The sequence below is a fragment of the Trachypithecus francoisi genome, unplaced genomic scaffold (assembly GCF_009764315.1).
Source record: "Trachypithecus francoisi isolate TF-2019V2 unplaced genomic scaffold, Tfra_2.0 Lachesis_group17, whole genome shotgun sequence".
Taxonomy (NCBI): Eukaryota; Metazoa; Chordata; class Mammalia; order Primates; family Cercopithecidae; genus Trachypithecus; species Trachypithecus francoisi.
Window position 1 is genome coordinate 12,663,054 of NW_022681462.1, and position 71,734 is coordinate 12,734,787.

The following is a 71,734-nucleotide window of genomic DNA, read 5'->3' on the forward strand; positions in this document are numbered from 1 at the left end:
AGCTCAGGAGTTTGAGACCAGCCTGGGCAACATGGCAAGATCCCATCTCTACAAAAAATACAAGAAATTAGCTGGGTATAGTGGCATGTGCCTGTGGTCCCAGCTACTTGAGAGGCTGAGGTGGGAGGATTGCTTGAGCTTGGGAGACAGAGGTTGCAGTGAGCCACGACTGCACCACTGCGCTCCAGCCTGGGTGACAGAGCAAGACCCCATCTCAAAAATAATAATAATAATTAATTTTAAGTGGAAAATAGACCTAAATTCAAAAATTAAGATTTCTAAAATAAAATTCAGTAGAAAATCTTAGTAGCCTTGAGTTTGGCAAGACTTCTTAAATATGATGCACAAGAGGCATGAATTACAAAATAGATAAATAAATTGGACTTCATCAAAATTTAAGACTTTTGCTCTTTTTTTTTTTTTGAGGCGGAGTCTCGCTCTGTCGCCCGGACTGGAGTGCAGTGGCCGGATCTCAGCTCACTGCAAGCTCCGCCTCCCGGGTTCACGCCATTCTCCTGCCTCAGCCTCCCGAGTAGCTGGGACTACAGGCGCCCGCCGCCTCGCCCGGCTAGTTTTTGTATTTTTAGTAGAGACGGGGTTTCACCGTGTTAGCCAGGATGGTCTCGATCTCCTGACCTCGTGATCCGCCCGTCTCGGCCTCCCAAAGTGCTGGGATTACAGGCTTGAGCCACCGCGCCCGGCCGACTTTTGCTCTTCAAAAGACATGGCTACAAAAATAAAAAGGCAAGCCAATGACTGGGAGAAGATATTTGCCAAATACATATCTGACAAAAGACTGGACTATTTGAAGAGCTAGAACATATGTATTTTGTTTGGCTCAGACAGTATTTAAAGATTATTTTGAAAAGATTATGAACTTTTTTTTTAAGAATAAGAGCTTTATTTTTTTATTTTTTATTTATTTTATTTATTTATTTTTAATATTTAAGTTTTTACGTGTATATGTATTTATTTATTCTTGAGATGGGGTCTCCCTTTGTCACCCAGGCTAGCATCTCAGCTCACTGCAACATTTGCCCCCAGAGCTCAAGTAGTCCTCCCACCTCAGCCTCACAAGTAGCTGGGATTACAGGCACATGCCATGATACCTGGCTAAGTTTTGTACTTTTTGTAGAGATGGAGTTTTGCCATGTTGCCCAGGCTGGTCTCAAACTACTGGACCTAAGAAACCCACCCTCCTCAGCCTCCCAAAGTGCTGGGATTGCAGGCATGAGCCACCACACCCAGTCTATTTATTTATTTTTTTTTTTTTTGAGGCAGGGTCTTGCTCTGTTGTCCAGGCTAGAGTGTACTGGTACAATCATGGCTCACTGCAGCCTCCACCTCCTGGGCTGAAACACTCCTCCCACCTCAGCCTCCTAAGTAACTGGGACTACAGGTGTGTGCCACTCACCCAGCTAATTGTTTTATTTTTATTTTGTAGAGACAGAGTCTCACTATGTTGCCCAGGCTGGCTTTAGCTTTTTAGATCCAAATGTGAATATACAGGAAACACAGAAGACAGGGGAGCAGGTTAAATGACACCAGCAAAATCCAGGCTGTGGAAAACTCTGTAGGACAAAAGGCCTAGCTTCTTTAACAAATACATTGCAAAGGGAAAAAAGGTAGGAGCACAAACCTACAGATTAAAGAAGACTTAAAAATATACCAGTCACTCTCAATGTGTGGGCTGGGTTTAGATCCTGTTTCAGACACACTATACAAAGTAAAATAATATTAAATAAACATTTTGTGAGAAAATTATAAATTTTAATACTACAGGTTATTTGATGGTAGGAAATTATTGGGATTTTATTTAGTTATTATATGTGTCATGGTTAGAAATAAGAGTTTTATGCTGGGCGTAGTAGCTCACGCCTATAATCCCAGCACTTTGGGGGCCCGAGGCGGGTGGATCACCTGAGGTCAGGAGTTTGAGACCAGCCTGGCCAATGTGGTGAAATCCCATCTCTACTAAAAATGCAAAAATTAGCTGGGTGTGGTGGCAGGTGCCTATAATCCCAGCTACTCAGGAGGCTGAGGTAGGAGAATTGCTTGAACCCAGGAGGCGCAGGTTGTAGTGAGCCGAGATTGTGCCACTGCACTCCTGCCTGGGTGACAGAGTAAGACTCCATTTCTTTTTTTTTTTTTTTTTTTTTTTTTTGAGACGGAGTCTCGCTCTGTCACCCAGGCTGAGTGCAGTGGCCAGATCTCAGCTCACTGCAAGCTCCGCCTCCCGGGTTTACGCCATTCTCCTGCCTCAGCCTCCGGAGTAGCTGGGACTACAGGCGCCCGCCACCGCGCCCGACTAGTTTTTTTTGTATTTTTAGTAGAGACGGGGTTTCACCGTATTAGCCAGGATGGTCTCGATCTCCTGACCTCGTGATCCGCCCGTCTCGGCCTCCCAAAGTGCTGGGATTACAGGCTTGAGCCACCGCGCCCGGCCAAGACTCCATTTCAAAAAAAAAAAAAAAAAAAAAAGAAAGAAAAGACAAGAAAGAAGCGTTCTTTGGGCATGGTGGCTTGTGGCTCACGCCTGTAAACCCAGAACTTTGGGAGGCCGAGGTGAGCAGATCACGAGCTCAGGCGATCCAGACCATCCTGGTCAACGTGGTGAAACTCCGTCTCTACTAACATAAATTAGATGGGCATGGTGGCATGTGCCTGTAATCCCAGCTACTCAGGAGACCAAGGCAGGAGAATTGCTTGGACCCGGGAGGTGGAGGTTGCAGTGAGCTGAGAACGCACCATTTCACTCCAGCTTGGCAACAGAGAGACTCTGTCTCAAAAAAAAAAAAAAGAAAAGAAAAGAAAAGGAATATGAGTTCTTATCTTTACAAGAAAATGATGAATTGGATTTACTTCAACATAATTCTGAATGAAGGGAAATAGGTGGGGGTATAGATGAAACAAAATTGGCCATAGTTGACAATTGTGGAAACTTGGTGGTGGATACACGGGGATTCATTATACTCTTTTGCTTATTTTAAAATATGTTTGAAGTTTTCATTAACTTTGTTTTTTGTAAGCCTTTAGCAGCTAATAATAACTTATTTTTTAAGGGGAACTTCCTCAAAAAAATTCTGATTTTAGATTCTCTTGAAAAAAATGGAAAGATGTGGTAACACTAGGCCAACTTCCACAGTGCAACAACCAGCCAGAGTTGGAAAGGATCACGAGGAAGGCCTGATGCAGCCATAGTCCAGACCACTCCCAGGGGCACTTCAACCTGGCCTACTCCTGTGTTGACACTACCGGCCTCGGCCTCTAAGTGTTGGGGTCACAGTCCTGCTATGGACTGCCTCACATTCCTCCTAGCACTCTCCTACACCCAGCCCAAGTCCTGTCGTTTAAGTGGGGCTGGCACAAGGAGGGTTGCTTGCTCTGCCTCAATTTTTCATGTTTTTTTCCCAGATCTTTTTTTCTGTGCCATGGATCCTTTTTGGTCCCCCAAGAATCTAGGGTTTTAAAACTCAAAAGCCAGAAAGAAACACTTCTCCCTCCTGCCTCCTTCTTTCTGTCATTATGTCCCTTCCCTGAGGGAGTGAGAACAGAACAGGCTGACACTTTGGGGAAACAGGCGGAGATGGGAAGGAAAACCAAGAGAATGTGGTTAAGATATAGCTATAGATCTTATACCTATCAGATTGGCAAATATTTAAAACTTGGATAATATCAAGTACTGCCAAAGGTGAAGGAAAACAGAAACCCTCCGGGAATGTCAACCAGTATAACCTTTCCGGGAAGAAGATTAGAAATAGTAAGAGAAACTAAATACAGACAGATCTTCCCACCCAGCAATTCCATCCACTCCTAGATGCTGAGCCCAGAGAAACTCTTACAAAACATGTAAGAGGATGTCCATTGCAGAATTGTTTATAATGGGGACAATTTGAAAATACCTAGAAATTTACTAATAGGAAAATAGATAAAATGTGTTACATGCAAATGATGATAATAATTCAGCAGATAAAAGGAATGCTCTGGCCACATCCACTTATATCAACTTGGATCAATCTCAAAAACATAACTTTGACTGGAAAAGGGTGAGAAGCAGAATGAGATGTATACCAAAGACCACTTACCCATATTTTTATTTATTTTGTTTTATTTTTTTTTGAGACAGTCTTGCTCTGTCACCCAGGCTGGAGTGCAGTGGTGCGATCTTGGCTCACTGCAACCTCTGCCTCCCAGGTTCAAGCGATTCTCCTGCCTCAGCCTCCCGAGTAGCTGGGATTACAGGCACCTGCCACCATGCCTGGCTAATTTTTTGTATTTTTAGTAGAGACAGGGTTTCACCATTTTAGCCAGGATGGTCTCGATCTCCTGACCTTGGGATCCGCCCACTTAGGCCTCCCAAAGTGCTGGGATTACAGGCATGAGCCAACATGCCTGGCCCACATATTTTTAAAATATGCACAAAAAAACACCAATCTCAGACCTGCGTGCAAATCAAACTACAGATTGGGAGGGAAGACACACAGAAATCACAGGAATGGGTCCTGTGGTAAGAGGAGAAAAGTGAGATTGGGGATGGGCTGAAGGGGGCCAAAAAATAAGGTGAAGTAAAATACAATTGAGCCCTGCATATACCGACAAAGATGGCATGCCTTGAACCAAGAAGTGAGGCCAATTCATTTTGAGCACGTGAAGTCTCCACAAACAGAAAAAAAACTAAACCTAAAACAAAACATCAGTTAATGTTTAACACAAATGGAAACAGAACTCCAGGGAGTGGCTGTGGCTACCCAGAGGTCTAATATGCACCAGGCAGTGACCAACCTTGGTTGGGGTTTGGATAGTGAGGGCAGAGGGTGGCCTCAGGCAGCTCCAGGGGAACTCAGGTGCCCTGGAACCTTCAGTCCCTGGTGATTACTTCTAAAAGACTGGTCTCATTCTGGGGTGACCCCATGTGATGGCCTTCTGTCACTTTACTCACAGAAATTCAGTCTCCCTGAGGCACTGCTGACTGCTTTCAGGGAACTTGATGGTCACAAGATTTTCCTGCAAAGATTGTTAACATGGGGTGCTTTCCATCTGTTATTAACCTCAGGCTTCTCCAGCAAAGTCAGCATATCCTGGGAACACAGACTCCTCCCGTCCACTTTTGTTGCCTGCTTTCAGTAACCAAAAGCTGTTTCTCAAACAGCATGTTATAGAACCCAGACTAGGCCTGTCCAGCTTATTTTTCATGTGGCGGGGACAGGGCAAGTGGTTCTGGCCAACAGCTCTGATAATGCTTGAAGTCCCACTCTTGGGGAATGAAGGGGAGAAAGATAGATGATGAATTATTTGCTGTCTCCTGAATCCATCCTTCTTCTCTTCCTTCCTTTTCTCCCTCCTTTCCTTCTCAAACATGAAATCACCGCTGAGCACACACCAGGCACTGTGCTAGGCACCATATGATTTGAGTCTGACATTATCACCTGCCCTCAAGGAGGTTAAAGTCTAGTGGGGAGGAAGCAATGATATCAAGCATGATGGAGACATGAGGGTGCTTTGAGGCACGGAGGCAGACAGCTGCATCTGATGGGAAGGTGTCAGAGACAGCTTGGAGGTGGAGCACCTTGAGCTGAGTCTGGAGGAACATAATGGAGTCAAGAAGAATGGGAAGAACCGGGAGAGGTATTCCTGCTGGAGAGGACAGTGTGGGCACTGGCTGGGAGCATGAAACAGCATGAAGCACTGGGAGGCTGACTGTAGTTCGTCATGTCTGGATTTGGTGCTCCGGACTGAACTCAGGCCCTATCTTCTCCCTGAAGCCTGCAGCAGGTGCCCCACCACATCAAGTTCCAGCCCCCACTGCCCCGCAGCTCCACCTATTGACAGTTGCATGTTTCCCTTCCGTTCTCTCTCTTACAAACTTTTTTGGTGTGAAGACTTCCTTTCCCAGTCTTAACTTGGAGAGGGTCCCAAGAGGTCAATACTTCTCCCACCCAGTGCTCAGAGCTCTTATTCCACCATGGGGATGCCTTGCCTGATTCTGAGTGGGTACAGTGTTCACCGAGGAGGCAGACTGAGGCGGTTGGTAGCAGCACTGAATCCACCCCAGTCCATTGGGGTTTCAGTCTGAGGGGCTTCTCCAGTGTGTGCCTGAGCCTGGCTGACACCTGGGCCAGTCAGCAGTTGAACATTCTTCTGGGAGGGGAACTGAAAGCCAGTTGTAGCCAGGTTCTCAGTGATCCTGATCTCCTAGTTTTCAGGCCCTTGAATGGTCTCCTGCCACATTGTATCAGGGTCGGTCTGCATGGCCTACAGAGCACAGCAGAAGTGATGGCATATGCCTTCAAGGCTAGCTTAAGAAAGACGCTGTGATTAGCCTGCCTTAGTTTCTGCCTTGGGCTGCTTGCTATGGAAACCAGCTGCTGTGTTGTAAGGACATTCATGCAGCCCTCAAAGAAGTCCATCTTGAACATGAATCCTCCAGCCTCACATCAAGCCCTCACGTGAGAGCAGATCTGTTTAATATCTTGACCGCAACCTCAAGAGAGACCCTGAACCAGAACCACCCACCTTAGCTGTGTCCAAATTCCTCTAAGATAACATTACTCTAAGTTAACATTAGCGATGACACATGTTTTGCTGTTGAGGCCGCTGTGTTTTAGGGCAATTTGTTACATAGCAATAGATAACTCATGCAAAGCACCTGGCCACTCTCAGTAGTGTTTCCCGCTGCGTGTCTGGGGAGGCTTCCAGACTGGGGTTTTGCCTCCTCTGCCAGACAGGAAATACTAGGCTTCCCAAAAAGTCGCAGCAACTCACTCACAGCTCCTTCCCTCGCTCCTTCTCTCTTCCCAGCAAATTGAAAGTACTTCCCTTTAAGCAACCAAAATCCAGCAACAGATGCTTCAACAATAGATGCAAAAAGAAATCTGAATTGGGGGAGGGTGAGAAAAGAAAAATAAGAAAAAAAGGGAAGAGAGGCCGGGTGCAGTGGCTCAAGCCTGTTAATCCCAGCACTTTCGGAGGCCGAGACGGGCGGATCACGAGGTCAGGAGATCGAGACCATCCTGGCTAATACGGTGAAACCCCATTTTTACTAAAAAATACAAAAAAAAAAAAAAAACTAGCCGGGCGAGGTGGCGGGCGCCTGTAGTCCCAGCTACTCTGGAGGCTGAGGCAGGAGAATGGTGTAAACCCAGGAGGCGGAGCTTGCAGTGAGCTGAGATCCGGCCACTGCACTCCAGCCTGGGCGACAGAGCGAGACTCTGTCTCAAAAAAAAGAGAAAAGGGAAGAGAAAGATGCATCCCTGTGAGGTCTGAGAATAAAAGAAGGAAAAGGAAAAGAAAAAAAAAAAAAAAGAAATCACCACTGAACTCTTACCTGGCTAAAACAGAGTTTATCTCCTCATCTTCACCCCCAGAGGTCTCCAGTCGGGGAGGTGACTGGCCTTGGGCACTGGGACATTCCCAAAACATTATGTAAACAAGCCCCATCAGGCCCTTCCAGCCTCCGAAGCTCTCATTGCCTCCGTTTTGCTAAGTTGGTATTTGAACTTTTACCTCTGGCTGTACAGCAAGATACTTATTACTGAGTGCTCCCACACACGAATAACCTCGTCTTTTTTCCTGTTCCTATGTCTATTGTGAGTCACTTCACAAATCCCCTCCTCAAACCTAAGTTGGTAGAGGAAAAGATTTTTCTCCCAGTACCCTCAAGTCCAAGAAATTCCCAGGGGCTGTCAAGTGGGAAGTTCTGGAGCCCGCTGCACTGAGTATTCTCTCTGGTCAAAATGAACCTTCCTAAGAACAACCCCGTCCATAGGGGAGATGCTGCAGGGATCCCAGACACACCCACCACCCCCAGATACAAATGGCCAGAGGCCCTTGGAAACACAACTGCTGGACCTTAGGTCATGGCTGGGGCACCCTCTGACATACAGAAGGCTGCATCATCGCCTGGTCTGCAGCAGCTTCTTTCTGGGTTTTGGCTTCTTTAACAAACACTTAGTGCTTGCTATAAGCCAGGCTCTCTTCTAAGTATTTTAGAAATATGAAGTCATTTAATCCTCACAACAACCTGCGGAGGCAGGTATTTTTACAGATAAGGATCCTGGGGAACAGAGAGGTGAAACCATTTGCCCAGGGCCACAGAGTGAGTGAGTGGCAGGGCCAGCCTGGCTCCAGGCTCTGCCCTGAGATGAGGGCGGACACAGGGTCCATTTAGTGAGCATTCTGTGCCGCCAGGGCGCTGTTTCTTGGCCAGCACTCCTGGGGCTGGACAGGGTTATGTATGTTGGTTTGGGCTGGGGGGAATCCGGGGGTCCACGTCCAAGCAGGGCATCAGCTCTTGAGGAAGCAAGGCCATGGCCTTACTAGAGAGAACTTCGTCTTCCAGGGCCAATCTCCACACTCAGCACTGAGGGTCTGCCCAAGCCCTGCCCAGGGCATGAAGAGCTCTTGTGTTCAGGCTCACACCTGCCTCCTCCTCCTTGCCAGGGTGCTCCTATGTTTCCCACCTTCCTGGACCAGTGCCTCTCAACCAAGGACAGTTTTGTCCCCCAGAAGACATCTGACAATGTCTAAAGGCATTTTTGATAATGATGACTAGAAGGCTGCTACCCGCATCTAGTGAACAGAGGCCAGAGATGCTGCAAAGCAGCCTACAATGCACAGAACAAAGCCTTACCATGAAGAATGGCCTGTCAACAGTGCCGCAGTGAGAAGCTATGACCTAGGCCCACCTCATGGCATCCTTAAGGCTGAGGACCCCTCCTGTGTGATCTGTTTCCTGTTACAGTGGGGGCCCAGCGTCCTGGGAAGGCCACACCCGTCCTCACTTTGGCATCTCCCAGAGGCTACAACAGAACATGAAGGACTCAGTTTGTACTCCAGCCTCAAGTTATTGAGAATAAGGATGTTGAGGTCCTGGTAAATGTGGCCATTATTTTGCATCAGGCTCTGTGCTGAGCACTTTGCATATTTTATCTTATGTCATTCTCATCAGCCAGTCTGTGATGCTATTATTATCCTTCTTTTATAGATTGGGAAACTGAGGCTTTAAAAAAGTAGCTTGCTCAAGGTCACACAGCTGATAAACCTGGGGACAGTCCACTTTCTAGCCTAACCAGGCCCTGATATACCTACTTAGGCAAAGTAAACATGGTCAATTTCCAGGGAGAGCCCAACTGACACCCACCCTTGGCCCAGCTTGTGTCTTCCCCTGGGATCAGCACCCCTCACTCCACAGCACAGTTGCAGCTGAAGCTCTCAGGGCCAGCTAGTTCTCTTCCTCTCTCTGGTTCTTGCAGAAGGAAGGGGAAAAGTACAGAGAGGCAAGAGGAGGGTTAATTTTTGTGCAGGGACAGTTAAGACAGAGAGGAAAGGGCAGGGAAGAGATGGACAAAGGAGGGAGGCCTGGGAGCTTTTTATTATTTATTATAGCAGGGGGAAGAATGGGAGGTTTGTTTCTAAGCCATAAATACTCTCCTTTGATCCCTGTGTCTATCAGAGATAAATGAGTCACTCTTGGGCCTCAGAAATTAATGACTGTCCTAACGATCACCCTAAGTGACCTTGCAGCATTCCTAATTCTCGCCACTCCCTGCAAAGTAGCTGTGTCAGGGTTTGAAAAGGTTTGGGGATGAAGCGGGACTGAGTGGGATGAAGGTGTAATTTCATTCCTCAGCCCCAGCCTCACTTTGCAGAGATGAAATTGGCCTGTACTCCTAAGGCCAGAGAACAGTCAGAACCAGACCCCAACTTCTGGGCTCTGCCCTCCCTGGCTTTGCTTCAAGCACAGGGATGGGGAGCAATGGGTGAGGAAGCTTCAGAGCCCTGTGGAATTCTGACCTGGGAGAGGGCGGGTCCCCAAGGGCTGTGCAGGCCTGCAGGGGCACCTGAAAGCAAGAGGGCATTTGGAGCAAGTTAACAGCTGACCTCTCAGCAGGCCCTGCCCATTCAGACTGGGGAAGAGCTTTGAAGTTTCCTTTGTGTGATGTTTTCATGGCCACGATCCTACTGTACTGGAATTAGCCCGAGGCCCTGCCCCTTCCCTGGAGATTTGTTCCCCAACTACAAAAGTCTTAAAAAAATACCGCAAGCTCCACCCACCATCCCCACACCACTGAATGCTTTTTCCTTAGGCTAAAATACCAGGGAGGAAAAGGCCTCAGAACCCCCACCAGGAGACATTCTGTGCATGTTTACAGTTTCTCAAGAGGAAAGCAAGGACCCCTGGAACCAGATCTGAGGGCAGGTGCTTCCCAGATAAGCATGTTAGGGGGCGGGGAAGACGGAGTAAGGGAGGGTGAAGCAAGATTGTCCCTGGAGGCTTCCCAAGCCACAGGCCAGGTCCAGAACAGCAAAGCTGTGGGTTCTGGCCCAGCGAGAAGAGGAAGCAGGTGAACCCAGGCCTTCCGGTCGTGCCCAGTGAGCAAACCATTGTGCTTACTGTGGCCAAATATCCATCTCCGGTATCTCTCTCTGAATTTCACCAGTGGCTTCTGCTATACTATTCCTCAAGTCCACCATAAAAACACTGTTTAAAAACGGAGGGAAAGGAAGACAAAAGGGAGGAAAGCGGAGAGAGAAACGCCAGGAGACGGAGAGAGGCAGGGAATCCCAAAGCAGCCTGCTAGATTCTGCTAGATTCGGCTTTACAGAGTAAAGACTCTGAGCAATAGTGCCATCTTGTGGCTATGAATAGTAACTACAATTAGTGCTCTCGCGCTCTCTCGCGCTCTCTCGCGCTCTCTCTCTCTCTCTCGCTCTCTCTCTCGCGCTCTCTCTCTCTCTCTCTCTCTCCTCTCTCTCTCTCTCTCTCTCTCTCTCTCTCTCTCTCCCCCCCTCCCCCTCCCCCTCCCCCTCCCCCTCCCCCTCCCCCTCCCCCTCCCCCCTCCCCCCTCCCTCCCTCCCTCCTCCCCCCTCTCCCTCTCCCCCTTCCCTCCCCCCTCCCCCTCCCCCTCTATCTCTCTCGCTCCCTCCCTCCCCCCTCCCCCCTCTGTCTCTCTCTCTCTCTCTTCCCTCTCTGTCTGTCTCTCTCTCTCTCGTCTACTCATGGTGTTTGCAACTGCGGGGGCACAAGCCGTGGATTTTGTTTCCACCCAAGACAATCGCCTCTCCCCCCACACCTAACACTAAACTACTTCAGACTCTGCACTCTCTTCCACACACCTCTGGGGTGAGTCCACAGTTGCCCAGTAGAAATACCTGCTATCTGATGTTTGACTCAACTCTAAGACTCATTCAACAAATATTTATTGTGCTCTTATTATGTGCCAGGCACTGTCCTAAGATCTGCGGACCTGACTATAAATAAAAATGTCTCCATTCATGCACTTTACATTTTAACCAGGGAGGCAAATATTAAACACATACATATAAAATATAATGGGATGTAGTAACAAGTGCAATAAAGGAAAATAAGGCAGGGGGTTCAGGGGTATTTCAGATAGGGTAATTGATGAGCTACAACTTCTTTTTTTTTTTTTTTGGTGCAGAGATAAGGTCTTGCTATGTTGCCCAGGCTGGTCTTGAACCCCTAGCCTCAAGCAATCCTCCTGCCTCAGCCTTCCAAAGTGCTGGGATTACAGGTGTGAGCCACTGTGCCTGGTGCAATCGCAACTTTTATCAGCAGAGATATCTGCTAATATCTGTGCAGAGGCGTGGATGAGGTGAGAGAGTAGGGCAGGTTAGTATCTGAGGGGAAAAGGACCTGCAAACACAAAGACCAAAGCCATCTGTCCAGATCTTCTCTGAGATGTGACTCCAGAGTAGCAGCCAAAGAATATGACACTCAGGAAGTCATCTAGGGTTCGAGGTGCTAATGCCAACTTTTTTCTTTTTCCTTTTTTGAGACAAGGTCTTGCTCTGTCACCCAGACTGGAGTGCAGTGGTGCAAACACAGCTCACTGCAGCCTTGATCTCATGGACCCAATTGAGCCTCCCACCTCAGCCTCCCTAGTAGCTGGGATTACAGGTGGGTGACCCCATGCCCAACTAATTTTGGTATTTTCTGTAGAGATGAGATTTTGCCATGTTGCCCAGTCTGGTCTCAAACTCCTGGACTCAAGTGATCTACCTGCCTTGGCCTCCCGAGGGATTGCAGGTGTGAGCCACCATACCCAGCCTAGAGCCAACATTTCTCTTTTTTCTATGCTTAGCGTACAAAGGTATCTTTATCAAAATCCACCTGCTAAGGCCCCCACTAGGACAGCATGTGGGGACGCTCTAGGCCATTCTGGATTCAGGACCTTCTGGCTCCATTCTGAATACAAAAGCTGACTTTTGACATGAGAAATCTGACACACTCTTCACTCTCTGAGCCTGGGATTTTCTTTCCCAAATAGCTGGGCTTCTTTCTGTGGCCAGTGGTGATCCCACAAGCTTGCCTTTGCTTATATCAAAGACCCCAGATCTCCAGTTGAATGTCTCCACCAAGACATCAGAGTTGAAATTAAAAAGAGCATTTCTTTCAGAGAATAAGCCCAAGCTTTGGAGATCTGGTTTGTAGCCGGTTCCTGTTCCAGGCCAGCCTGCTCTGTCCCTTGCTCATTTAATGTTCTAGGTTAACAAACAGAGCAAAGTTTCCCGGTGTGCTTGCAGAATATCACCTGGAACATTATTTGGGGGAGAGAGGCAGGGTGCTGAGCTTTTCTGAAGGCTTGTATTCTATAGGCCAGGGAGCCAGTTACTTACAAGTAAAACTGTCCCCAACTAGATTGCTCTATCAGGGCCCATTTGGGGTTGGCTTTTTTAGCATATGAGTCAGCATATGAATCAGGCCAGGCGTGGTGGCTCACACCAGTAATCCTAGTGCTTAGGGAGGCTAAAGGGAGATGGTTGCTTGAGCCCAGGAGTTTGAGATCAGCCTGGTCAACACAGTGAGACTCCATTTCTACAAAAAATTAAAAAATTATCCAGGCATGGTGGCATGTGCCTGTAGTCCTAGCTAATTGGGAGGCTGAGGCAGGAGGATTGCTTGAGCCCAGTAGTTCGAGGTTGCAGTGAGCTGTGATTGTGCCACTGTACTCCAGCCTGGGTAACAGAATGAGACCCTGTCTCTAAAAAATGTTTAAAAATTTAAAAAAACAAGTATGAATCAAGTATGGCCTGAGTGGATTCTGGGTAGACAAGGGGACTGGTTTCATCAGGTTACTTGACTCAGAAAGTCAAAAATAGGCTGGGTGCGGTGGCTCACGCCTGTAATCCCAGCACTTTGGGAAGCCAAGGGGGTGTGGATCACTTGAGGTCAGGAGTTCAAGGCCAGCCTGGCCAACATGGTGAAACCCTGTCTCTACTATAAATATAAAAATTAGCTGGGTGTGGTGGCACGCCCCTGTGATCCCAGCTATTCAGGAGGCTGACATGGGAGAATCACTTGAACCTGGGAGGCAGAGGTCACAGTGAGCCTAGATCGCGCCATTGCATTCCAGCTTGGGTGACAGATTGAGACCCTGTCTCAAAAAAAAAAAAAAAAAAAAAAAAAGTAAAAAATACCTGAGGTCTTTTCTTTAGTGTCTGCATTCTCGATGTTCATTTTATACCCGAGAAGCAAAGCCAGGCAAGGCAGCCTGGTAAATAGGCCCGGATCTTTTCCCAGAGAGCACTTTGTAACCTTGATAACAAGACTCAAATGACCTCCACCAAAATCAAAAACAGAAGAAAACAAAAGCCCTATTTGAATGTTAGAAAACATCTTCACAATGAATCTAGTCTTTTTGTTTTTGCGGTTTCGGCAGCTGCTTTATTTGGGTGTGTTCTTGACAGTCATGGTTTCAGAGGGCTCTATCCAAGAGGAAGTCAGTCTTCTGAAGACCAAGTGTGTGTACTGGACAATTTGAGCTGATGGCAGCTGCCAGCTCATGCTTGGCTCTTCATGGTGGACTGTCTCTTGTGCAGGTCAGCTTGTCCTGGCAGATGCTGTTCATGACAGTGCTTTCCTGCCTGGGCCTGGGGAGAGGCCCTCCTGGGAGATTCCTCTTCTGGCTGAGCCTGTACCTGGGCCTGTGTGCAGGTAAGGAAGGCAGGTCATTGCTGCCTTGAAACTAATCCAGTGGATGTACCTGGATCAGAAGACACAATGAACTCACCAAAAGTCAAATCATTGTTAACCAGGGCAAAGACTTACTTACAGGCAAAGTCCTCTCCCTTCCATGAGAAACAGCTCTACCAACACTGTCCCCTCTCCAGTGAGGGCTGTCATGGCATTTGCAGTGTGTGTGGTGGTTGTTTTTTGAAAGATGGGCTCTAGAGAGTGAGAGGGGGTAGGGGTACAGGACTGGCAGCATTAGCAAGGGCTTAGAGCAAGTACATTTGGTAGCTGCCGGTGGGAGTGTAAACATTTCAGGAGGCCGATCTGCCAATGTGTGTCATGCCCAGAACAGTCCTGGCTTATTGTTATTTATTAATTACGGTGGATTTTTAAGATTATCCTTTTTCACTCTCGAAGAATTCTGCTTTGGAGAATAAATGATATAGTCACCCAATCTTTGGTGTGCCTTTAGGGAACATATCCTAAAAATATGTACAAAGATGTAAATTTAGGGATGTTTACTATAGGGGTATCAGGCTTAAAGAAAAGCTAGAGGTAAGTTATGTGTTTACTAACAGATAATTAACTAAATTAGTTAAATAAATTATAGTACATTCCACACGGTAGAATGCTAGATAAGCCATTTAAATGAAATGTGGAAAAATATTTAGTGCCATGGGAATATATGCATATTATTAAGGAAAATTACTAAACACTGCTTATATATAACACTATTATAATAGTGTTTAGTAATATATTATATATAGTGTTTAGTAATTTAATATTAAATACTATATATATTAGTAATTCACTATATAGAGTAATTTAATATTAATGATTATATATATTATCATACAAACCTAGTTTACAAAGAAAAAAACATATGCACTGAACAAGACTTGATGAATATACACTAAGCCATCAACAGTGGTTATTTCCAGGAAGTGGAATTAGAAGTGTCATGTACTTTCTTTTATGCCTTTTCTGCATTCCTACATTTTCTGCAAGGAATGTGTATGTTGTGGGCAAAATAATAACATCAAAGATGTCCACATCCTAATCCCCAGAACCTGTGAATATGCTAGGTTACATGGCAAAAGGGAACCACGGCCACAGATAGAATGAAGGTTGCTGATCAGCTGCCTTTGAGAAGGGGAGTGTGTCCTGGATCATCCAGGTGAGTCCAGTGCAATGACAAAGGTCCTTAAAATGGGGAAGAGAGGCTGGGCGCAGTGGCTCATGCCTGTAATTCCAGCACTTTGGGAGGCTGAGGTGGGCGGATCATGAGGTCAGGAGATTGAGACCATCCTGGCTAACACGGTGAGACTATCCTGGCTAACACGGTCTCTACTAAAAATACAAAAAAAATTAGCCAGGTGTGGTGGCGGGCACCTGTAGTCCCAGCTGAGGGAGGCTGAGGTAGGAGAATGGCGTGAACCCAGGAGGAAGAGCTTGCAGTGATTCGAGATAGCGCCATTGCACTCCAGCCTGGGCAACAGAGCGAGACTGTCTCATAAATAAATAAATAAATAAATAAATAAATAAAATGGGGAAGAGGAAGGCAGAAGAGTGAATGTCAGAATGACGTGATACGTGTGAGGAAGGCTTCACCAGCCACGGCTGGCTTTGAAGAAGGGGCCATGAGCCAAGGCATGTGGAAGCCTCTAGGAGGTACAAAAGGTGAATGGGTTCCCCTAGAGCCCCCAAAAGGAATACAGTCCTGTTGCACCTTGATTTTAGCCTAGAGAGACCCATTTTGGACTTTTGACCCCAGAACTATGAGATAATAAATCTGTGCTGTTTTAAGCCACTACGTGTATGATAATTTGTTGTAGCAGCAATGGAAACTAACACAAGAAATTACTTTTTTAGTCAGAAAAAAAATAATAAGAGAAGTCATTTTTAAAGAGAGGATTGGGCTAAGCTCGGTGGCTCATGCCTGTAATTCCAGCACTTCGGAAGGCCAAGGCAGATGGATCACTCGAGGTCAGGAGTTTGAGACCAGTCTGGGCAACATAGCAAGGCCCTGTTTCCACAAGCAAATGAAAAAATTAGCCAGGTGTGGTGGAGTGCACCTGTAGTCTCAGCTACTTGGGAAACTGAAGCAGGGGGATTGCCTAAGCCCAGGAGTTTGAGGCTATAGTGAGTTGTAATGGCACCACTGCACTCCAACCTGGGTGATAGAGCAATACCTTATCTCAAAATAATAATAATAATAATAATAATAGTAATAAAATAGAGAATTAGAAACCATTCTTTGTAATCTAACCCAACAGCCATCCAGGGAGGAGGCCTGGATCAGTCTTCTTCCTATAGTCTGCACAAGGAGCTTCCAGAACTAGCTGGCTGTTGTATTGTTATTAGCAGATAACAACAATATTGTCAATAAGTAAATAATCAAGAACCCCAAGCAGATTTAACTCAAACAAGACTACCTTAAGGCATTTAATCATCAAACTCCCAAAAGTCAAGGATAAAAAACAGACTCGAAAAGCAGCAAGAGAAAAGAAACAAATAGCATGCAATGGAGCCCAAATACACCTGGCAGCAGACTTTTCAATGGAAACTTTACAGGCCAAGAAAGAATGGCATGACATATAAAAATACTGAAGGAAACAAACTTCTACCCTAGAATAGTACATCCAGTGAAAACATCCTTCAAACGTGAAGAAGAAATAAAGACTTTCCCAGACAAACAAAAGCGAAAGGATTTAATAAACTCCAGACCTATCCTACCAGAAATGCTAAAGGGAGGACTTCAACTGGAAAGAGAAAGACATTAATGAGCAATAAGAAATCATCTGAAGGTACAAAACTCACTGCCAACAGTAAGTACACAGAAGAACACAGAATATGATACCACTGTGACTATAGTTTGTAAATTACTTTTATCCTAAGTAGAAAGAATAAACGATGAACCAGTCAAAAATAACTATAACAACCTTTCAAGACATAGTCAGTAAAATAAGACATAAATAGGCCAGGCGCAGTGACACACTCCTGTCACCCCAGCACTTTGGGAGACTGAGGTGGGTGGGTCACTTGAGGTCAGGAGTTCAAGACCAGCCTGGCCAGCATGGTGAAATCCTGTCTCTAGTAAAAATACAAAAATTAGCTGGGTGTGGTGGTGCATGCCTGTAATCCCAGCTACTCAGGAGGCAAGGCAGGAGAATCACTTTAAGATCATGCCACTGCACTCCAGCCTAGGCAATAGAGCGAGACTCTGCCTCAAAAAACAAACAAACAAACAAAAAGATATATAAATAGAAACAATAAAGATTTTAAAAGCTGGGGGATGAAGTTAAGCCATAGAATTTTTATTAGTTTTCTTTTTGCTTGTTGTTTATGCAGAGTGTTAAGTTGTTATTAGGTTAAAATAATGTGTTATGGCCGGGCACAGTGGCTCACACCTGCAATCCCAGCACTTTGGGAGGCCAAGGCAGGCAGATCATGAGGTCAGGAGATGGAGACCATCCTGGCTAACATGACAAAACCCTGTTTTTACTAAAAATACAAAAAATTAGCCGGGCGTGGTGGCAGGTGCCTGTAGTCCCAGCTGCTCAGAAGGCCAAGGCAGGAGAATGGCATGAACCCGGGAGGAGGAGTTTGCAGTGAGCTGAGATTGCGTCACTGCACTCCAGCCTGGGGGACAGAGTGAGACTCCATCTCAAAAAAAAAAAAAAGAAGAAATGTGTTATAGCATTTGCAAGCCTCATGGTAACCTCATACAATTAATACACAAAAAATACAAAGCAAGAAACTAAATCACATCACCAGAAAAAACAATTTTCACTAAAGGAAAACAGAAAGGAGACAAAAAAGACCAGAAAATAAATAATAAAATGGCAGGTGTAAGTCCTTACTTATCAGTAATAACATTGAATGTAAATGGACTACATTCTCCAATCAAAAGACATAGAATGATGGGCCAAATGAATGGGCAAAAATATAAGATCCATTGATCTGTTGCCTACAAGAAACATACTTCACCTATACAGACATGCATACCCTGAAAATAAAGGGATGGAAAAAGATATTCCATGCCAACAGAAACCAAAAAAGAGCAGGAGTAGCTATACTTATATCAGACAAAATATATTTCAAAACAAAAAGCTATAAGAAGAGACAAAGAAGATCACTATATAATGATAAAGGGGTCAATTCAGCAAAAGGATATGACAATGTTAAATATATATGTACCCAACACTGGAATACCCAGATATATAAAGCAAATATTATTAGAGATGAGGAGAGAGATAGGTCCCAATACAATAATAGCTGGAGACTTCAACACCACACCTTCAGCATTGTACAGATCTTCCAGACAGAAAATCAACAAAGAAACATCAGATTAGTCTGCACTATAGGCCAAATGGATCTAATAGGTATTTACAGAACATTTCATCCAATGGCTGCAAAATACACATTCCTTTTCTCAGCACATGGCTCATTCTCAAGGATAGACCATATGTAAGGTCACAAAACAGGTCTTAAAACATCCAAAAAAATCAAAATAATATCCAGCATCTTCTCTGATCACAATGGAATAAAACTAGAAATTAGTAGCAAGAGGAATTTTGGAAACTATACAAATACATGGAAATTAATATGTTCCTGAATGACCAACAGGTCAATGAAGAAATGGAGAAGGAATTTGAAAAATTTCTTGACATGGATGATAATGGAAACGCAACATGCCAAAACCTATGGAATACAGCAAAAGCAGTACTTAGAGGGACATTTATAGCTTTAAGTGCCTACAACGAAAAAGAGGAAAAACTTCAAATAAACAATCTAATGATGCATCTTAAAGAACTAGAAAAACAAGAGCAAACCAAACCCAAAATTAGTAGAAGAAAAAAAAAAAATCAGAGAAAAAAATAAATGACATTGAAAAGAAAAAAATTATATAAAAGATCAACAAGACAAAAAGTGTTTTTGAAAAGTTAAACAAAATTGACAAACCTTTAGCCAGACTAAGAAAAAAAGAGAGATGATCTAAATAAATAAAATCAGAAATGAAAAAGGAGACATTACAACTGATACTGAAGAAATGCAAAGAACCATTAGTAGCTACTGTAAACTACTATATGCCAATAAATTGGAAAATCTAGAAGAAATGGACAAATTCCTAGACACATACAACCTACCAAGATTGAACCATGAAGAAATCCAAAACTTGGACAGACCAATAACATGTAATGAGACTAAAGCTGTAATAAAAAGCCTTCCACTAGCCGGGCGCGGTGGCTCACGCCTGTAATCCCAGCACTTTGGGAGGCCGAGGCGGGCGGATCACAAGGTCAGGAGATCGAGACCACAGTGAAACCCCGTCTCTACTAAAAATACCAAAAATTAGCCTGGCGCGGTGGCGGGCGCCTATAGTCCCAGCTACTCAGGAGGCTGAGGCAGGAGAATGGCGTGAACCCAGGAGGCGGAGCTTGCAGTGAGCTGAGATCCGGCCACTGTACTCCAGCCTGGACGGCAGAGCGAGACTCCGTCTCAAAAAAAAAAAAAAAAAAAAAAGCCTTCCACTAAAGAAAAGCCTGAGACCTGATGGCTTCACTGCTAAATTCTACCAAACATTTAAAGAAGAACTAATACCAATCCTAGTCAAACTATTCCAAAAAGTAGAGGAAGAGGGAATACTTCCAAACTCATTCTATAAGGCCAGTATTACCCTGATACCAAAACCAAAGACACATCAAAAAAAGAAAACTACAGGCCAATATCTCTGATTGAAGCAAAAATCAACAACAAAATACTAGCAAACCAAATTCAGTAATACATTAGAAAGACCATTTGTCATGACCAAGTGGGATTTATCTCTGGGATGCAAGGATGGTTCAACATAAATAAATCAATCAATGTGATACATCGTATCAACAGAATGAAGGATAAAAACCATATGATCATTTCAATTGATGCTGAAAAAGCATTTGATAAAATTCAACATCTCTTCATGATAAAATCCCTGAAAAAACTGGGTATAGAAGGAACATATCTCAACATAATAAAAGCCATATACAACAAACCTGCAACCAGTATCATACTGAATAGGGAAAAACTAAGAGCCTTTCCTCTAAGATCTGGACAAGGATGCCCAGTGTCACCACTGTTATTCAACATAGTACTGGAAGTCCTAGCTAGAGCAATCAGACAAGAGAATTACATAAAGGGCACCCAAATTGGAAAGGAAGAAGTCAAATTATCTTTGTTTGCAAATGATGTTATCTTATATTTGGAAAAACCTAATGACTCCACCAGAAAACTGTTAGAACTGATAAACAATTTCAGCAAATTTGCAGGATACCAAGTCAACATACAAAAATCAGTAGCATTTCTATATGCCAACAGTGAACAATGTGAAAAAGAAATTTAGCAAGTAATCCCATTTATAGTAGCCACACATAAATACCTAGGGATTAGCTTAACCAAAGAAGTGAAATATTTATATAATGAAAACTATAAAACACTTATGAAAGATTGAAGATGAAAGATGGAAGATTGAAGAGGACACCAAAAATGGAAAAATATTTTGTGTTTATGAACTGGAAGAATCAATATTGTTAAAACATCCATACTACCCAATGCAATCTACAGATTCAGTGCAATCCTTACCAAAATACCAATGACATGCTTCACAGAAATAGGAAAAACTACCCCAAAATTTATATGAAACCACAAAAGGCCCAATTGCCAAAGCTATCCTAAGCAAAAAGAACAAAACTGGAGGAATCCACATTACCTGACTTCAAATTATATTACAGAGCTATAGCAACCAAAACAGCATGGTACTGGCATAAAAGCAGATACATAGACCAATGGAACAGCATAGAGAACCCAGAAACAAATCCACACAGCTACAGTGAACTTATTTTCAACAAAGGTGCCAAGAACACACAGTGGGGAAAAGACAGTCGTCAATAAATGCTGCTGGGAAAACTGGATATTCATATGCAAAAGAATGAAGCCAGGGTGCTACCTCTCATCATATACAAAATTCAAATCAAAATGGATTAAAGATGTAAGTCTAAGACCTCAAACTATGAAACTACTACCAGAGAATATTGGGGAAAATCTCCAGGACATTGGTCTGAACAAAAATTTCATGAGCAGTACCCCACAAGCACAGGCAACCTAGGCAAAAATGAACAAATGGAATCATATCAAGTTGAAAGGCTGCTGCACAGCAAAGGATACAGTCAACAAAGTGAAGAGACAACCCACAGAATGGGAGAAAATATTTGCAAACTACCCATCTGATAAGGGATTAATCACCAGAATATATAAGGAGCTGAAACAACCTTATAGGAAAAAATCAAATAACGCAATCAAAAAATGAGGAAAAGATTTGAATAGACATTTCTCAAAAGAAGACCTATGGCACACAGGCATATGAAATGGTACTCAACATTATCAATCATCAGAGAAATGCAAATCAAAACTACAAGGAGATATCATCTCCCCCCAGTTAAAATGGCTTATAGGCAAAAGACAGGCAATAACAAATGCTGGCCAGGATGTGAAGAAAGGGGAACCCTTGTATACTGTTGGTGGGAATATAAATTAGTACAACCACTATAGGGAACAGTTTGGAGGTTCCTCGAAAAACTAAAATTGAGCTACCCTATGATTCAGCAATTCTACTGGTAGGTATACACCCTAAAGAAAGGAAATCATAGGATATCTGCATTCCTTTTTTTTTTTTTTTTTTTTGAGACGGAGTCTCGCTCTGTCGCCCAGGCTGGAGTGCAGTGGCCGGATCTCAGCTCACTGCAAGCTCCGCCTCCTGAGTTTACGCCATTCTCCTGCCTCAGCCTCCCGAGTAGCTGGGACTACAGGCACCCGCCACCTCGCCCGGCTAGTTTTTTGTATTTTTTTTTTCTTAGTAGAGACGGGGTTTCACCGTGTTAGCCAGGATGGTCTTGATCTCCTGACCTCGTGATCCGCCCGTCTCGGCCTCCCAAAGTGCTGGGATTACAGGCTTGAGCCACCGCGCCCGGCCGGATATCTGCATTCCTATGTTTGTTGCAGCACTGTTTACAATAGCTAAAATTTGGAAGCAACCTAAGTGTTCATCAACAGATGACGGGATAAAGAAAATATGGTACATATACATAATGGAGTGGTACTCAGCCATAAAAAGAATGAGGTTCAATCATTTGCAACATGGATGGAACTGGAGATCATTATATGAAGCGAAATAAGCCAGGCACAGAAAGACAAACATCACATATTCACACTTATTTGTGGGATCTAAATATCAAAACAATTGAACGCATGGACATAGAGAGTAGAAGGATGGTTACCAGAGGCTGGAAAGAGTAGTGGGGGGTTGGGGGAATGGTTAACCGGTACAAAATTAGAAAGAATGAGACCCACTATTTGATGGCAGAACATTATGACTATAGTTAGTAATAACTTAATTATACCTTTTAAAATAACTTAAAAGAGTGTATTGGATTGTTTGTAACTCAAAGAATAAATGCTCAAGGGAATGGATTAAAAAATATACAAGTAAATAACCAGAATGGCCCACAGCTAAGAACTGTCCTAAAGCCATGCACAGTTAACGGGGCAAAAGCAACCAGCGCTATGTGACCAGAAGAGGGAGAACAAGGAGGGTGGCTGCTTTTGAGAGTTCTGGGACTAGGAAAGGACAAGAACCCTTTTGAAGTGAGTGGAAATTACCAGGTTGTCCTACTGGTTTGTGCTGGCAAATCTTGTTCTGGCATCAACAAGTAGAAGAAGGGTGATGAGCACACCCGTGGGGAGCTTTCCAACTCCACCCAGGGGCATGGAGCCGAGCATGTTTGGAGTCTTGACCTTTCCAGATTGCTCGTTAAAACAACACGTTCAGGGTGGAAAGTTGCAGGAGATTCTCTCAAAATTCTTTTTTATTTGTTTTGAAGGAACTCTTAGGGAAACCTCAGACCCTTAGCATTGGCTGCAGTGAACATGTTATCTGCAAATGGAAACAGCAGTTTCTTTGCTAGTGGGTCTAAAATTACCTCCTGTTTGGTTTAATCTGTTGTAAGACTCCCCTTCCACAGGATCCAGGGCTCTCTGGAAGCAGGTGCTGAGATGGAGTTTGGTGTGCATGGTATTAATGAGGGGTAAACACCTATGAAGGTCAGGCAGCCAGAGTAGGACTGGGCAAAGAGGGGTCACACTGTGATTCAAGCTGGATAAAGCCCATCCCATAGGCATGTATGGCCCATTGGTGTTGTTTATGGGTGGGCAGAAGTGTCCAGGCATTGAGGTGCCCTTCCCACGGTCAGTCACTGGATGTGGGCATGGTCTTGGTGAGGCAGCTCTCGGTCAACCCTGAGCGAGCTGGAGGTTGTCTGCAGGCTGTGGCAAGTCCTTCTTTGAGTGGCAGCTGAGTTGGCATATCTCTGTGTCTACCACACCATCCCCCTAGTGGACCTTGTTCCACTTGCTGGCTTGGACCCACAGACCTGCTAATGGGATGTGTGCAAGAGGGACTTGGCTGATTTTGCACAGCCCCTGAGAGGAGAGATGTGACCATCAGGGAAACGTGTCAAGGAGGCCGACCTCAGCTCAGAACAAAAGGCTTAATCATAAATGTCTCTTTACAATGGGACAGAGCTATAGCAACCAAACAGCATGGTACCGGCATAAAAACAGACACTTAGACCAATGGAACAGAATAGAGAACCCAGAAACAAATCCACAAGCTACAGTGAACTTATTTTCACTTATTTCACCTTATAAAAAGAGGTACAGATGTCCTGCACCAGTGGAATACTCAAACAGAGCTTGGGGACCTGTGTGACAAGTTGGATACGGGATTTCTACATTGAGCCTGCGAGTGGACTGGTGCCTCTGGGGCTCCTTATGTCTCTGAGAGTGTGTGGCTCATGGGGCCATCTCAGGCTGTACTTCCAGGTAGCTGCTCTTGGCCTCTGGGGCTCTGTCTGCTGTTGTTACCTCTAGAGGTGATGTCCATGTCATGTGAGTCCACTGGCTACTTCCAGCATCTTGCCACAGGCAGGTCCCACTTAGCCCAGACAAGGTCCAAATCTGGTTCAGAGAATTCTACAGACTGTCCCCGTCACACACCCCACCTCAGAGAATTCTACAGGCATCCTTGTCAGATGCCCCACCCGTTAACCACTTGCCTGACTGCCAGTCTTAGTTTCCCTTCCCATTTGGCCACTTTTGGATTTGCCAGTTCCAGCATGGGCCCACACACCCCACAGGACATTGCCCCCACTGGCTGGCCCTCAGCCCTCTGCCTGCAGCCTTGGGCATGCCACACTGTACTTCCTCTCCCAGGCAGGTCCTGGGGACTTCACCAGCTGGGGATGGCACCTCCTGCCCATCCCTGTCCTGGAGGCAAGAACAGACAGTAACGAGTCCTGAACGTTCATAATCCCCTTGGTATATGGGGTTTCCTTTTACTTGCTCAAGCTGTACTTACACAAATTCCAGAGGTTGCTGCCTTTTCCTCATATTTCAGAATCTGATAAACAGTCATGTTTATTTTATTAATGCTGCTCATTACTTCATATATATGTTTAAAAATCTTAGTGTATCCTGGCCGGGCGTGGTGGCTCACGCCTGTAATCCCAGCACTTTTGGGAGGCCGAGACAGGTGGATCACGAGGTCAGGAGATTGAGACCACCCTGGCTAACACGGTGAAACTCTGTCTCTACTAAAAATACAAAAAAAAAATTAGCCAAGCATGGTGGCTGGCGCCTGTAGTCCCAGTTACTCAGGAGGCTGAGGCAGGAGAATGGCGTGAACCCGGGAGGCGGAGCTTGCAGTGAGCCGAGATTGCGCCACTGCACTCCAGTCTGGGTGGCGAGACTCCGCCTCAAAAAAAAAAAACAAAAAACAAAAAACTTAGTGTACCCTACATACAAAACGATATGTATTATGTACCTGTTACCATGTCTGAGCACCCACTGTCTGGTGTACGACATGGAAATTTATCAGAGCCTTTGAAATTCCCTGCAGTCTTTTCTCTCCCAGAAGTAGAAGGGGGCCCTGTCCTGAATTGCAGGTGCATCATTCCTTTGCCTTCCTTTATAGCCTACCTCCTATAGCATATGCAATTTGCTTTTGCTAATTTAAAAAATTTATATAAATGGATTCTACTATGTTATTCCTTATGATGTGTTTTTCCCTCCCACTCAATGTTATGTGTTTGAGATCCAGCCATGCTATAGGGGAATGTGGCTTGTGATTTCTTGCTTCAGTCAGGCACCTCCTTAGTCTTCCTCTTTCCCATGATCCTGTGGGTTGGAGGGTCCTGGGCTTTCAGCTCATGTTTGTGCAACAGTCCCCAGGAGACCGCTTTTCTTTCTTTGCCTCTTTCTCATTATTCCCCTCTTGTCCCCTTTGCATCTTCCACTATAACCTCCTTCAAGTGCAAAGACTATCCCTCCCTCACCACACACATGAACATATGCACAGGGTTCTGGAGACAAATATGAAACCATGGAGTTCATATGGACGTTGAGGATTGCAACTTTTTTACTTTGCTGAAATCTGGACCCTGGGACAGAAATGAGTTTTCTCTTCCTGCTTTAGCATAGTGAAGCACGTTGACTTACTGCAACTGGACTGGGCAGGCAATGTTTCCCAAACTTTAGTGAGCACCAGAATTCCCGGGTCTAGGGCTGAGGGCTTGTTAATTAGGCAGATCTTGGGACCCCATTCCCCAGAGGCTCAGAAGCAGAAGATGTGGGATGGGGCCCAGGAATATGCATTTTAACAGATGTACTCTTCTCCATCCAGTGATTCTGATGCAGACTGTCCTCCAGCCACTCTTCTTTTTTTTTTTTTTTTTGAGATGGAGTCTCGCTCTGTCGCCCAGGCTGGAGTGCAGTGGCACAGTCTCAGCTCCAAGCAAGCTCCGCCTCCCGGGTTCATGCCATTCTCCCGCCTCAGCCTCCCAAGTAGCTGAGACTACAGGTGCCTGCCACCACGCCCGGCTAATTTTTTTCTATTTTTAGTAGAGACGGGATTTCACCGTGTTAGCCAGGATGGTCTCGAACTCCCGACCTCGTGATCCGCCCGCCTCAGCCTCCCAAAGTGCTGGGATAATAGGCTTGAGCCACCGCGCCCAGCCCCGGACACTCTTTTGGCAGACACTGGCCTCTGCCTGGGCCAGAACCAGAGGCACCTGACCTGAAATGCCGTCAATCTCCAAGCATGTCTCTTGGCCAGACATTAAATGAAAGCCTATTCCCTGAGCTTTCAACGCTAGGTCTGAGTAAAAATAAATCTTCACTAAGGCTTGAAGTCCTGGCCAGGACTGTACTCTGGGAGAGAAAGGTCAGGCAGCCTTCAGACCTGGTGCTCTAAAACTTGGCTGCTCTGTCCATGGTTAAGTTGAGTGGAGCTTGCTACCTTTCCACATAGAAAGCTGGGAGAAGAGCCGATGCTTGCTGCAGATGCATGAAACGGCTAAGCTCCCAGGCTGAGGCCAGCAGTCCACAGGGCTGGCTCATGACTGGGAGAGCCATAGCAGCAGCAGCACCTGCTGGAGTCACAGAGCCTGGCCCACAGGCACCTGGGAGCCCTCGGGTGTGGGTAGGCCCGCTCTGGCGGCAGGCCTTCCTCAGGCATTTTGCAGGCTGGCCAACTTGGTTTGGCTGAGGAGAAGAATTAGCACTAGACATCTTTGGCAGGATCTATTGATATGGGCACCTGTCTGCACTTCCCCCGTGGGACAAAGATCTTAGCTAGTGGTCACACTGGGGTCACCAGTCACAGCTGTTGGTGAAGAAGCCATCTGGGCCACTGGGGCATGTTGGCAGTGATACCCAGGGAAGCAGCTAAACCATTCTTTTTCAGCCTAATGAAATGAAAAACAAACATTTTGCGCCAAGGGCAGTGGAGAGGCACTGGTACAGGGGAGCCTGGTACATCTGTTCATCCGTAGTTGATGCGGCCGGGGGAGACATGGGGTCATCATTCAGTGAGTGAGCCTGGCTCTACGTGGTGCTGGCACCTCGGTGATGAACCAGAGACAGGGTGCCTGGCCTCACTTAGCTTTGCCTAGGTCGGTGATCATCACAGATGTTTACAAACTGAAGTATCTGCTAGGTCAGTGGGGACACAAAGAAGAGAGATGAACTTGACTTTAGTAGTCAAGGAATGCTCTGCAGAGGAAGAGACGGTTACGCCGGGCCCTAAAGGGTGGGTGGGAATCAGAAAGTTAGGGGAGGGCACTCCAGGCAGAGAAAACATCAAGGGCAAAGGCCTGGAGATGGGATTCAGCGGGTCGCAAAGATTGCTTTTGAGAATTCTCCTATAATGCACGTTAAGGTGCCTGGCCTCAGATATGGCACTGAGTGGGCTCTTTGGAGAACTGCGGGGAGTTCTGTGCAGCTGGGACCTAGTGGAGGTGGCCTGAGAGACAGACCTGGGAAAAGGGAGGCGGGCTGTGAGCCAGGCTTTTCATGCCAGGCTAGGGAGTAAGAAAGAAAAGAAACTTTTTAATCTGAGGAACATCAGCCCCTTTGAAATACCAGGCCCAGAGAGACATTTAAAATGTGGCTGTAGTCACGTCTCACTCCGCCCATGAGATCAATAATTCCCTCTTGAAGCCACTTGCCATCTGGGCTCTAGACTGACACTCAGTAGCCGTAAAATGCCACACTCTGGACACCATAACTCATATTCTATAGTTCCACAATGTATAGCCAATCACTAATCAGCGTTATTTCTGAAAACCAATGAGAACTGTCAAACAACTTTTTATCATCCCACTCCTTGTTCCCTTTCGCCTTTGAAAACTTGCTTGCAACAAAGGCAGAACAGAACACTCCCCAAGGCAACTTGGAAGTGTGTCCTGGGCAGCTGCCCTCACTTTGGCTCAAGTAAACTCTTTAAAGCCAGGCATAGTGGCTCATCCTTGTAATCCCAGCACTTTGGGTAGGCCAAGGTGGGAGGATTGCTTAAGGTCAGGAGTTCAAGACCAGCTCTGGGCAACATTGCAAGAACCTGTCTCTGCAACAACAATAAAAAATACATAAAAATTTAAAAATCAAGTAAACTCTTTTTTTTTTTTCTTTGAGATGGAGTCTTGCTCTTTTGCCTAGGCTGGAGTGCGATGGTGCAATCTCAGCTCACTGCAACCTCCACCTCTCGGGTTCAAGCGATTCTCCTGCCTCAGCCTCCTGAGTAACTGGGATTACAGGTGCATGCCACCACACCCAGCTAATTTTTGTATTTTTAGTAGAAATAGGGTTTCACCATGTTGGTCAGGCTGGTCTCGAACTCCTGACCTCGTGATCTGCCCGCCTCAGCCTCCCAAAGTGCTGGGATTACAGGTGTGAGCCACCGCGCCCAGCCTTCAAGTTAACTCTTTTTTTTTTTTTTTTTTGAGATGAAGTCTTGCTCTGTCACCCGGGCTGGAGTGCAGTGGCCGGATCTCAGCTCACTGCAAGCTCCGTCTCCCGGGTTCACGCCATTCTCCTGCCTCAGCCTCCTGAGTAGCTGGGACTATAGGCGCCCGCCACCTCGCCCGGCTAGTTTTTTGTATTTTTTAGTAGAGACGGGGTTTCACCGTGTTGGCCAGGATGGTCTCCATCTCCTGACCTCGTGATCCGCCCGTCTCGGCCTCCCAAAGTGCTGGGATTACAGGCTTGAGCCACCGCGCCCGGCTAGTTAACTCTTTAAAATGATGTTTTATGCCTTCTTCCTTTAGGTCCATAGGACCTTGGCGGTGGCAGCCAGGGGAGGGTTTAATAGGGCATGCCCTTTTCTTGCATCTTGGGAAGATCACATGTGGAGGGAAGATCACCTGTGGAGGGGGCAGGGCCAGAATCAGGGTTCTTCTTAGGAGCCTGTCAGTCTCTAAAGATACGTGGTCCTGAGAGCCTGGAGAGACAAGAATTTTTAAAAAGTTCTTCAGAGATAGAAAGAGAAGATATTGACATTATCTATATAGCCAGAGAGTGATGAGGCCCCAGGCTGTACTCTGATTTGAAAACTGAGTAATGATGTGATACACATCAAAAGAAGGTGAGTTGCTTCCTTTAACTTACAACAACCCTGAAATGAAAGATAAAAAAGGGGTAGGGGATCCTGTCAGAGTTACCCTCAAGAATCTATTCAGAGCCTGGCCAAAATCTGGTCCATAGATGACTGAGAAGCAATTTTCCCCTAAGTACAGTGTTTCCAAACTTCCGCAGTGATAAGATAAAACTGGGGCTGTTATAATCAGGCAGATTACCTGGTCTTTTTCCTGGAAATGCAGATTCAGGGAATGTAGGTTGGGGCCAAGGAATCTGTGTATTTGACAAATGCCCAGGTGGTTCTTATTTTCTGATAAGTCTGGAAAACTCTCCTCTCTGAAAAAACCTCTTTAGGCCCATGAAAATTAAGTACAGTATAGAAATTAGAAATTATTTCAAATACATTGGATAGTATTAATTCTTTTTTTTTTTTTTGGGGGGGGGACAGAGTTTTGCTCCGTCCCCTAGATTGGAGTGAAGTGGTGCAATCTTGGCTCTCCGCAACCTCTACCTCCTGGGTTCAAGCAATTCTTCTGCCTTAGCCTCCCAAGTAGCTGGGACTACAGGCGTATGTTACCACGCCCAACTAATTTTTGTATTTTTAGTAGAGATAGAGTTTCACCATATTGGTCAGGCTGGTCTCAAACTCCTGACCTCATGATCTGCCCACCTCAGCCTCCCAAAGTGCTAGGATTACAGGTGTGAGCCACTGCACCTGGTCAGTATTAATTCTTTTGTTCTAGGAATACTCTATACATAGTTGACATTTTAAGTACTTACGATGTTTAAGAGAATTTGATCTATGAGAGGAACAGCTGAGGCTTATAATTTGAATTTTTTTTTTTTGAGATGGGGTCTTGCTCTCTCACCCAGGCTGGAGTGCAGCCCCCAGGTTCGAGCAATTCTCCTACCTCAGCCTCCCGAGTAGCTGGGACTACAGGTATGCATCACTACACCTGGTTAATCTTTTTGTATTTTTTGTAGCGACGGGGTTTCTCCATGCTGCCCAGGCTGGTTTCAAACGCCTCGATTCAAGTGATCTGCCTACCTCAGCCTCCCAAAGTGCTGGGATTATAATTTGAATTTAAAAGTGTAATTGCAGAAGTTAGACTTGTGATTTTAAGTTGAAAGTTTTATAAATTTCTGTGTTGGGAGAGTTAGAAGAATTTAAGTATTGCTATATTTATCAGTTTATTATATTTACATTTATTAAAAGTGATTGTTAAAATTTTGTTTAAGTCAGATAATTGAGGTATTTAAAAAGAAATTGCATATATTAAATTTATAAAAGTAGTTTAAAATGTTTGAATGTATATACATAAGCTTATAAGTAGGACCAAATATTAACCAACAACATTCTAAAGATGTTTCCTATAATTTGCTACAGTTATAAATGGGGGGAAAATCTTTCAAAGAACTTAAAAGTTAAAGGAAGGTTTTTTACAGATGAATGGATAAACAAAATGTGGTATAGCCATACAATGGAATATTATGCAGCCTTAAAAAGGAAGAAAATTCTGTCACATGCTTCAACATGGATGAACCTGGAGGACACTATGCTAAGTGAAATAAGCCAGTCATGAAATAACAAATATAATATAATTTTACCTATGTAAGGTTAGAGTAGTCAAATTCATAAAGACAGAAGTAGAATGGTGGTGCCAGGGGCTGGGGCAGGGCAAGGAGAATGGGAAGTTAGTGTTTAATGTGTACAGAGTTTCAGTTTTGCAGATGAAAAGAATTCTGTGGATGGATGTTAGCAGTGGTAGAACAACAACGTGAATGTACTTAATGTCACTGAACAATGTGCCACTTAAAAATGGTTAAGATGGTAAAAAAAAAAAAAATATATATATATATAGAAATATATATATCGAGAGAGAGAGACAGAGAAATGACACCTGAAAGTGCCCAATCCTTAGACCTTTAAAAGCTCTACTTACTGAAAATGTTGCCCAATAAAGTATAATTATAATTATTGGTGATAATAGTCAACAAACGTATGCTTAGTTAATTCTTTATATTAAATTATTCCTGTTGGGAAAAAAGCTAAATGAAGATTTTTTAATTGATCATGCCAAAAAGTTATATTGCTTTTTTTTTTAAAAAAATAAAGTTATCTTTAATCTTTTCCATGCAGAAAAACCACCTACAAGGACTCCTCAAACTCACAATAAACATAGACTGTTCTCATAGGTAAGTGAGGGTTCTAGGGCTCTAACCAAGGCAATGGAAGGATGGATGGAGAGGAGAGGGGCTTATGTGGCAGGTGTCACCCAAGTAGAATGGTCCCACTGATGGAGCTATGGAAGAAGGAGCAGATGGCATCTGGGGAAGGGGACGCCACATGTTCAGGTAGAAACTGAGCATTCAGTAGCCAGCCTGATCCCAAGGCAGGGCACTCAGAGACACCGGGTAGAGGTAAGGATTTGAGGGTGTCGGTGGTGGTGGAAGTCCTGTGTGCTGCAAAAAAGACCCGAGAGACGTGTAGAGGGACCTTGACCAAAGACATAACTCTGAGGAATGCCAACACTTTCGAAGTGGTGGGGCCTGAGATGGCAAGGTTCACTTAAATGGTATAATTTCAGGACCCAGAATTCCTCTGCATCCCTCCTCCACCCCATATCTCTTCCAGGGCTTTGCCATCCATGCCTGGAGTACTTCAACCCAGGAAAAGTGGCTACAAGACTTTGACGTTCCACTCAGAGGTCCAGGGATTTTGGTGGGAGAGATGACATAAGGACTGAAATCACACAAAGGTGCAAATGACTAATGCCAGTAGGTTTCTGGAAGCAGGTTCCCTGGGACTGGAGGGTGCACTCCAAGGAAAGCTGAGTGATGAGGAGGCACCAGGAAGGGAGGAAGTGCTCAGAAAAGGGGAGGCCGGTGGCAGGAGTGACTCCTGGTCTAGCAGGTCTTCATGTCCATCTTGTTTTCACTCCAGGGGAATTTCAGCCTTAGCTTTGCCCAGGTTTGGGTGGCAATGATAGGGACAGGAGGCAGGGAAATTCTGGGCAGAAGTGGGCGGGTCCCCAGCAAGGGCCCCACCCTCAAGCCTGAAACTATGGTCCAAAGTGAGATCATACATTCCTGTTTTCCTGCCTGAATGTTGCCTTTTCCAAAACCACCCATGGCCTGCCCCACCCGCTCTCCTGTGCCATGAAAGCCCAGGCTCCACCGGCAGAGAGAGAAGAAGCAGCTGGATGTCAGAGACTACGGTTGAATGTCGGAGAGAAGGGGCTTGACTTCAGAGGGACAGTTTGATGGCATAGCTTTGGAGAGGAGTCTGGCCAGGGATGGCCGGACTTTGGGGGAAGATTACATACCCACTCCCTCCCCTTTTCAACTCCACTTCTCACTGAGAGCCACTTTCATCAGCAATAAAATCCCATGCATTTATCATCTCCAATTTGTTTGTGTGACCTCATTCCTCCTAGACCTCGGATAAGAACTCGTGTGTGGGTGCAAAGGGCTGTCACACTGACCTTCCACTGAGCTGTTAACACTTAAGCCATCTGCAGGTGGCAAAGCTAAAAGAGCATTGACTGAAACACTCCTTCTGGAGCTTCAGGGGTTGTGGGCACTCCCCTAGACACTGCTGCAGGGCCAGTACACAGTGTGTTCCTGCTGGCACCCAAAGTGCTCTCCCTGGCTCCTGCACCCGCTCACCTGCATGCTCCCTCCCTTGAGGGGTTGAGTGCAGTGGATTCTATTGAGTGGGGTTTGCCCCTGCAGGCACTGAAGTAGCTAGTTCAAGCACCTACACTCCAGTTCCCACCCACAAGGGGTCAGGGAAATTTCCTGCTCCAGCAAGATCCCCTGAGAAATAAGTGAGGCGGAATCTCTTGCAGCCTCTGGTGAGGGCTGGTGGGGTAGAGGTGGGGGGTGAGTGGGAAGAAGCCACCCCATCAGCTTTGTCTTGGCCTTTGGTGTTTTTTGATCTTTAATTCCCCCAGTATTGGTTACATTCCAGCTGTGGCTGGGTATCCCTGCTTCATTGGTTAACGAAGAGCAGGTGCATCATTAGTTAATTACCTCCTCAGGCCTCAGAGCTGCCCAAAAGGAGGAGGCAGTGGAAGCTTTGTCCTGCCTCAGACCACTGCTGCTGGAAGAGGGAAGGGAGCAGTGGTCAGAATGGGGCCCCTGCTCTCCATAGGCTTTTCTTCCTCCTGGTCTTCTTCTCTTGCCTGAGGGCTGGAATGGAAGCTCCCTGAGGGTCAGGCCCAGGCCCACCTCCATAACCAGGTTTCAGGCCTAGCCCCAAGCCTGGCCCGACTCTCCGGCCCTGAGCCAAAGAGGTGAGTATTCAGGGGCTGCCCGGGCTCCGTGCAGAGAGTGCCTGGCCTGCCACCCCATTGCTCTCAGGGAGCCCTGGGTTGAGGGCAACTTCCAGGAGTGGGTGGTGCATGGCTGTGCCCATGTGGGAATTGGGCTGTCCTGAGGCCCCCAAATTGCATATCAGCATATTATTCAGAGCCCCTTTGGATGCCCTTGGGCAAGGGGGAGAAGTAGATGGGTAGCTCCTGGGGCCATTTGCTAGATAAATTAGAGGGGCAGGGGTTGAGAAAAGGCCTCTGTGAAAAACAGGCACCTCCTGTTCCTAGAAGGAAGCGCGTCTTTTGCCAGACATCAGGTGGACATTGGGATATCGGGCCCTGGGATAGTGGTGAGTGAGGTTCTTGACAACTCCCCCAGGGTGAGCTCTAACTGCCTGCTGCCCACTGTGCCCTTAATCACATTTAATTCTCAAGAGAGCCTGGCCGGGGGAAGAACAGCTTCCTCTTCAAATGTGGCCTCCCATATTTTCTACCAACCAATCAATGCTTTTGGAACCCCTGCATGGGGGCCTGTAAACCTTAGCTCCTGACCTCAGGAAATCCATCATCTTGGGGGATGCCAGGCAAACACCTCAGGCCCAGAAACCCAGTGACCCAGGCAGAGGAGCTCTTGAAGAGGTGGATGACATTGTAGGGACACAGACAAGTCAGGGACTCATATTTGCAAAACAGGCAAAAAATCTACACTGTTATCAACATTTTGGGACTTTAGCCTTTGAGGAAATGAGTGAGGAGGGGGTCATGAAATTGTGATGCCTCTAAGACTAGGACTACTAATTCTTCTATTCTGGTGTCTTTTTTTTTTTTTTTCTTGAGATGGAGCCTTGCTCTGTTGCCCAGGCTGGAGTGCAGTGGTGCAATCTCGGCTCACTGCAACCTCTGCCTCCTGGGTTCATTCAAGCAATTCTGCTTCAGTCCTCCTGAGTAGCTGGGACTACAGGTGCCTGCCACCAAGCCCCGCTAATTTTTTGTATTTTAGTAGAGACGGGGCTTCACTGTGTTGCCCAGGCTGGTCTCAAACTCCTGAACTCAGGCAATCCGCCCGCATTGGCCTCCCAAAGTACCGAGATTATAGGCGTGAGCCACTGCCCCCGCCCATCTGGTGTCATCTTCTATCTTTACTCCAAAACTCCAGAAAATCAAGAGGAAATAGAAGTCAGAGTGCTGCAGGCACTGAAGCTGATTGCTCTGTCCCTGGAGGTGCTCCTGCCAGCCTCCCACAGTGTTGCCTCCAGCCAAACAATGAGACCAAGGTTACGGCTGGGAGGCACCGCCTTTGACCTTTTTAGGAACTCAAAACTGACAACACTGCTAAATGGAGAGATGTAACCTTGAGGTTAGGTCTATTGAGAAGTCCTTTGCTCTGGCACTTGATTCTGTTTAAGTGTTTCTTGTCCCTGCATGAGGTTATGTCTCAGAGCTGAGTGATATGGAACAGCTAAGAACCAGGATCATCCTAAGGGCCAGAATGAATGATCCACTAGAGTGGACAACCCTGCCAAGTCTACACTGGTGTTTCTGAGGGCCTGAGGTTAGAAAAAAAAAAAAAAAGCAGCTTTTCTCAATTTTGGCTGAACATGAGAATTACCTAAAGATCTTTTAAACTTGTGAGGCCTGAGTCCCACCCCTAGAGAGTCTGACTTAATTGATTTTGAGGGGAACCCGGCTGTCTGGATGTTTACAAGCTTCCCAGGCAGTTCCAATGTGCTGCCAGTGCTGAGAACCACCACGGTAACACCTGTGTGGCCACCTGGAGTCTACACGTGGGGCTGAACCCTGTCCGCGCAGGATTCTGGAGCAGGCTGTGCTTTTGACATCTGCTGTATTGGTCACAGGAGAAGGGACGAAGGAGAAGGCTGCTCCTGGTGTGTTTCTGGGCAGTGTATTTCTGTCAGGCCTGGATTTAGATGCTTTGGAGGTGAAGAATGAATTGAATTTTCTATTATTATTTTCCTCCTGTATCTGGTGTGTGTGTATGAGAGACAGAGAGAGAGAAAGTCTTGCTCTGTGCCCCAGCTGGAGCGTTGTGGTGCGATCACAGCTCACTGCAGCCTTGCCCTCCCAGGTTCAAGTGATCCATCTCAGCCTCCTGAGTAGCTCGGACCACAGGTGCATGCCACCACACCCAACTAATTTTTAAATTTTTTTGTGGAGATGGAGTCTATGTTGCCCTAGCTGGTCTCAAACTCCTGGGCGCAAGTGATCCTTCTTCCTTGGCCTCCCAAAGTGTTGAGATTACATGCATCATGGACTAGTGCAGGTAGGGAATGCACCATAAGGGAGGAAATACTTGATCTTTGGAAGAATTTAGGTAAGAGGGTTTTTCCCTGAAGGTTAGTGAAATGGGGATAACAGTAGTAAAGAACAGCTATTAGAATCCATGTGATACTTGATGACCAACATGCCCATACCCCTTATAAGTCTACTCCCTGGGTTTCTGTCGGTAGAAAGGTGATTATGTAGTCCAAACTTCTACAACAAATGGCTCTCCAAGTGAGATCTTCAGATCATCATCGCCCCATCTCTGGGAACTTGTTAGACATGCATAGGCCCCACCTAGACCTAAGGAATCAGAAATTCTGAGCCCAGCAGTTTCTATTTTTGACAAATTCTCCATGTGGTTCTGATGCTCACTCAAGTATGAGAACCACTGTCTTGCTTTGCATCCACGTCTGCTAAGTAGACTCTAGTTATTAGGAACAAGAGACATGTTTGTTGTCAGTTATATGTAACTTAAATTAGGTTGAAACCTCTCCCTCTAACTACCCCCATGGGTCCTGTGGCCTTATTACTGGCCTTATGATTACTTATGTCCGTCCAAGTGACACAGTGTCAAATAGTTGACAGGTTCTTATGTGTTCAGTCAACATTTACTGAGCAGCTCTCATTTGCTAGGCACTATACTAAGCCCTGGGAATGTAGCAATGAACAAAATCAAAGTATGTTCTTCCATGCAGCTTGTGTTCTAGTGGGGGAGATGGTCCACTGATAGAACTACTAGATTTTTATGCTTAGGTGATAGGAAGAAAAACATGAGAAGGTTGGGAGGCTATTTTTCATAGTGGTTAGAGAAGGCTTCTTTGAGGTGATGTTTGAGTAGAAAGCTGATTGAAATGAGAAAGCCAAATGAAGGGAGCCCATCCTGGGAAGTGGGAACAGTAGTGTCATGTCCTAAGGTAGGAACGAGCTTCACATGTTCTTAAGAACAGAAAGGAAGTTGGTATAGCCAGAGAGGAAATAGCAAGGAGATTTAGGAAGTAAGGTCCAGGAGGCAGTGGTCAGATCAAGAGAAGCCTTAGAAGTCCTGCATAGGTGTGTAGGGGAAGAAAAAATTTTTTTCTACCCTTCTAGGTTCTCCAGCTGGGGCCCTGTAAATGAGATTGGCTAGAGAGACATTAACAGAAGAAAATTAAAGTTTCCTAACGTGTGCATCACACTTGCACATATAAGAGCACTCAGTGATTAGTAACCCAAAGGGGTAGTTAGAACTTGGGTTGAAATACCTGTCAACTCAAGAATGATGAGGTCCATACATTTGGAAAAGAGAGCTTTATTTCTTATAAAGGGTTGCAGCCTGCAGGCTGGCCATCCTCAGGCTGGGGTGCACTTTGAAGGAGGAAAGGTGAAATGAGAATTTATGCTTAAGGGTTAGCTAAGTATACATATTCAACAGGTTATCAGAGGAGCTATGAATATTCAGAAGGGGGAGGTATACACACATAGTAAGCAAATATGCGTGCTACATACATCCCCTGTTCACTCTGGGGTGGAGACTTAACACTTAAATGCATTAGAATCAGGCTCTCTGTCAATGGGTGAAATGGAGGTCACAGAGGCATCCTGTGCACAGTCGCTGTAAACCAGCCACAACCACTTCATGGCTGGTGGCCCCCTATCAGGAGGGAATATTGGCTAGTATTTTTTATTTTTTTTTGAGACGGAGTCTCGCTCTGTCGCCCAGGCTGGAGTGCAGTGGCCGGATCTCAGCCCACTGCAAGCTCCGCCTCCCGGGTTCACGCCATTCTCCTGCCTCAGCCTCCCGAGTAGCTGGGACTACAGGCGCCTGCCACCTTGCCTGGCTAGTTTTTTGTATTTTAGTAGAGATGGGGTTTCACCGTGTTAGGATGGTCTCGATCTCCTGACCTTGTGATCCGCCCGTCTCGGCCTCCCAAAGTGCTGGGATTACAGGCTTGAGCCACCGCGCCCGGCCGACTACTGGCTAGTATTTGTGTCAAACTGCAAAGGGGTAGAGGAGTCCTGCTAAAATCAGTGGTGAAGCAAGTCTTTTGAAAGGGCTGGCTTTGGTCAAGATTGGTAGCTCATACCTGTAATCCCAGCCCTTTGGGAGGCTAAGGCAGGAGGATTACTTGAGGCCAGGAGTTCAAGACCAGTCTGGGCAACATAGTGAGACCTTATCTCTACTTAAAAATAAATAAGGCCGGGCGCAGTGGCTCAAGCCTGTAATCCCAGCACTTTGGGAGGCCGAGACCTCCTGATCATGAGGTCAGGAGATCGAGACCATCCTGGCTAACCCGGTGAAACCCCGTCTCTACTAAAAAATATAAAAAACTAGCCGGGCGAGGTGGCGGGTGCCTATAGTCCCAGCTACTCGGGAGGCTGAGGCAGGAGAATGGCGTGAACCCGAAAGGCGGAGCTTGCAGTGAGCTGAGATCCAGCCACTGCACTCCAGTTTGGGCAACAGAGCAAGACTCCGTCTCAGAAAAAAAATAAAAATAAAAAATAAATAAATAGAAGAGCTAGTTTCTGTTTAGCCCTTAGGAAAGAAAGCCTAATGGCAATTAGGGAGGGAAGAGTATAATGGGGGGGTCTCTCTGATCTCCCATCTGGTCATGGTGGGGAACTCAGTTTTTAAGTTTCCTCTGGGGTATGCTTGGCAAAGAGGGGGTCCATCCAGTCAGTTGGGAGGCTTAGGATTTTAGTTTTATTTCTCATACCACCACCACCACCAACAACAACAAAAAGGGCTTTAGGCTCTTAGACAGGGAAGGCAGGTTATGGAAAGATGACCCTGAAAAGTATGGTAAACAAGGATTGTTTATCAAGGTTTGTTATACAGATTTAAATTGATGCCTTCTCCATTGAGAAGAGTTAAGAATCCTTCCTTTCCTGGAGAGAGAAACACCTCTACAAAGGGAAATTTCCTTTATAGATGTAAATTTTCTTTAGGATATAAAAACTTGTTTTTAGAGTTTTCTCTGAATCTGCTGCTTCTCAATGACTTTTAGCTGAAAATAATTTATTCCAATGGGGCATATTTTGGGGTGGCATATTCTGGTACCCCTCAGGTGTCAGTATGGTTTTATGTCACATTATGACAGGAATATGTTCTGAGAAATGCATCATTAAGTGATTTCTTTCTTGCGTGAATATCATAGACCTACATAAACCTAGATGGTACAGACTACTAGACACCTCAGCTGTAAGGTACAGCCTCTTGTTCCTAGGCTACAAACTTGTATAACATGTTACTACACCGAATACTGTAGGCAACTGTAACACATTGGTCAGTACTTATGTATCTAAGCACACCTAAACATAGAAGAGATACAGTAACAATACAGTGTAAAAGATTAAAATGGTACACTTGTGTAGTGCACTTACCATGAATGGATCTTGCAGGACTAGAAGTTGTTCTGGATGAGTCAGTGAATGGTTAGTGAATTTGAAGCCCTAGGACATTACTGTACACTACTGCAGGCTTTATAAACAACGTACACTTAGGTTATACCACATTTAAAATTTTGCTTTCTTCAGTAATTAACTTTAGCTTACTAGAACTTTTTTACTTTGAATTTTTTAGTTTTCTTTTTGATTTTTTGTAATAACACTTAGTTTAAAACAAGTACATAGAGCTGTACCAAAATAGTTTGTTTTTTAGAGACAGGTCTTGCTTTGTCACCCAGGCTAGAGTGTAGTGATGCAATCTAGTCTCACTGCAGCCTTGACATCCTGGGCTCAGGTGATCCTCATGCCTCAGCCTCCTGAGTAGCTAGGACAACAGGTGTGTGCCACTATGCCTATCTTTTTTTTTTTTTTTTTGTAGAGATGGGGCCCAAGCAATCCTCTTGCCTTGGCCTCACAAAGTGTTGGGATTACAGGCGTGAGCCCCCACACCCAGCCAATGTTTTCCTTACATTCTTCTTTTTTTTTTTTTTGAGACGGAGTCTTGCTCTGCCACCCAGGCTGGAGTGCAGTGGCCGGATCTCAGCTCACTGCAAGCTCCGCCTCCCGGGTTTACGCCATTCTCCTGCCTCAGCCTCCCGAGTAGCGGGGACTACAGGCGCCCGCCTCGTCGCCTGGCTAGTTTTTTGTATTTTTAAGTAGAGACAGGGTTTCACCGTATTAGCCAGGATGGTCTCGATCTCCTGACCTCGTGATCCGCCCGTCTCGGCCTCCCAAAGTTCCTTACATTCTTCTATAAGTTTTTTTCTTTTTTTTTTTTTTACTTTGTAAGCCTTTTTTATTGGAAATGTGGACACAAACATATTTGTCTAGGTCTACACGAGGCTAGTTCATCAAGACTTCACTAGGTGAAGGGAATCTTTTAGCTCCATTATAATTTTATGGGACCATCATTGTGTATGTGGTTCATCGTTGACCAAGATGTCATTATGTCATGCATGAGTATATTTCATTTTGAATGATGGGCCAGCTACTTAAAGGTATTGATATGAGCAAGGTGGTATCTATCTTTGAACAAAAATCCCTCTATATAATGGACCATTCCATAAGAGTATAAGCAGGGAGATAAGTTAGGGAGATACCAAGTGTGAGACATGGCAGTATGGAGGTAAGGGTGAAAACCAGTTGGATTCTAGATATTTTGAAGAAGGAGTCAACAGGACATGCTGATGGATTAGTCTGGGCTGGAGAAGAATTAAGACTGGAGTCTTTGTTTTTTTTTGTTTTTTTTGTTTTTGTTTTTTTGTCGTCTAAAGTCTTCCCCAAAGCCCCACATCAATAGAGGGGATAGGAAGAATGTGGAGGGATTCACAGGCTCTCTCCCATCCTCTGAGTGCCTACATTGGCCATCATAGGCTGGCTTGTGTACTTCTTCACAAACATGATTTTGTCCATAACTGAACCATGTCCTCAAGGGTCATATCTTAAACTTTTCTGAATCCTTCACCCCTACCCACTCCCAATAGAATAAAACAGTTGTGAGAACATAGGAAAGCATGCTATGGACTAAACCTGGGCTAAACCCTTTTCAGGTAGCGATGACAGCCTTAGAGATGAGGAAACAGACTCAGGGAGTAAAGCTATTTCCCTGATAGTAGTGACCACCTGAAACAGCTTCCTGCCTGCCTGCCTGCCTTCCTTCTGGGCAGGCAGGAATTTGGGTGGCAAATGGTTGATCTGGGTGTTACACCAGCAACTTCTCAATTTATGTTGCTGCTGAGCAAATGCTGCCTCATTGTGATCTGTCTGCTGAAGGAGTTCAGAAAATGCCACCCCAGAGTATGTTTTGGTGTGCTGATTGCTTTGAACTGAGGGCATTTTTTTTTTTTTTTGAGACGGAGTCTCGCTCTGTCGCCCAGGCTGGAGTGCAGTGGCCGAATCTCAGCTCGCTGCAAGCTCTGCCTCCCGCTGGGAGTACAGGCGCCCGCCACCTCGCCCGGCTAGTTTTTTGTATTTTTTAGTAGAGACGGGGTTTCACCGTGTTAGCTAGGATGGTCTCAATCTCCTGACCTCGTGATCTGCCCGTCTCGGCCTCCCAAAGTGCTGGGATTACAGGCTTGAGCCACCGCGTCCGGCCTGAACTGAGGGCATTTGAGAGACAGTGGATGAAGGCAGAGGCTAGCTTTGAGCTCACCTTATCTGTCTAAAGACAATCCTCCAAAATGAACTCAACTGTCATGACTTCCCCAGGAATCTCTTCAACCAAGAAGACCAGCTCATAACACAAGAGAGGAGACTGAGGTTTGACCTCATGCCCAGAAAACAGACTTTGTCACAGGCTGTCACCTTTTCTTCTGAGGGTCCACTCATCTTTCCCAACATGAACTGAAGAATCACGAGGTTTGTACATTTGGAAAGGAGGGTACCATGACCTGCAGGCAGGACGTGGAGCTACCAGCTGAAACCGAAAAGCAAGTGCTCTGAGGGAGAGAAGGATGAGATGGGAATTTATGCTGAAGGACTAAATACACATATTCAACAGGTTGTAGGAGGAGCTATGAATATTCATGAAGGGGAGTGAGTACATGTGTAGTAGGCTAACATGTATGTAACATGCATTCCATGTTCACTTTGGGGTTAAGACTTAATATTCAGTTAGACTCTACAACAAAAAGTGAAGCAAAGGACAGGAAGGCTGTCAGTGCAAAGTCCCTGTAGACTGACCAGAATCACTTCATGATTGGTGGTCTCTATTGGGAAGGAATGCTGGTCAGTTGCTGTGTCAAAACAGCAAAAGGCAGGGACGGCGTCAGGTGATTGGTTGAAATTGGTGAAGCGAGTCTGTCGAAAGCTGGTTTCTGTTTAACCCTTAGGGAAGAAGGCCTAATGGGGGTTGGGTGAAGGAAGGGGTAGATGACAAGGCCTATCTAACCTCCCAGCCCATCATGGCCTGGAACTCAGGTTTGTTTTTTGGTTCCCTTGGCGAGAGGCAGCCTATTCAGTCAGGTGGGGGGCTTAGGATTTTACTTCCCACCAAAACTCATTTACAGTTCCCTAAGTTGCTTACATCCCCCTCCAGCCTCCCATATGAAGAGAGTGAATATGCTTCTAGATCTTACCGGGATTTAGGGGATATTCACTTTGCTTTCATGTGATGTCCCCATGCATACAATAAATTTGTATTCTTATCCCCATGCATACAACAAATTTGTATTTTTATTTTTACTGTTAATCTGTCTGCTGCCAGTTTGTTTCACAGACTCAGTCATCAAAGCCTCAGAGGACAGAGGGAAAGTTCTCCCTCCCCATACTATTCTCAGCAGGTGCCAGAGCTACCTTTTCCATGGCTTCCATGAAGATGACTTCCCTCTGTGAGTCACTTCAGGTGGTTGGAGACCAAAATATGCCACCACGAAAATATGGCTGAAAAGTTACAATTTTAAGAGAAAGTTACATTAATAAGGGAAATCTCCACCTGTAAGAGTGTCTCCCTCTCTGTCCCAGGAGGAGAAGGATGGCTAAATCACCAGACACTTAATGGAGGAGGCGTGACTTAAACCTGCAGAACAACCTTACCTTTGTCTAAGGTGCTTTTCCTGGTCTTCGGGTCTTAACGGGGTCTTTCTCCATGCTCTTAGTTCTTTATTTCAAAGAACCGATGGTATTTAAAGCTGAAGTTTAAACTTTTTCTTTGAAATCTCATTTCTCTGGGTTATCTCCCATATATACACGAGAGACGCACATTATCAAACTTCTGTTTGTGTTTTTGCTTGTTAACCTGTCTTTGTTACAGGGAGTCCTGGTTAAGAACTATGAAGAGTAGAAAGGATTATTTTTCTTCCCCTACAAGGTCTTACCCCATTCTCCACATTCTTTTGAGGGTGCCGGTCCTGAATGTCAGCTGAAGGGAATACCATATCCTATGAATCATTTGTTATGTCTTTTTGCTTTATGTTTTAAGCCTCTTTCTTCATACCTTCCCCTCAACAACTTGAACATGCTTGTTTTCTGGCCCAGGCATAGGAAATGTATGCAAAGGGCAAAATAGAAGCTTTGCTGTTGAGAGCACTCATATAAACTGATTTTCTTCCCAGTGCCTCCACCCAGTTCTTTTCTTCCTACAGGACTCAGACTCTCTTGGACAGAAATCTTTGTCCCTGTGAAATGCTGCCATGTCATCCTGAGAGACAAGATGGGTGAGTTCTCTATCGTGATGATGTGAAGTTGGTTTCCTTGGAACATCTGGTATAACTGGGCCATCTGAGCTGGCCCCCAAAGCCACGTTGTTATTTATGCCCGTGGCTTTAGGGCCACAGGAATCAATGACTGTGAGGCAAACCCTGACAAGATCATGTTTCAGGATGTCTCCCCTGTGGTAGAAAGAACATGACCCCAAGTTCTTTCCATGCCTGTTGGAACAAGAGAGCACATGTTTCTGCCACCCAGGTCTGGCTGTGCATGTGGTCTTGCTAGCTAAGAACTATGCTTTACATGGAGATAAAGCACTGCAGGGGGAAGTATTATGTCTTCTGGGATCCTAGAGTGGATTCCAGGGAAAAGATCACGAAGTCCTGTATTACAAAATCTCCCGTTCCATTTCAAAGAGTCTCCTCCAAACCTGATGGTCCAAAAACCCAAATGGAGAAGAGACTTGGGATCTCAGGAACTTCGGTGCCCCATGTGGTTTAGCCAGTCTCTCATGTTATTTGGCAAGCACACAGCAGGCAGCATCCTGGCCACCAAGTTGCCAGAAACAAGTGAGATAGGTCTTTTGAAGATAACCTCTTCCTCAACCTCTGTAGAAACATCAGTCTTTGATACAAGGTGGTCAGAAAACCCAGAAAAAAGTACTTTTGCCTGGGCCTCAGGCAGCAGAGAGGTCCCTTCCAGCATTGTAAGTTCCATAACAAGCTCCATGGTGACCCAAACTGGCAGCTTGGTCCTCACTTGTAGAATGGGGAAGGCTGGGGAACACTTCAGAAGTTGGGCCAGCCTCTGTGGACTCACCAGGCATGATGACAGGTACCCGTAATTCTTTTTTTTTTTTTTTTTTGAGGCGGAGTCTCGCTCTGTCTCCCGGACTGGAGTGCAGTGGCCGGATCTCAGCTCACTGCAAGCTCCGCCTCCCGGGTTTACGCCATTCTCCTGCCTCAGCCTCCCGAGTAGCTGGGACTACAGGCGCCCGCCACCTCGCCCAGCTAGTTTTTTTTTTTATTTTTAGTAGAGACGGGGTTTCACCGTGTTAGCCAGGATGGTCTCGATCTCCTGACCTCGTGATCCGCCCGTCTCGGCCTCCCAAAGTGCTGGGATTACAGGCTTGAGCCACCGCGCCCGGCCGGTACCCGTAATTCTAATTCTAATTCTAATTCTAATTAATTCTAATTCAATTAACCACTCAGATTTGGGCTTATGGGAAAGAATGACATCTTGGGAAAGGGAGCTGCTTTCTCTCAGCCCCTCTCAGGGAGTGGAAAACTTCCCGGAGCGTACAAGCAGCTTCCTATACAGATGAGCGTCTTGCCTGGTGACACGCCATGTTTCCCATGGGGAAAGCCTGGGCCAGGCTTGGTCAATGAGGCCTGATTGTCTCTGGAAGGCAGGCCAGATTCTATTTCTGTTACCACACAGCTTTCTCCTAGCTCCAGTTCTGCTCTTGCTATGTTCCAAGCTGAGTGCTCTCTGACTGACTTGGTTTTGGTGAATTCCTACAGACATCCCAAATTCTACCATCAAGCGGCTTGCTTGCTCAAGAGCCAAGTTCATCTCCAGTGAGGCAAGAGTCACTTTGGCAGATGCATCTCTGGGTGGCAAAGCGTTAATACCTCTTGCTCTCTCCCAAGGCCTTTGAGTGGCTACCTCTGAGGTGAAGTCATATCTTCTCCCTTGGATGACCTTATCCTCAGCCCTCCCTGAGCCAGGACAGACAGCTGGCCTGCCCCGTGGTGTGATCTCAGAGGGTGCCTCCTCAAAGCAACATAGGAATTTTACAGGAAGAGACTCAACACACACTTCTTGGAGTCCAAATGGGCTGGCCACAGAATCGCTGGAGAACCTGGCCAGTGTGATGCTGACAATGGCCCCTCAACAAGCTCCTGTAGCCATAACTGCCCTCCAACATGCTTCCTAACCTACACTGGTGTTCCCACCCTCTGCCTACCACAGAGAACCCGGAACACTAGAGGGGACCATGGGAATGTCTACAATAGCTTCATGGTTGCTGTCAGGACATCCAAAGGCAACTGTGAAACTATTTGAGACTAGAGGGGAGGTAGATCCCTCCCTCAGCTCTTTGAGTCCAGCCATTCCCCAGGGCTTGTTCAGTCAAAGAGAGAGAGAGGCTACTGGCAGCCTCTCTGCTGAACTCCTTGGGAGCTGCAATCCCAGCTTTCTGCAGACTAATGTGGAGTGCCTTCTGCAGAGCTCAGTGGCTTCTCTGGCTCCCTCCTGAAGCCAGGGTGAAATGGAGCTGGCATCTAGACGTCTAGTGAGTACTTCCTGGCCTGGGCCCAAGGAAGCTGTTCCTAGTGGGACAATAGCGGGGCCTCACTACTTGAGGTCGAGTGAGAAACGGTTCCCAGCTACGTCATACAGCAGAGGCAGCACAGAAGGAGCAGCCTCCTTGAAGGAGGAAGACTGGGTGATGCACTGCATCCCTTTGCTCTTGGGCTAGTTCCTGGGTTCTGGCTTTCTCACATTCTGGGACCCTCCCCTGGATGTGAAGTGCCTTCAGGGCCAAAGACATGTGCTACCGCATGTGGCTGCTGCATTGGTCTTGGAACTGTAAACTGGCTGGGCAGTGACCTCCTCTGGGGAGTCCCTTGAAGAGCATACTGACATGGCCACTCACCCTCCAAAGGGGCTGCTCTAAAGGAAGCTAAGATCTGGAAATCCACCCATTCCCTGGAACAGGTATGGAGAGACTTCCCCTGGGATCTGCCAGGTTCCCTTCCTAGCTTTCCAGAGAACCCCCCTGGGAAAAGGACCCAGACTGTAGGGGCTCCTGCTGTTCTACCCATCTGTCCCCTGGGAAGAGGGTGAACCCTCTCTGGAGACTTTGACACCCCAGAACTACATTGGTGGGTACCGCTTTTTTTCTTATCTGTAAAAAAAAAAAGCTTAATATTTTATTTGTCTGCATCCTTCTCTGTATTTCAAACCATCCTTCTCTAAATGAACTTTAGAAGTTTCATTACAGTTTCTTGAAGGTAGACTCTGATTTTATTTATCTAGTGTCTTTTACCCTCTTTCATTATAGTTTGTTTTGTTTTGTTTTGTTTTGTTTTGAGACAGTCTTGCTCTGTCACCCAGGCTGGAGTGCAGTGGCACAATTTTGGCTCACTGCAACTTCCACCTCCTGGGTTCAAGCAATTTGCCTGCCTCAGCTTCCCGAGTAACTAGAATTACAGGTACCTGCCATCACACCAGCTAGTTTTTGTATTTTTAGTAGAGACAGGGTTTCACCATGTTGGCCAGGCTGATCTTGAACTCCTGACCTCAGCTGATCCAACTGCCTTGGCCTCCAACTGCCTTGGCCTGGGATTACAGGCGTGAACCACCATGCCCAGCCTCATTATAGTTGTATTGGGTACATGATTCTAAGTTGAAAACTTTTTCTCTCAACATCTGCCAGAAGTTATTCCACTGTCTCTTGTTTCTGTTGTGGCTATGGAACCTAAGTGACATTTCTTCAAGGTGATCAATCCTGTCTCTGACTTTGTTTTAAGATCTTTTTAAAGTTTTGAAATTTCCTTAGGTCTGTGTCAATTCCTTTTTTATTTTACATTTTGCTTGAGCATACTAATTTCTGGGTATTTATTGTTGGATAGCAAACTGCCCCAAAACTTAGTGACTTAAAGAAATAACCATTTTATTACCTCTTTTGTGAATCAGAAATTTAAGCAAGTATCAGCTGGGCAATTCTTCCACCCCACACGAGATTGGCTGCAGTATCTTGGTGGTATTTAGCTGAAATCTGGGCGGGTCTGGAAGGTCCAAGATAGCTTTGCTCATATGAGTTTACAACATGAACATCAGTGGGGACAGCTGGGAGGCTGGACTCAGATGTGTCCCTCTTCCTTTTACAGTCTTGAGATTTATCTAGTCAGATTTCTTTTTTTTGACACGGAGTCTCGCTCTGTCGCCCAGGCTGGAGTGCAGTGGCCGGATCTCAGCTCACTGCAAGCTCCGCCTCCCGGGTTTACGCCATTCTCCTGCCTCAGCCTCCCGAGTAGCTGGGACTACAGGCGCCCGCCACCTCTCCCGGCTAGTTTTTGTTTTGTATTTTTAAGTAGAGACGGGGTTTCACCGTGTTAGCCAGGATGGTCTCGATCTCCTGACCTCATGATCCACCCACCTCGCCCTCCCAAAGTGCTGGAATTACAGGCTTGAGCCACCGCGCCCGGCCGACAATCTAGTCAGATTTCTTACAAGGCCTCTGGCTTTCCCCAGAACAAGAGACAAAGATGGAAACTAAGGCTGCTTCTGACTTAGCCTTGGGAGTCTTACAGCATGACTTTTAGGTCCTATTTATTAAGCAAGTTGCTGAGGCCATTCCAGATACAAGGGGAGAAGGATTAGACACTACCCTGCAAGGGGTGGTATAGGGAAGTTTTTATGGCCATCTTTAATTACTACATTGTACATCCTAGATCTGTGGATTCATGTTGTTCGTCAGTTCTAGAAAACTTGTAGCCATCAGATGTTGCTCTTTTTTCCATTTTTCTGCTTTTTCTTTCTGGGTCTCCAGTTAGATATCTAAGACTTTCTTCTTTGAGCCTTCAAATCTCTTCTTTCATGTTTTTATCTCCTTGTCTTTGTGCTAAATTATGGGTGAGTTTGTTGGTTCATGAGTTTTTCTTTTCTCTGACATTTTACCACAATATTTCAAACGTATGGCCAAGTTGAAAGACCTTTACAATGAACAACCAATATCTACTACCTACATTCTACCATTAATATTTTACTTACTTCGTATCTATATATTCATCTTATTTTTTGATGTATTTCAGGTAAATTGCTGACATCGGTATCCATTGAGCTTTATTTCAATTTTGCATTTCTAGAAGTTCATGTGTTTTCTAATCTGCCTATTCCTAGTAGTGTTTTTTATTTTGATTATATTCTTTATTTCTTTAAACTTTTCTCATGTAACTGTCTTCTTTATCTTAAAATTCTAGTAAGTCCTTGGATATAAATTGTTTTTTGTTGTTTTTTGCTAAAAATGCTTTACTCTTGATCTTAATCTATACAGCCCTGTCTGTTTGGAAGATATAAAGGAAGACAGCGAGAGAGAGGAGGCAACTTGGTGGTTTCTGAGAACACAGTCGTCAAGGTTGTAATATGGCATCATTATTGTTAGTCCTCACACTGTCTACTAGCTATTTAAATGAGAACAGAAGTTAGAAATTCAGTTTCTCAGTTACACTAGCCACATTTCATGTTCTCAATAGCCACATGTGTCTAGTGGCTACTGTATTGAGCAGGGCAGATTAGAGTAACATCCATCATTTATATACATGGCATGACCATATTTAAATAAAACTGTAGTTACGAAAAACAGGCAGCAGCTGGATTTGTTTCACGAGCTGTAGTTTGCAGATCCCAGCTCTAGGCCTAAACTGTCATGCTTTCCTTTGAAGAGGACTTGCTTTTGCTTGTAGCTTGGTGAGTACCAAACTAGAAGCACACCAGCCCTCCAGGGCTCTCCTCAGGGCAAGAGTCCCAGATTTGTGTCCTCATTTTCTTGCCGTCCCAGGGCTTAGTGTCTACAAGTACCCTCAGGGCAATGTGGCTCTTAGCAAGTTCTTGCTGTTCTAATCCCATCATGGTTGTCTCTGGAGGGTAAGGTGGGGAGAGGGTCCATAGAGACCTCGTTTGCAAATAAAACATTTTGTGTACCAGAGGTAGATGTTCTCTCTTACATTATTTTCCTTCTCACCTCTGGTTAAACTTGGCAGTTATGTCTTCTTCAGGAGAATTGAATAAAACTTTCAGTCTCTCTAGGAAGTTAAAGCTGTGCACAGCTTTCTTCATGATGTTCCGATTCAGCACTGTATCTGATGTCTGGGGATTCCTTCGTGGAGTGTTGAGATCTGTACTCACTGGAGGGCAGAGATGAGATCATACAGAGCCTAGATGTGGGCCTTGCCTGTTCTCTCCAAGCTGCCAATGCCAGGATTAGTAGCACTGAAAGCCAAGGTGAGAGGCTTCAGATAACTCAGATGGGGAAGGGTTAAGAAGGATGGCCAATGATAGATGGATGAGGGGGTCTCTATTAACCCACATACCACCCTCTGAGAGCTCTGCATCAGGATGGCAGAAGGCCCCTTAAGAGCCTGTTGGGGACCTTGCCATGTGTTCCAAGTGTCATTTATTTTCCTGCTTGCTGATAAGCCATGGGTTGGATTAGCTTGCTCCTCTTATCACCTTCCCAGGTCTGGGTCAGTGAAGGAAATGAGATCTTGGCCCCTGAGATCTCTGCCCCTGTGTTCTGGAGCAGAGGCTGGAGATGCTGTAAGATCACTCTCCATCCAGCAGGCACTTGAAGGTGCTTGTTGGCAAGTGGGAGACAAGAGCCAGTCCCTGCCATCAAGAAGTGGAGGGTTAGAGACAAACCAATGACAGCCAAATGCAGCGTGACTAATGCCATGCATGACAACTTTCAGGATACAAGTATTTGCAGGGTACTGAGGGCCACCAGAGAAGGGAGGAATTATGGGGAAGTAGAAGAGAAGCCTGTAGGGCTGGTGACATGAGCTGAGCACCTTCTGAGAAGCCAGCAGCTCTGTTCCATAAGTGTAACTTAAGGCGAGTCTTATGCTAACTTGGGGTTAAATAGGTGGCATTGATTGTGCCCTTCTATGACTCAACTGAGTCTTGTACTAACCTGGTTCCTTCATCTCTCTCCTGTCTCTTCCATCCTTGACCCACTGAGATGAGACAAAACCTCAGGGTAGTGTATGTTCCAATCAGAAGGTGCCATGTGGTTTTGAAGGATCCATTAGGGGAGCTGCCACGGAATCGATTCAGCCGCCTGCCAAACATCTGGTACAACTGGGTCATCTGGGATGGGCGAGAAACATTGTCGTTTACATCCAAGGGTTTGATGGCCATGAGGACTGTGCCGAGAGCCAGGACAAGCTCATCTTCCATGGGGTTTCCCCGACTGTGGAGAAGAAGGTCTCACATGCATGTGGACACTGGGGAAGTCAGATGTTTCCTTCAGGGCCACTGGCTGTCAGCGTGGTGCTGCTTTCCATAAGATTGACCTCAAGACCCACCAGCGCTGCATTCCAAGGCCAATACTGTGCCTTTGCTGAGGCCAAGAGAGAATCCCCCATGAGCTTTGGTATGAGCAGCTTCTCTCTGTTCTGCCCCAGAGTTTCCATTAGGAACCATCTCAGATCCAAGTGTCGCCCATATGGGAAACAGAAGGGCAGAGGCTGGGGGGCCCTCTCAAATGGGGAATGAGGAAGCCTCAGAGGATAGAGGGGAGGCCTACAGCATCTGATCCCTCTCTTCCTTCTACCCACTGGAAAAGAAGATCCTTTGTTAATGGATGAAACCTTAGTAGCCCCAAGGCTGCAGTTAAGCAAGACATGGGATGGAGTACAAGGTCTAACAAAAACCCTGCTCACTACTGCTTTCCCCAGACCGAAGGCTAAACCCATGCAGGATGGCTTGGTGAATCATCTGCTGCCAGCCCCTTCAGAATGGCCCTCCATTCTGCTCTCTGCTCTTTACACATAATCAGGAGAGAGTGCTGGGATCCAGAGTTGCCCTTGAAGAGAGGGATGGAAAAGTGGCTCAGACATGGGAGGGGGTGACCAAAAGAGAAAGTCCGGACTCCTCACCTGCCCTCTGGGAGATCAGATCTCTCCAAGAGGAGACCCTGGATTTGGAAAGTGCTCAGGAAGGCAGTATTGAGCACCAAACCACCCAGAACCCTCCACCTGCTGGCAGCAGCTAGGCCAAACTCTTGGGTTTGAAGAGTGAGAGTGCTGAGCACCAGGCTACTCTCTGGCTTTGGAACCTCCCCACTGGGCCACAGATAATCCCTCAGCAGGCACTGTTGGAGGCCATACCCTTGTCCCAGCACCAGAGCTCCAGGAAGACCAGGACATGAGGCATAAATTCACGGTGCTTCATCTCCCTGCTGGGGGACTGAAGATCACGACCATTAATGGCCTTCTCATCTCAACCTCAGGTAAGGGCAATGGCCAGTGGGAAGGCCTGGACCCAAGGAACTGGCATGCTGTTAAGCATGAATGTGGAAAGGTTACCTAAGTGCATAAGACTGTTCTTGTGTTGCTATAAAGCAACACAAGAAATAACTGTCTGGGCACAGTGGCTCACACCTGTAATCCCAGCACTTTGGGAGGCCAAGGCAGGAGGATCACTCGAGCCCAGGAGTTTGAAACCAGCCTGGGCCACATGGTAAAACCCTGTTTCCACAAATAATATAAAAATTAGACAGGTGTGGTGGCACATGCCTGTAGTCCCAGCTACTAGGGAGGCTGAGGTGAGAGAATTGCTTGAGGCCAGGAGGTTGAGGCTGCAATGAGCCAACACTGCATCACTCACTCTAGCCTATGTGACAGAGTGAGGCCCTGTCTCAAAAAATAAAAAACAAAATCACTGAGACTCACTAATTGATAAGAGGTTTAATTGGCTGGCTTGCAGTTCTGCAGGCTTTACAGGAAGTATGGTGTTGGCATCTATCTGCTCAGCTTCTAGAGAGGCCTTGGGAAGCTTTTACTCATGGGAGAAGGTGAAGAGGGGGCAGGCACATCAGATGATAAAGGCAGGAGCCAGAGAGAATTGGGGGTTGAGGAGAGGTGCCATACACTTAAACGACCAGATCTCAAGCGAATTCACTCACTATCTCAAGGATGGCACTAAGAGGATGGTGCTAAACCATTCATGAGAAACCTGCCCCCATGATCTGATCACCTCCCACCAGGCCCCACCTGCAACACTGGGGATTTACATGTCAACATGACATCTGGGTGAGGACACAGATCCAAACCATATCACCAAGTGCTGATACGTCAAACCGTTTTCAGTGCTGTCTTGCATTGTGGCGGGCCTGGGAGAATTCAGACTGAAGTTTGCCCTTGTCTTCCCTTTATCAAGACTTACTTGTGGCCCTCACTACGTCTAGCTTCCCAGATCACCTAACTTGTTAGTAGCTCTTCTCTTGTCCAGTCTTTTTCATCCTGCAGGTCTCTGCTCAGATGCCACCAACAGTCACTGCCACATCATCCTCTTTCATTCTTTCAGAGCACTTACTGCTGTCAGTGACTTTTTTTTTTTTTTTTTTTTTTTTTTTTTTTTTTTAAGAAAGGGTCTCCCTCTGTCACCCAGGTTGGAGTGCAGTGGTGTGATCATGGTTCACTGCAGCCTTGACATCCTGGGCTCAAGTGCTCTTCCCACTTCAGCCTCTCAAGTAGCTGGGACAACAGGTGCACGCCACCACACTTGACTAATTTTTGTATTTTTAGTAGAGATGGGGTTTCACCACGTTGCCCAGGCTGGTCTTGAACTCCTGCACTGAAACAATCCACCCACTTTGGCCTCCTGAAGTGCTAGGATTACGGGTGTGAGCCACCGTGACCAGCCGTTGGTGACTTTTCTTGTCTCTCTCAGTGGAATGCAAGTGTCATGAGGACAGGTTCCTTGCCATCTGACTTTTCCCTGGTGTATCCTCAGGAACCAGCAAGGGACTTGGCACATAGCATATAGCTGTTGAATGAATGTTACCTCTTCTTCTAGTATCTTCCTATGAGGCACTTCAGGAAATACAACTCAACTGAATACTTGCCTATGACTTTACTCTTCATGGAATCCTGGTGAGGGAGGGCTTTGAGTGAGAAGGGTCTTAAAGAATGCTCTAGAGGTATTTTCTCAGTTCCACAGGCTTTGTTTCTCTCTTTGCATCAGTGGAGCTCCACTGGGGTAATGACTGGCAGATATTCCCTCCCAAATGCCATACAGGAAATTGGGTAGGTTTCTCCCTGTCTTTTGACTGCTGTAGCCCCACTCTGCCAAAATACTGGGTTTTAGAATCCTGTGAGGATTATGTTAAACTTTTCCCCTCAGTACTCATGTTCTGAAGTTGGTAGGTTAAGAAGGCTAGTGGAGCCCATGAAGCTGATTCTGCTCCAGATAAGTAAATGCGTATCCTGGGCCCTCCTTGAGTTTTGGGGAGAGGTGGGAGTTCCTGCATGGAGGCGACCATTGAAAAGCCTGGCAAGCCCTGCCATTGTGACCTGGTGTTTTGTATCTGCTGGGCGCTCGGTAGGGAGTCACCTTCCCATGCCGTGCAGAGCAAAAAACACAATGGTAGCAACTTAGTAACTTTCTAAATAAGTCACCACTATTTGTTTCTGGCCATGCCTCCTATGGGAGCAATGACTGCACTTCTACGCTTCAGCTTTTGCGGGGAGTTTCTCATTCCTGGGCCTCAGGCTGGAACGAACCAGTTTCACTCAGCGGAAAGCTGTTCCCAGGGAAAACCATGAACTTGATGGCAGGGCTGCTCAAAAGCTTAGTTTATCTGGAGTGTATCTTTCTCCCTCCCTTTGATCACCCTCCCCAGCTCTGAGTTTCCAAACTTACACGTTAGGCAGCAGTGGCTTGTGAAGATGAGAATAGTCCCTGTCCTTACTATAGCTTCTAAAAACATGGTTGTCTAGGAGCTTGTGAGTGGGATGAGGTCTTCTTGCTGCTTCATCAGATAATGGTTGAGCCTTTGTAATCCTAAATATTTTCATTTCAAATAAAGTTGTTAAGCCCAATCAGAAAAAAGAGGGAATAAAAAGTGTTGGGTAAGTGTAAGCTCTTAAGAGATACTGGGAGCTCTGGAGGGATCTAGGGGAGACTCCCACTTCTTTCTGGAGTTCATATATTTATTTTAGAGACAGGGTCTCATTCTGTCACTCAGGCTGGAGTACAGTGGCATAATCACAGCTCACTGCAGTCTCAAACTCCTGGGCTCAAGTGATCCTTCCACCTCAGCTTCTCAAGTAGCTGGGACTACAGGCCCACACCACCATGGCCGGCTAATAATAATAATAATTTTAAAAATTACAGAGATGAGGGCTCCTATGTTACCCAGGGTGGTCTCGAACTCCTGGCCTCAAATGATCCTCCTGCTTCAGCCTCCTAAAGTGCTGAGTTTACAGGCATGAGCCACTGCAACTGGCCACTTTTCTGGAGTTTAATAATGGAGTTATGTCAGAATATGCTAAGTTATGGTGTGGTTTCAAGAGCAACCCAGCCTTCTCACTCAGGCCACAGTCCATGCGTGCAGCAGGTGGGCTCTGCTCATTGCAGTCCCCTGGGCACCAGCCTGATGGTTATGTTACCTGGCCTGAGGGGAAGCACTCTGAGGGGTCTTTGCGCTGGCAGTTAGATGCTCTGGACAGAAATGACAGTCACTGGCTGGAAGTGATCTCACAACCATGCCCAAACACGAGAGTTGTGAAGGACTATTTTCTCATGTCTATAGGGGAAAGAGCTGGAAGTATTTGAACAGTTTCAGAATCAGCAACAGGAGTTGACTGTGTTGGCCATTAGGGCTTCAGTTCAAACTGATGTCAGACTTTTAATCATTTAGTGGGCTTGAAGGCCACAAAAGCAGGGTTTCCTAGCCTTGTTCTCCTGTTCCGGCCGAGAGAAATTGTCTCAGTTTATTTTAGAAAAAGCCCTTTTTAGCCACTGTAGTATCAAGAGGCAGCTTTGGAGGATGGATGGTAATTTGAGATTAGGAGCTGGGATCTGGTATTGTAGGCATGGGTGCTTCAGAATTACTTGGGGAATACAACCTGGGGTTTTCTTAATAGGAGTAGAAACAGCAGGTCAAGGGAGGGGTAAGTACCCCTTTATTTTGGCATAGTCATATCCTACCTGATGCAACTGTTCCAAGCACCATACTTTGAAGGCAGCTTTGTCAAGCTGGAACCCAAGGAGGGTTGCCAGGGGAGTTGGGAGTCTTGGGAGTTGGAAGGGATTACTTGGTAGCTGCTCTAAGTATTTGAAGAGGTGTCAGAAGTTTTCTCCTTACTGGTAAGGAATTTACCTGTTTGTAGTGAGATGAATTGGACTCCATTGTAGGTGGTATACTCACTACTCTAAGTGATCAAAGAAGCTGGAGAAGGGATTTGACCCTTCCAAGTGTAGAGAGAAAGAGTGGTTGCCATGGGTGATTCCTCAGGTCCCATCCGCCTCTGTCATCATATTTCTATGATTCTGTTTTTTCTCAGAAATAAACCTTTCCTCACGGGACAGAGTGAATGCCAGTTGAGACCTCACTAATATAAAGACACGGCTGCTCACAAATGTTCCACTGTGAATCCCTCAGGAGTCCTGAAATTGGTGGTAGGATCTCCATTTTACAGGTGAGGTGACTGAGGTTGAGAATGAAGAAAGCCAGGCACCCGTGCAGTCTTACAAGGTATTGTAGCTAAAAGTGGAGTCTGGAGCCACATACGGGCTCTGCAGCTTTCTAGCTATGCGACCTTGGGTAACGTCTCAGTCTAGTCTCTGCAAAATGGAAATGATAGTACCTCATAGGGTTGTGAAGATTAACGAGTTTATAGGCAGCATATTGAACACAGCAGTATCTTAGCACAGAATGTGAGCTACATATGCTTCATGTATTTACTACTACAATCATGATCAATGTCTGAACTAAGTTTAAGATACTATAGGCAAGCAAAACTAACTTCTCTTTCCCTTTCTTCTGTCTCCCAATGTAGATGCAACAACATTTTCCTCACTTCCTGGAAATGGCTCCGTTCTAGCATTTCAACATTATCCAGGAAGTAAGATTTCTTTACTGGAGAATACCAGATACATTCCCAATCTGTTGATCACATTTAGAGACCTGAATTTCCTAAACCCATCTTAAACTGATGGCAGAAAGTAGGTGTGTACTCAGGATGCAAAGTATGCTCTTTGGTCATGTCAGGAAATGGACAAAATCAACCTTTTTGATCCAGATTTCAAGCTATATACTCTCCCAACTTTACAAACACACAAATTCAATATGTTTTTAGTCATTTTTAGTGTATTATGTCTAAGGTTTTGTATTTCTCAGGCTTAATCTGAATAACAACATTACCCAGGGGCCATTGTCTCCATAATCCATTCCCAAGTCTAGTATAAACTTAAACATAAAGCACGTTCTCATCTTGCATTGAGGTCAATTTGAGGGTAAAAATCCCAACGGGGGCATGTGATACTGAAGCACTATTGGGATGCTTTGTTGATGGGGCTTTTTTTTTTTTTTCTCCCTGTCTTCCACAAATGTCTTGGTGACAGTGATGATTAAGTCAGAGCATCTCAAAGAGTCTGAGTGTTGAATCTTCCGAAGTGTTCGAATCTGTGGTAAGGGAAATGAAGCAAAAGGTAAGTTGAGGGTTGGACTGTGTACTGTTGGACTCTTGTTCTTAAGCAGTCCCTTGTGGGCATATCAGTTCCTGCCCCTGCACAGGCATGTGTACACACACTCACATGCACACACACTCCTGGCTTTTGGTTTTTTCCTGGGTGAGAAACTGTTCTTTACACCTTGACTTGCTGATCTGTCTTCTACCAGGGATCCAGGAACATTACTAAGGGGCAATGGGACTTGGGGTGGGGGTAACAGACTGGGATTGAGGTGATTAGATTCTAGTCTCAGATGAGTCCCTAATAGGGTTTTGGACAAAATCGCCATTCTAAATTTCTTTTCTTAGCTTTATAAAGTCCACATGTAAGGTTTTTTGTCTGTTTGTTTGTTTGTTTGTTTTGAGATGGAGTTTCACTCTTGTTGCCCAGGCTGGAGTGCAATGGCACAATCTTGGCTCACCATAACCTCCGCCTTCTGAGTTCAAGCGACTCTCCTGCCTCAGTCTCCCTAGTAGCTGGGATTACAGGTATGCGCCACCACTGCTGGCTAATTTTGTATTTTTAGTAGAGATGGGGTTTCTCCACGTTGGTCAGGCTGGTCTTGAACTCCTAATGTCAGGTGATCACCCGCCTCGACCTCCCAAAGTGCTGGGATTACAGGCATGAGCCGCCATGCTCGGCCCACATGTAAGTTTAACAAGGTTTTAGTTCTAAGTTTCTAACTCACCGAGACCTAACTGATGAGGAACACTATTACTGTCATTATCACCAGCACCAGCATCGTTACCCTTTCTCTGAACTGGTGGTTGACCTGTTTTGGGGAAGTGGTTGTGAAGATTAAATGAGTTGGAAGGGATTACTTGGTAGCTGCTCTAAGTATTTGAAGAGGTGTCAGAAGTTTTCTCCTTACTGGTAAGGAATTTACCTGTTTGTAGTGAGATGAATTGGACTCCATTGTAGGTGGTATACTCACTACTCTAAGTGATCAAAGAAGCTGGAGAAGGGATTTGACCCTTCCAAGTGTAGAGAGAAAGAGTGGTTGCCATGGGTGATTCCTCAGGTCCCATCCGCCTCTGTCATCATATTTCTATGATTCTGTTTTTTCTCAGAAATAAACCTTTCCTCACGGGAGAGGAAACATGACAAGTTTCAAACAGTGCATGGGCATGGCCTATAAAACAATCTATAAAGTGTTAGTGGTGATGAGAAAACATTGCTTACAGGGTTGTGAATTGTGATATGCCTCTTTGAAAACAATGCAACAGACATATTAAGAGCCAAAACCAAATGGTTCTCAGACCAGAGATTCCACTTGTAGAAATCCCAGAAATATATAACTTTGGAAAACTCATACCAACATATTCATCACAGGATTATTAATGTAAATTTTAAAACGAGTGGCTAACAAGATCAAATAAATTAGATCATCTACTTGACTCCTTTGTAGCCACTAAAAGACTAATAGCAATGCAAAAAAAAAAAAAAAAAAAAAAAGAAGATATAAGCCTTCATGCCTTTGACATAACTACAATAACGTAGTTAGGTAGTAGTATACAATGATGAACACTGTAACATTGCTATAGATCCTGGAGTATGTGGGCTTTGGCATTATGAGTCTTCCTTTTTCTTTCATAACTAACAAGGAGGTCTGCAACAGATGACACAGGTAGTCGAAGACAACCAAAAGTGGGAACAGAAGACAATAAGGTTCTTTACTTTTTGTCAAGACCTGACTTGACTTTAATGATCAGTAACTAAGTGTCCACTCAGTAGTTCTTTCCTGGAATTAGTTGCCTTTAACTTTTGTTCTTAAAGTCTCTTCAGAAGAATACACTCCTAACAGAGATAAGCAACAGTGGTCTACATGATGCCACGGTTCATTGGGTCTTTTTTGGCAACACTCCAAAGTATTCTCAGTCCGAAGGCAGCCTCCACAATCAGTTGGTAGGAATGTGTTGTCTCTTGGCTAGTTCTAATAACAAACAAAGATAGTCTTATACCATCATAATCTCTATTCTTGCTTGCAGATCTTCGGAAAAAACAAACAAACAAACAAACAAAAAACAACGGCTATTCACTCCAAAATGATGAAGGCAAGCTAACTGGAATGGAAAAGTAAGTGTTCTCGAGGTTTAGTAGTTTTATTCAAGATGTGTTGGGCCAGGTGTGGTGGCTCATGCCTGTAATCTCGGCACTTTGGGAGGCCGAGGTGAGAGGACTACTTGAGCCCAGGAATTCGAGACCAGCCTAGGCAATATGAAGAAACCCCATATCTACTAAGAATACACGTACATAAACATTAGCTGGGCATGGTGGCATGTACCTGTAGTCCCAGCTCCTTGGGAGGCCAAGGTGGGAGAATTGCTTGAACCCGGGAGGCAGAGGCTGCAGTGAGCCAAGATCATTCCACTGCACTTTAGCTCAGGTGATGGGAGTGAGACCCTGTCTCAAAACTGTTAATTGTATTTGTGGTTATTCCATTTGGGGGAGAAATATATAGTTCTACTATAGTTCAAGTACCTGAAATAAAGGGAAAATACCCATAAAGTGTTAAAACTAGAGTGTCAAACAAGATCTTGATCAGTTTTCCCTTCCTTTGTAGTAAATGGGAGAAGAGCCTGGTAAAACACAATGAACTGTGGCCAGGGTCACTAATGTCTTGAAGAGTATGATAAAAAATCTTCTCTCTGGCTGGGCACTGTGGCTCACTCCTGTAATCCCTGCACTTTGGGAGGCTGAGACAGGAGGATCTCCCGAGAACAGGAGTTCAAGACCAGCCTGGGCAACACAGCGAGACTGTCTCTACAAAAAATACAAAAAAGTTAGCCAAGCATGGTGGCACATGCCTGTTAGTCTCAGTTACTCAGGAGGCTGAGGCAGGAGAGGATCACTTGAGCCCAGGAGTTCAAGGCTACAGTGAGCTATGATTGTACCACTGCACTCCAGCCTGGATGACAGAGAGAGACGCTGTCTCTTAAAAATAAACAAAAACACTCTCTGTGCTAAACCTGCAGGTTTTTTTCTACAGAGGTGAATTAAGAAATTACTTGGTGGAAAAGAATCCTGAATTTAAATAAGCTAAATTAATGAATGCAATAGTCTACAATATAGTTTCATAACTTTACTGTCTAATCTCAGAGTCTTTAAAAACAATGTAACATTTCTTTACCAAGTGGTGTTTAGATTGTTTTCTTCTCCTCCCTTTCAAACCATTCCTAGAAAAGACGCTGTGAATGTCAGGTATGCTTCCTGGCTACACTCAACGTCTCAAGGAATAGATGTGCCTGATCCCCTGTCTTACCAGATAAGGGCCCTCACTGAGGATGCTTTAGGAACCCACAAGGTGGCGAAGAGGTGCCCCTTCCTTGAAGGTATGGATAGGTCTCTTGGCTGCTGGTGGTCAATAGCATGTGCCACACTTGGATTAGGCACGATTCAATCAGGATCAAGTTGAACTAGCCAGAATCCCCCGATGCTAGGCCACGTCATTTCCCATGGAGAGCAGACCCTTACTCAGTCTACATCATGGGAATGTTATGCTTGTCCTCCAACCCGAGGAAGAATTGGCTATTAATTCATCATGTATGTAATATATTGTATTGCATTTTACTATGGGTTAGGCATTGTTTGGGACACTAGGGATTCAATAGCAAACCTATAAGGCAAATCCCTTCCCTCGTGTACTTCACAGTCTAATCAGGAGATAGACTGGATAAATTACAGAGTACCTGAGCTGATATGCTCTATGAAGAACAATCAGATAAAGGGGATAAATGGGGTTTTGTGTATGCACATGTATGTGATAATAGTCTTTAAAAGGTGGTGAAGGAAGGCCTCCTTGAGAAGATGATGAGGGAGAGCCATGTAGCCCTCAGGGGAAGAGGCTTCTGGATGGTGTTGAGGCCCTGCGGCAGGGTTGTGTGTGGTGTGTTCAAGGAACAGGTGGAGGCCAGCAACAGAGAGGAAGAGCAGCAGAGGAGCCTTTGGGACACTCTGGGAGACAGCGTGGTAGAAGGGACTGGACAGTGAGACTGATCAGAACAGCCTATTTCTTCTGTCTTTAGATGTGAATGGGTGTGAGACAGGCCTAAAGCTCTGGTGATCCTCGCTGCCAAGAGGACTGAAGTCCATGCCCCCACGCAGCTTGGCATGCTGTGTGTGCATGCTCCCCGCCCAGGTATCAGTTGCTCAGGCACCCTGCCACTGGCTGTATTTACCAGCTGCTGGGATCTCCTGGAAGTCCTGTACCCTGAGCAGGTCAGGGTGGAGCTCTTATTCTGAAGACTTTGGCCACAAATACCAAAGAAAGCATTTTCCAAAGGAAAATGTTCTAGACAAAGTCCAGGAACTGTTCTAGAACTTGGAACATGTTGTGAGGTCATTTACTACGAGAATGTTCATTGTGCTGATTTTTCTTCTTCAACTTTGCCTTTGAAATACTTCCATAGGATGCTATTCCTGACTCTGATCAAAGTAGACGTGAGTAGGAATTAACTTGAGCATCCAGTTGTTTCCCCAAGGCTCCTTTGTGACCCTTGCTTTTGTCTTGCTTTTTTTCTTCTTATCAAAGATTATATTGGGCAGGGACTTGCACCGGAAAATCGATGTGAGCTCCTTGTGAGCGGGTCCAGCATAGAGCAGTTGGTAATGAATTAACGGATGCCCTTAGCCTTTTTAAGGACTTACTGCTGGTGATGGTAATTCATTTGGTACAGTTACCTCTGAAATAATGTAACCTGCCTGTGCTGCCACAGGCAGATCAATAGACATGATTTTTATTTCCCATCTTGCTAACTTGCTGTGTGACCTTGGTGCTCAGGTCTTGCATATCCCTGTGAAACAAAGGATTAGACTAGATGTCGAAGGCTTTGTTTAGATCTTTGAATGTTAGATGCTGAAATCCCAGCAAAGATGCCATTTAGCACAATCTTTTTCCACTGGACTCTAAGGGCAGGTGGATGTAATCTTGCAATGCTATTTGCAAGTTTTTTTTCTTGAGGTGGGGGTTTCTTAGTTTGTATATGTCAAGAGAAGATTGAGTTTGGCATAAAATAGAAGCTCAGTATATAGTAATTGAATTTCTTATGACTAGAAATCTACATGTAACTGACTATTTAAAATATTTCATGTTTTTTTTTCTTCCCCTGCCCTCTCAAGTGTCCAGATAAGTCAGTGACAGGAGTTAAGTTGGAACAGGGTCTGTGAGTCAGTCATCTGGAGGTTGCAGTCATCTAGCTTCTGTGGATTTTGTTCTAAAGATAGTTTCTATTTCTTTGCATCCATATAAGCTATCTGACGGTAGAATACATTCTGAAATACAACTAGCCTTGTGCTTCTCTGGGTACATGGTCTCAAATGTAACAATCTGTTTTAAAAATAAACAATTTTTGATATGCATAAAATGAAAAATATTTAATTATCAGCTCTCAGGCAATTTAGATTCAGCATCACAAAGGGATGTTAGGCGTTTTCCAAAGTTAACTCTGTGTGCATGCATAGGGTTGTTGAGGGAGCTATATAGCAAAAATAGGTGGCGAGCCCTTATATTACCAGGTTCATTTGTTCCAAGTCTGGCTTTGGCTTTTAATCAAATGTTAACATTTGTTTATTCTCTCAAAAAATACTTACGTATGATGTGCCTGACAATATGCTAGGGATGGGTATAAGAGCATAAATCTCTGAAGGTACTTTCGAAAGCCCATTAGGAAAGGGAATGGGCTCTCGCCCTGTTACTTAGTTCTCGGCCTGTCACTTAGTTTGCTTTAAAAAAAATTCCTCTGTGTTTCAGGAGTTGGATTATCCCTTAACTACCTGGGCCTGCTGGTTGGAGTTGCTGTGCTTACTGCAATCTTGCATATGTTAGTTATTGCTCTTGTGTGACTCGTGACTAGAACGTACATGAAGAAGGCAGATTCTCTGGGTCAGAACACAACATTACAGGAGTGCCCACCTACAGCACCTACTTTTGACCTGAGGAATTTCTTTTCTTTTCTTTCTTTCTTTCTTTTTTTTTTTTTTCCTGAGACACAATCACACTCTGTTGCCCAGGCTGGAGTGCAGTGGCACGATCTCGGCTCACTGCAACCTCCGCCTCCCAGGTTCAAGCGATTCACCTGCCTCAGCCTTCTGAGTAGCTGGGACTACAGGTGTGCACCACCACCCCTGGCTAATTTTTTGTATTTTTACTAGAGATGGGGTTTTGCCATGTTGGCCAGGCTGGCCTAGAACTCCTGATGTCAGGTGATCCACCTGCCAGGGCCTCCCAAAGTGCTGGGATTCCAGGCATGAGTCAGTGTGCCTGGCCAACCTGAGGGACTTCTGTAAGCTCCTTTCCTTCACCCCCTGCCAACCTAAGCTGCATGCCAAGGTTCCAGATGGTGCTCAGGGCAAGAAGGTTCATCAGAGCTGAGAACCACAGGTGTGGAGGGAGCAATCAGAGGCTTGCTGCCTCCCTGATGCCTGTCTATAAAGCAGGGTGGGAGAGAGGACCACCTTGTCTCCTGTTGGAGGTGCCATCAAGTCACACAGATTCTCTGTGAACTTGGGAAGAAGCAGCTTGAGTCCCATCCTGTGCATCATCCTTGTTCTCCATGATGTAAATTATCTTGGGCTTCTGACTCTCTCCCTGGGAGAAGGCCTGTATGCTGTATATTCTGCATCAAGACCCAGCCTGTAGTCCCAACAATGGGCTGAGGTAGACCTGTGGTGACTCAGATACTCTAGTGATGAGTGTGGTCTGCAGGAGGTGCCCAGGGGAGCAGGAAGCACATGGCACCAACTTGGAAAGTTAATGAATGAGTTTAGTGATGGACACACAAGAAACTGTTAACATGTTTTAGAAAACTTACTTGGCCTCAGCACTTTTCTTTCCTTTTAGGCTGGGTGCGGGGTGAGACCTCCTTCTTTTTCCTTCACCCTCAGTTGTATTTGATTGGATTACAAGTTTGTATTTATTTTGTATTACAAGATCCTGTCTTCTGTTCTTTTTTTGGCCACTGTCTATGCCAGGCTGCTATTAGAGCCTGACAGCTTCACCCTAAATAAAAGAAACCCTTTTATGTGTAATTTAAAAAAATAAACAGAAAACCTCTAGATCTTTTTAAAATCTACCGGCAATGTTTGACTCCTTTACTTTTAAAAGTGGAGCTATTCCCATTCCTCTGTTTTAGGCCTACACTTGTCATTTTGTAGAGGAGACCATTGGAGAGGATGCTAGAGGTCTTAAATATGGGTCTCACCCACGGTTTGCTTGCTTTTATTAGACTGAGCTAAAGGGTGGGGGAATTCACATGCCATGAGAGAATAGATACTTGTATGTGCTTGTATCTCACGGAGGTAAGAGTGGGAGAGATTTGTAAAGTAGATCAAGAAGAAAAACTTCAAATTAGGCAGGGTGGGTCCTGAGTTTCTGGAAGCAGGGCCACATTCTCTGCAGTGCCAGGCATGGGTACTCTTACTTGAAGGAAAGCTTCCGGATGAGGGGTGCTTCTAAGCTGGCCTTAGGTTCTTGAGAGATGCAGAGCTAAATGGGATTGGCAGCTCTGATCTTGCTGCAGCAGCCTCCTGGCCCAGCTCCCACATCTTAACCTCCCTAGAGAGCAGCCTAGTCAGAATGGAGCTGGGGAGAGCCGGGTGGGGTGAGGTGCAGAGCCCTACTGAGAGGAGGGGAATGCAGTGTCTCCAGAGACCCAGCCCTGGGGTGGGAGAAGCAGATTCCATGTCTGACTGGTGGAAAGCAGAGGCATCAGGCACGGGGTGCTTTTGTGTGAATCGTGGCTGTATGGAGCATGTACTGGTTCCCATGTTGAGCCCCAGCAAAGGTATGAGGTGAACAGTGTGCAGCTCTGTTCCCACTGCTCCCCAGAATGTGAAAGGTGGCACAACATAGCTGCGGTACAGGGTGGTAGGGCTGCCCACCAGGATGATCCAGAGAGGTGCTGGGCCATAGTCCCCAGGTCTGTTCTGTCACCAGGCCTTCCATCATACCATAGGTTTCGAAATCTTTAAGGTCCCTCTCTTAAAATGCAAATACTCCTGTGAGGTTTGAGGCTTTATTATCCTATATCCTAGACTTGCCTTTAATAAAACAAAAAACCCAGCTTTATTGAAGTCTAATTTGTATATCACAAAATCCATTTTGAGTTGTTCTACCATAACGATCCAACCTTAAAATGCTATCACTCCAAAGATACTTCTACTTGTAGCCATTCCCATTCCCATTCCCACCCCGTCCCTGTCCCAGGCAACCAATAATCTTTCTGTCTGTATGGATTTGCCTCTTGACATTTCATATAAATAATACAATATGTGGTCTTCTGTGTCTTCCTTCTTTCTCTTAGCGTAATGTTCTTGAGACTCCTCCATGTTGCAGCATAACAGTAATCTGTTCCTTTATATTGCTGAGTAATATTCCATTGCAAATACCATGTTTTCATTCACTGATGGTGGACATTTATTTCTAGGTTTGGGCTACTATGAATAATGCAGCTGTGAACATTCATAGCTTCTGTTCTTATATGCACATGTATTTGGAGTATGTGCTTATTTTGGGTAAATTACTTTAAAAAACTGGTTAGGCACAGTGGCTCATGCCTGTAATCCCAGCACTTTGGGAGGCTGACGCGGGTGGATCACCAGAGGTCAGGGTTTCGAGACCAGCCTGGCCAACATTGTGAAACCTCGTTTTACTAAAAATACAAAAATTAGCTGGGTGTGGTGGTGGGTGCCTGTAATCCCAGCTACTTAGGAGGCTGAGGCAGGAGAATTGCTTGAATCTGAAAGGCAGAGGTTGCAGTGAGCCGAAATTGCACCACTGCACTCCAGCATGGCCAACAGAGCAAGACTGCGTCTCAAAAAACCAAACAAACTACCAAACTATTTTCCAAATTAGTTGTACCATGTTACAATCCCGTCAGTAATATATGAAAATTATAGTTCTTCCACACTTTTGACATTTGTTATTGACTTTTATTATAGCCATCCTAGTAAGTATGAAATGATATCTCATTGTGGTTTTATTTTTCATTGCCCTAATGCTAATGATTTTGTGCATTTTCATGTGCTTATTGACCACTCATATATCTTTGAAAAAATGTCCACTTGGCTGTTCCTTTTTAAAATCCAGAGACAGGGCCGGGCGCGGTGGCTCAAGCCTGTAATCCCAGCACTTTGGGAGGCCGAGACGGGCGGATCACGAGGTCAGGAGATCGAGACCATCCTGGCTAACATGGTGAAACCCTGTCTCTACTAAAAATACAAAAAACTAGCCGGGCGACGTGGCGGGCACCCGTAGTCCCAGCTACTCGGGAGGCTGAGGCAGGAGAATGGCGTGAACCCGGGAGGCGGACCTTGCAGTGAGCTGAGATCCGGCCACTGCACTCCAGCCTGGGTGGCAGAGCGAAACTCCATCTCAAAAAATAAAAAAATAAAAAAATAAAATAAAATCCAGAGACAGACAGATGGTCAACTTCCCTGGGAGGTATAGAGGTTTGTCCGGTTCACTGTTTGATCCCAAGTGCTGAGTACAAGAGTCAGAGAGTAGAGGGTCATGTATTAGCGTCCTGTGGCTGCTGTAACAAATTGCCACAAACTTGGTGGCTGAAAGCAACACACATTTATTCTCTTTCAGTTCTGCAGATTAGAAGTCTGAAATCAGTTTCACTGGACCAAAATCAAGGGGTCAGCAGAGCCTGCAGGGGCTCTACATTTCCTTGCCCTTTCTAGCTTCCAGAGCCGCAGTCTTTGCATTCTTTGGCTCTTGGCCTCTTACCCATCTTCAAAGCCAGCAGCATAGCATCTCCAAACCTCCCTCTCTCTGCTTCCTTTGTAATATGGCTTTGTCTGTCTTCTGTAGTAAAATCTTCCTCTGCCTCTCTTTTAGAAGGACCCTTGTGATTACATTTAAGACCCATCTGAATAATCCAGGATAATCTCCCCATCTCAAGGGCCTTTAGTCACACCAGCAAAGTCCGTTTTGCCATGTAGGATAATATTTACAGGTTCCAGGGGTTAGGACCTGGCTGTCCCTGGGGGCCATCATTCAGCCCACCCAGTCCGTAACCTCTCAAATGCACGCGGCCCCACCAGTTCATGGTTCCGTCTTGGCTGGTCTTGAGGAAGACATCAGGCTGAAGGAAGTCTGCTGGAGGCACAGGTAGGCCCTGGAGGGAGACCAGAGCCAGTCGTGCTAGAGACCTCTCACCTCTTTCTTCTGACTCATCTGCTTTCTAGAAACTATGATACGAGGCGTTTGATAGCACGTGTGAGCCGGGAGATGCTGAGGTAGCTAGCACTGTTACCAGGGTGGTGGGGGGACAAGACCAAAACTCGGGGCCTCGTGCCCAGGTCCTCCCGTCTTTGCCTTCTCCCAGCTCCCCTCCAGGCTAACCGCCTCCATGCAGGGGCCGCGGGCTGCTGCTGCCCTGAGAGTTCAGCCCCTTCCCGGGGTGGGTACCGCTTCCTGGCCTCTCTGCTCTCCCGAGGCGACAGCCACCCTGCGATCTCTCGCGCGGCCAGCAGGGGCCAGCATCCCCCGTGGAAAAGGTCACCGGACTGGGCGGGCCAAGAGTAAGGGCTCTGCAACCCCCTACCGCTGCCAAGCCCCTGCAGTGCGGGGCTGCTGCTTCGCCGTCCCAGCTCCGCAGCCGTTTGTGTCTTTCCACTTTTCCCCCCGGCCCGCTGCGCTCTAGCTTTAGGAAAGGCCCAGACTGCCTTGGGCGTGGCAGCCAGGAGTGGACTGGTGCGGGCTGGGAGGCTGGCCGGGCTTCCTCCCCATCTTGGGCCTGGAGAAGGGATGGGCGCGGCGGGAAGGCCCCGGAGGGAGAGCTGGGCCTGGGTTGGTAACATGGTTAGGAATAGCGGCCTCAGGGGCAGGCAGACACATCCGTTTCTTTGTGCACTGAAAGCTCTGAGAAGGACATCCTGATAGCAGTGAACTTCTAGATTTGGAATGAGCTTCTTACCGAGCATCTCAGATTCCAAAGTGCATCTGACTCGGAAGTCCTCGTGGTTCCACCTTCGGAAGGTGGGGGTGAGGTGGGCTGCCTGGGTGCAGAGCACTGAGCCAGGCTGCTGGGAACTCTTCAGCGTCCAGCACCTGTGGGGCTGCAGCAAGCTTTTGCTGCTAGGCTCTCTGAACGAAGCCTCTGATTAAGGTCTTAGTTTAATTGGGTGCGCTCTCACTTTTATTTGTGGCCTGGCCTGAGCGGTTGCCTCCAGCAGCCTCAGCTACCCTCACTGCTTTGTCGCTGAACCCAGGAACGGCTATTCCGCTGCAAGGGAGCTAAGACCTTCATTTGTTGCACTAACGTTTTCCTCGTGGCTTATTTCTCTAGCCTCAGAGAAATCAGAGATTAGAGCCCAGATCTGGGGTCAGAAAAAGACCTGGGTGTTAGGTCTGACTTTGCTACTAGCTGGGTGGCAGAAGATGGGGGAGCACTTCACTCCTTTCTACCTGTTTCCTCCCCTTGTTAAATGGGGAGGCTAACAGCACTTACTGCAGAGGGTGTTGTGAGGAATCACTCAGCAAATTCCTGTAAAGGGCCAAGGTTAGAACTCAAGGCTTTAAAAATCCCATCTCTTAGTCTGGGCGGATCCCAGGAAGGTGTCAAGTCCAGCTGATGGGCATGGGTGTGGCCGTGAGGTGAGCCTGCTCCTGATGGAGCACGACAGGAAATGCAGCCTGGCCCAGCTGACAGAGCTATCTACAGCGCAGGTCCTCACAGGACCGGATCCTCATGCTCCCCTTAGCTCCAGCTCCGAGATTCTCAGCAGTTCATTCCACATGTAAGCACACATCCTCCGTTACTGTGGGAGCCAGACCACGTGGGTTCGATGTCAGCCCAAGATCCACCAGCCACGAGGCTTTGGGAAAGTCACTTCACCTCTGCAGGGATTGATTCCCCCATCTGCAAAATGGGCAGAGCATGACCCATCTCAGTGCATTGTGGTAACGCATGGGATGCTGCTGAATGGGACTCATTGCACTCTGCAACCTGGCTCTGGCGATTCAGACCATGAACGCTTGGATTTTTATAGTAAGGCCAGAAAATGTTTAAAGGAGAGAACCCAGGATAAGTTGAGCCTTCTGGTGAGGTTCTTGCTACTCCTGGACAGCATGCCCATCTCTGTAGCAACTCAGGGCAAGGCAGTGCTCTGGGGTTCCCAGACATCTGTGAGCATGACAGCTGGTCCAAAGCTGTCTTGGATGTGTTTGTCCTCTCTAATCAAAAGACTCCCTGGCGATGCCAAGATGGAACTCTGCAGACAGTTTGAGGAGAAACTAAATTCTGGTTTTGAAGTAAACTTGGCCTCAGTCTTTAAGGCAGATTCACAATCTATTATGAATAAAGCTGCTAGGAACATTTGTGTATGACTTCATATGGACATATGTTTTCACTTCTCTTGGATAAATATCCAGGAGTATAATTTTTGGGTCATGTGGTTTCCTCGCTTGTAGAATTTCTGACTGAGAATTGTAAGATAGTTGGATAATTGTTCCCTGGAGGGAGACATTTCAGATATGACAGGGAGAATGCCACAGGTATTGGGAGTCAGGGGTGGTTTTCGTGAATATCAAGTAGCATTTCTGTGGTGGGGGGGGGGGGTCTGCCTTCCACCTTGACTCAGCTCTTGAGGGCAGCAGCTGCAGCTGCAAAGAGGCAGGCCTTGTTGTGACCCTTAGGGGCCCCTTACTGTACGTCACTGAAATCCACGTCACTGAAATCCACATCACTTGTTTCTTTGGAATGTCCTGATTGTCCACGTGGTTCAAGGAATAGTTGAGGCCTTTGTCGTCAGGTTGGCTTGGGTCATGGAGGCTTGCTGCTCAGGCAGGGGCCATGTTTCTGACCTCCTGACCAAGTTTCTTGACCAACGGATTTGATAGAGCATCAGAATTCTCATTAACTCACTTTCCAGGCTGTCACAACAAGGGATTTTATAAGAAGCTTAACCAGGGCTAATGCTTTTAATCACTACAAACTAACTTATTTTACACACTGACTGCCTTATACACTTATTTTACAAAACAAAATGTAATACTTAATTTTCATGTAGTCTGCATAAGCTCCTAACCTGAGAGAAAGAGAATGCATACAATCAACCCAAATGCCATTGTATATTGTTTAGAAATATTGTTTTGCTATAATCATTTTTAAATGAATTTATATTTATTCTGTAAAAATAGAGATGGGGACTTGCTATGCTGCCCAGGCTAGAGTATGGCTGCTCTTCACAGGTGTGATCATAGCACACTGTGGCCTCGAACTCCTGGACTCAGCTGATCCTCCCACCTCGGCCTCAAGTAGCTGGGACTACAGGTGGGCACCACCATGCCCCACTTATAATCATTTTTGAATACTAGATTTTTCTCAGGTCCTGATGAAATGGTGTTCCTTATGCAAGCAAAGTAAGGGGAACATTTCATAAAACCAGAAAATAATGAAAATAGGGGAGAATGGGGCTCATGCCTGCTACTGTGAGTAACTGAATAAGTAAGCCTCTGTCTTCTACATCAGCTTGTAGATAGTTACATATAATTAATCAGGCCAAGGTACTGTTTACTCTGGTCTCAGGAAAAGCATCTAACAGCCCTGCTGTGATCTTATTTAATCCTCACAACAAACCAGTGGGTAGGACACATTGTATAGATGACGGAGTTGAGGTTCCATGAGTAAATCAGGTTTCCCTCCTGCCTTGGCTGCAGTTGAGTAGCTGAGATGAGCCATCGTAGGGAGCCATGGAGCGCCATGCCCACCCAAGCGCGGCTGCTGGGTCTCTGTTTCAGTCACTGAGTTTCTAGTTTTCTTTCTGCCACGGTGCTCCCAAGTTTTTGTCATAAATGTCTCAGGGCCATTAGTTACTCTCACCCAACAAACCTTTTATTCCCTCTTTAAAATTCCACATTTCACCATTATGTTCCCTCTCCTGGGAGCCAGTTATCAGGGCTGGGCATCCCACCTGAATAGTTAACCATATTTGTATTTTTAAAAAAAATTTTATCCACTGTATGCATAAGAGATTGCTCAGAGGCTATCAGATAAACTTAAGAACAGGTATTTTAGTCCTGAAGGTCGCATTTTTTCCCAGTCATTATTTTTATACATAGTGAAATAAACTCTGAGATAAAGTTCTTTTAATATGGGCTGCACATGTCCCCTCCTCAGCACTTTTGTCTCCAGACAAAACCTTTTGAACTGGAACCCTTGCCTCATTCAATGCTATTTTCAATTTGATGAACACCTGCTGTGTGCCAGGTGCTGCAGAGAACAAAGGTGGAACAGCCCCTACTTCTGTCTAGTGCAGGAGATGGACATTAAAGTGGCTGGTTGACAAAGTTGTAGAGGAAAAAGCGGGTTATTGTGGCTGGGGAGATGAGGATGGATTTTGGAGGAAGGAACCCTTGAAAGATGGGGCTTTGGTAGGCCCATACCCAGTGAGACAGAGCTATAACTTGGAGACCGTGTGCATTCCCACACAGGAACCGAGTCCTGGGCTCTCTGGCCAGCCTCTTGGGCTCCTGTGAAGTTTCTTCAACTTGTCCATCTTCTGGAATTTGAGCAAACACAAAGTGCTTTTAGGGTTCAGGTCCTGAACTCTGCTCCCTGGTTACCAATATGTTCAAATGAGCTTTGGCTTGGATGGGATTTAAGGTAAACAGGCCAGGCCAAGCAATGGGAGATGGAGATGAGTGGGACCTCAGAGACCTAAACAGATCATGCAGCTTGCCCTCAGCCGCAGGCTCTGCACCTCCAGTTCAGTCCCCAAATCTTGACTGCCAGGGCTGGTTTTCTGGTTCTCTGCTAGTGTCCTGCTTGGCCATTCCTGCCTGGTCAGTGGAGGATGCCCAGTCTCTTCTCCCACTGGCCCATCCCACATTGACTGGCAGGGGGTATCAGGAAAATAGCTGTCTTCCTCTCCTTGGCCCAAGGAACCTGTTTTTTTTTTTTTTTTTTGTGGGGAAACTTAAGAGACCCCGGAGATGGCCAAGTTCCTGTTGGTTAAAATGTGGCCCAGGACTGAGGATGGCCCAGAACCCTCTGGGGGCATCTGTTAACAAGGCACGTCCCTGAGTCGCATTCCAGACACCCTGAACCTGATTTCAGGTGGGCCTGGAATTCACCGTCTCATTAGCTGTCCTGGTGGTTCAGACTGAAAACCTTGGAAGCAGCCCCACACCTTCTTTTTGCATCCAGTGAGTAAACCAGAGCCTGACAGGTGAAGGCACTGCCTGTAATGGCCGAGCTGGGCTGAGAGCCCAGGGCCACTGCCAATCCAGTGTTAGTCACTCCACTCAACACTGCTGCCCTGCTCTCTTTCCTCTGACTGTGCAGACCAAAGTCTAGGTCCTGGGCATTCAGCCCTGGCAGTCAGGCCAGAGGGC

General features: G+C 45.9%; 2 long non-coding RNA genes across 4 annotated transcripts; both read left to right on the forward strand.

Moving 5' to 3' along the window:
* The first annotated feature begins 11,474 nt into the window (after positions 1-11,474).
* LOC117099712 lies at positions 11,475-32,382 on the forward strand. The gene is made up of 4 exons (XR_004443963.1): positions 11,475-11,534; positions 13,843-13,957; positions 31,119-31,174; positions 31,614-32,382. It is a non-coding gene; the product is annotated as an uncharacterized LOC117099712 (long non-coding RNA).
* Positions 32,383-47,308: 14,926 nt separating this feature from the next.
* LOC117099713 lies at positions 47,309-56,837 on the forward strand. Of its 3 annotated transcripts, none has more exons than XR_004443967.1 (4): positions 47,309-51,163; positions 55,224-55,888; positions 56,284-56,370; positions 56,782-56,837. It is a non-coding gene; the product is annotated as an uncharacterized LOC117099713 (long non-coding RNA). The 3 variants fall into 3 exon arrangements; XR_004443966.1 differs by lacking the exon at positions 56,782-56,837 and having other exon boundaries at positions 55,224-55,358; positions 55,719-55,888; positions 56,284-56,731; XR_004443965.1 differs by lacking the exon at positions 56,782-56,837 and having other exon boundaries at positions 56,284-56,731.
* Positions 56,838-71,734: the final 14,897 nt, after the last annotated feature.